Genomic DNA, 71,631 nt, shown 5'->3' with positions numbered 1-71,631 from the left:
CCCTCAGCCAATGGGAGGCTCAGCCAATGGGAGGGGGCGAGGGGGAAGGAGGCCGAGGAGGAGGAGGAAGACGGAGGGGGGAAATGGCCGCCGCCGCCGCCGCCTCGCCTCAGCTCAGTGCATTAATTAATTGGGCCTTAATGAGCCCCCTTCCAAGCCAAACCCACCAGAGAAACACCCTCAATGCAAACCTTGCAACGTCCTTCTCTCCTTCTTGGACACAAAGGCAAAGGGAGGAGGCACTTCGGGTTCCCAAGCGACCTGAAAAGAGCCATAGAGAAAGGGAGAGCCAGTGCGCATGCTCCACCCTCCAAGGCACACAAGGGGGGAGTTCGCATGGGAGCCGGAAGTGTTGGGGCCTCCGTCCCTCCCTTGCTTTTCCTCTTTGGTCTCCCTATCTTGAACACAGAACACGCATGAAAAAAAACACACCATAATTTCACAATATATAGTTTAAATAACAAAAGGAAGAGGAAGGAAGAGGCCCGGGATGCGAGGGGGTGTGGGCCAGGCCCGTCCTCGGCTGCTCCCAGGGGCCCAGATTCGCACCCTCCCTCCCCCCAATACAGGTCTCCAGTCCATACCACGCTACATGAACTTGAATGGATACTGTGGTTGTGTTGTGGAAAGCTTTCATGGCCGGGATCACACTGTTGTGGTATGTATTCCGGGCTCTATGGCCATGTGCCAGAAGCATTCTCTCCTGACGTTTCACCCACATCTGTGGCAGACATAGAGGTTTTGACGTCTGTGCGAAGCTAGGCAAGTGGGGTTTATATATCTGTGGAAGGTCCAGGGTGGGAGAAAGAACTCTTGTCTGTGGGAGGCAAGTGTGAATGTTGCAATTGGTCACCTTGATTAGCATTGAATAGCCTTGCAGCTTCAAAGCCTGGCTGCTTCCTACCTGGGGGAATCCTTTGTTGGGAGGTATTAGCTGGCCCTGATTGTTTCCTGTCTGGAATTCCCATTTTCTGGGTGTTTCTGGGAAGGTAATGGCACTCCATGTAGTCATGCCGGCCACATGACCTTGGAGGTGTCTATGGACAACACTGGCTCTTGGGCTTAGAAATGGAGATGAGCACCAACCCCCAGAGTCAGACATGACTGAACTTAACGTCAAGGGATACCTTTACCTTTACCTACACACACACACACACACACACACACACAAGCAGGGACTATATATATATATATATATATATATATATATATATATATATATATACAATATATATCACACACACACCAATTTAACAAAGTTTCAGCCACAAAAACAAAGTTTCTGAAGTAGAACAATGACTTTCACAGTAAAGACAACCCAATTTAACAGGAAATAAGACTTTCAAACCAGGAACAGATTTCTGCAATTATTAAAAAAAGGTTTATTATAAAAGCTATGAAAATTCGCCAAAAATCAGAGGATAAGGGAAACGTTCCAAATTTTGGTGAGCTATCAGTGTTAAATGTGTTCTACCACTGTACCAAGTTTGAAGAAGATCACTCAAAAAATGAGGGTGGGAGAGTCCTGTAAAGTCCTCTCCCTCTGTGCTGTTTTTGGGCCACTGCGCATGCGCGTCCGCCATTAACGAATTAATTTAGAAAATAACGAATTTTCGTTAATTTCGAAAATTTTTGGGGGCCAAATTCGTTATTAGCAACAAAAACGAAAAACTGCCCCCTCTAGTTTTGAAACGAGTTTAGAATCAAATTTTTCATGGATCGATCAAGCCTATGGAACATCTTGTACCAATTTTCTTTAATTTCTGTGGCGTATGCCCACCTCAGTTTTTTCCCCCAAATTTCTTCCCATTGGCTAAGATGAATTGTATGACCTACCGCTCTAGCCCATTTTATCATCACTTCTTTTATTTGTTCTTCCTCGAGAGCCCAAATAAGTAGTTGTTTATAGAGTATTCTTAATAATTTAGTATTTATTTTCAAAATTTTATCCCAAAATTTTTCTGTCGTTTCAAATCCTTTCTCCTTATCTTCTTTATATTCTTCCCTAATCTGCCAATAGTGAAGCCAGCTACTATTTGGGTCTACTTTTCTTATCTCTTCATGTGTTTTTAGCTTTATCTCTTGATTATTGAGTGTTAATAATTGTTTATATGTAAGCCATTGATCAGTTGAGGATTCTCTTCTGTGATTAGCTTCTATAGGTGAGAACCACATTGGAGTTTTGGTGTGGAATCTAAATTTATATTTATCCCATATTCTAATTAGCGGCCCTTATGAAGTGATTTTTGAAGTTTTTTTCTATTTTGATCTTGTCTTTACATAAATAACTATGCCATCCCCTTCTCAACTCTACACCCTCCAATGCTAGGATTCTTTTCTTTTCTAATGTGACCCAGTCTCTCACCCAGGTCAATGCTGCCGCCTCATAATATAGTTCTAGGTCTGGGAGTCCCAGTCCCCCTCTTTTTCTGTCATCTTTTAAGCTTGAAATTTTTATTCGAGCTTTTTTATTTTCCCAAATAAACTTCTTAATATCTTTATCCCATTTTGTAAACATCATTCTAGATCTTAATATTGGTATTGTTTGGAATATATATAGGACTTCTGGAAGAATATTCATCTTCACTACCGCAATTCTACCTAGAAGAGATAGTTTTAAGTTACTCCATCTTTTCATCTTCTCTTTTATCTCTGTCCATTTCTTTTCATAGTTATTTTTAAGTAGTTGAGCGTTACTTGCAGTAATCTCTATTCCGAGGTATTTGACCTTTCTAACTATTTTTATACCGGTAAGTTTTTCTAGTTCATCTTTGTGCTTCCCTGAAATATTTTTAGTTATCATTTTTGTTTTTTCTTTATTGATTTTAAGTCCTGCTACCTCCCCAAATGTTATTAATTCTTTCCACCATCTAGTCCAATGATTAGCCGGATCTTCTATAATACATGCCACATCGTCTGCAAAAGCACAGAGTTTGTAGCTATAATTTTTAATTTTCAGTCCTTTTAATTCATTATTCTTTCTGATTCTTGTTAACAGAATCTCCAAAACTAAAATAAAGATTAGCGGGGAGAGGGGACACCCCTGTCTCGTCCCTTTAGATATGCTGAACTCTTCCGTTTTATTACCATTGATTATAATACTCGTAAATTGGTGCGAATAGATTGCTTGGATAGCATTTAAAAAGTAATAACCAACATCCATTTCCTTTAGGACTTCAATTATGAAGTTCCAGTTGACCCTGTCGAAGGCCTTTTCGGCATCTATAAATAAAAGACCTACTTCCTTTTGAATATTTTTATCATAATATTCAATTATGTTCAGGATTGTTCTAATGTTGTCTTTAATATGTCTTCCTGGTAGGAAGCCCGTTTGTTCTTGGCCTATTTTTTCATTAAGAATTTCTTTCAACCTTGATGCTAAGATGTTAGTAAAAATCTTATAATCGGTATTAAGCAGGGAGATCGGTCTATAATTCTTCACCTTTGTTTTATCAGCTCCTTCTTTTGGTATTACTGTTATATTTGCTGATTTCCATGAATATGGTATTTGCTTCTCTTCCAATGCCCTATTCATTACATTTGTCAGGGGCTCTATTATTTCCTCCAGAAATGTTTTATAGTATAAGGACGTGAATCCATCAGGTCCTGGTGCCTTTCCTAGGGATAAGTTCTTGATGGCTCCTCGTATTTCTTCTCCTGTGATTTTTTTATTCAGTCTTTCCCTTTGTTCTTCAGTAATTTTCTCAATTTTCTGCTTTCCTAAATAATGTGTTATCTTCTCTTCTGGGATCTTTTCGTCAGCGTATAGCTGATGATAATAATTGCTAAACTGTTTTTCTATCTCACTTTGTTTAGAATATGTTTTCCCCTCTTCCTCAATCCTACTTATATATTGTTGTTGTTTCTTTTTCGTCACCTTCCAAGCTAACCATCTGCCTATTTTATTAGCATTCTCAAAATGGTGTTGCTTTATAAATTTAAGTTTGTTTTCTATTTCCTCCAGCTGTGTTGTGTCAAGTTGTTTTTTGAGTACGTTTAAGTGTAGTTCTGCTTTTTTATTCTTAGGATCCTTCTTTAATTTTACCTCTAGTTCTGCTATTCCTTCTTCTATTTTTTTGATTGCACTTTTCCTTTCCTTATCTTTAATAGATTTGTGCTGTATAAAAAGACCTCTCATATAGGCCTTACTGGCATCCCATATTATGTCCACCGATGGCTCTCCTACTGAATTTAAAGTAAAGTATTCCCTCAAAATATTTTTGTATTTATTTTGGTCAATTTCTCCTTTTATAAGTTGATCATTGAGTCTCCATCTAAATGTTGTGGATCTGTAACCCCTATTTTCTAATATTATTTCCAGGGGGGCATGATCTGAAATTAATCTAGGAAGTATTTTTGATTTTATCGCCTTTGTTACTATATCTCTTGTGCCCCAAACCATATCAATTCTCGACCATGATTGATGACGGTCAGAAAAAAAGGTATAATCTTTGACTTTTGGGTGGTAGTGTCTCCAGATATCAATAAGACCATGTTCCTCCTTTAGTATCTTAAAGTTTTTTGGTAAATCGCTCGCTGATAGTGTCTTTACTTTTTTTACTGTTTTAGTTCTGTCCATAGATGTCTCTAAAACCCCATTATAATCACCCATTATTATTAAGTCATCATAGTCTTGTTGTCCAATTTCCCTGTTAAGTTGCGTTACAAATTTTGTTTTTGCCCCGTTTGGGGCGTATATATTACACAGTAGGATCTTCTTGTCACCCCACTCTATAAGTATACCTATCATTCTACCCTCCTGGTCTCTAAATGCCAGTTTTGAGGGGATTTTCTCACTGATATATGAAGCAACTCCTCTTTTTTTCTCTGAGCCTGAGGCATAATAAAGTTTTCCTAATTTTTTCTGTTCCAAGTGTATGACGTGTTTATAAATGATATGTGTTTCCTGCAGAGAAATAATATCATAATGACCCTTTTGCAAATGGTACCATAATCTTTTTATTTTATTTGGGCTGTTTAGCCCATTAACATTGTTTGAATATATTTTAATTTTCTGTGACATTTTCCTCTTCAACTTCTATTGCCCTCTCGACAATCGTATTTGTCTTACTTATATCCGTTTGCTTTACATAGTCCTTGGGAGATATCTCTCTCAGCCTTTTAATCTGTCTACCCCAAGATTTGTCAAAATTTTCCTCTCCCATTGTACCGATGCCTTTTGTAGTATCCTGATGTTTACCATATTTATCTTGGTCTTCTCCTTCCAGTTTAATATATTTATCATAAAATGCTTTTGCTTTGTATTCTGATGTTAACCAGTATTTTATTCCCTCCCAGGTAACCATCAATCCCTCTCTTTTCTCCCATTTAAATCTTACATTTCTTTTCTTTAATTCGTTTGTGAGAAAAAAGTACTTACGTCTCCTTTCTATTATTGACAGAGGGTATTCTTTTAGTATTGCTATTTTATTACCCTTATGATAAGTTGGTGATTTCGCATTTCCTTTTAGAATTTCATCCCTAAGATTTTTTCTATCAAAATATACCAATACATCCCTTGGAGTATTATGTCTTCTAGCATAATTGGTTTGTACTCTATATATCCTGTCGATGTTACCCTCTAACTCCTCTTCTGTCTTTTTAGTTATTTGTGATATTATTTTTCCCTGGTGCAGATAACTCTAAAAGAGATTAAATCCTTAGGGTTGTTGAAAATCCAATTAGCCGGTAGATTTTGAAACATTGTAACCTAGAGCTCCTTTTAAAGCTAAAAATTGTGGCCGGGATGATTTTAATAAAGTAATGTTCTCCCTGATTATTATGGACTGTGAACACTAATAAACATGTGCAAAAATGTATAAACTTTTAGCAATGATGTAATGCAGGCCTGGGCAAACTTCGCCCCTTCAGGTGTTTTGGACTCCAACTCCCACAATTCCTAACAGCCGGTAGGCTGTTAGGAATTGTGGGAGTTGGAGTCCAAAACACCTGGAGGGCCAAAGTTTGCCCATGCCTTCATAGGTTGAGACTAGAAAAATTCCTCATTCCAACTTCTTTCTTTAACCTGATGCTGAAGGTTTCTAGTTGTTCCTCACACAGTTCAGTCATTGAAGGTGTAGAATTAATGGAATTACAGATTCATGTGATAAAGTCCATAGTCTTAAGAGGAGACTAGTCTGTTAGTAGACTGCATCTACTTCATGAATGGAGTCTGTTAGCAGTTCATTGAATAGTGTAGCTGTAGGTCAGTGGTTCCCAACCTGTGGACCGTGGACCACCAATGGTCCCTAAGAACTAAAATATTGGCCACTGCCTCACTTTTGCTACACCATTGTAACTAGAATGACTGGTCCCGCAGAACCCTCTTATAGTGCCAAGGCAACAAGGATGTAGGGAGTGGAGAGGCTGGCTACCCACAAAAGACACAACAAGCCTCCTGACTGCTGCTTCTCCTCCTCCTCCTTCCTCTCCCTGAGTGGAGCAGTTCCATGTGGTGCCTGGAAGCAGGGGCGCCTTGTTGCCTTCATTTTTAGGCTGTTCCTGGAATTATTTGGAGTGCTGATTCAGAAAATTGCATTAGATAAACCACATCAGCTCTAGATTATTAAATATGTTTTTCTATGGGCGAGCTGATGGTGACTACTGGATGGCAAATGTTCTGTATCAGAAACTAGAGCTGATGTGGTCAATCCAATTTTCTGAATCAGCACCCCAAATAGCCAAACCGAATCTAAAGTCGACCAAAAACTGATCCTTAATGTGTTTGGTACTAATGTTGGAGAGTGGTCCCTGGCCAAAGTGGTCCCTGGTGAAAGTGGTCCCTGGTCAAAGTGGCCTCTGGTCAAAGTGGTTCCTGGTCAAAGTGGTTCCTGGACAAGTGATCCCGGGTCAAAGTAGTTCCTGAACAAGTGGTCTCTGGTCAAAGTGGTTTCTGGTCAAAGTGGCCTCTGGTCAAAATGGTCTCTGGTCAAAGTGGTCCCTGGTCAAAGGGACCACTGGTCAAACTAAATTCTGCCACCTCCGTCATCAACCCTTCCCCCATCCCACAGCTGCGCAGCATCGCCAAAACGGTGTGTTGCCAGCCACGGCCCCATTGTTGGAAACAAGTGGTTGACGACGGAGGCGGCAGAATTTAGTGGGGAAGGAGTTTCCAAGCTCATTTATCGCTATAAGTGCCCAGATTTGAATGGCGACTACGTGAGATGTGGTATTTGGGTCTGGCTTTCAACTCCAAATGGTAAATGTTTTCTCCTATACTTTTTTCATTTTTAATTCCAAAACATAATGTACTTTCTGGATAACCCTCGTATCAAATCCTTATAAAACCACAGGATGGCAGCAATGGAGCGACTAAAGTCTATGACAGTCATACTTGGTCATCTAGTGCAGTTCTGATTAAAAATTCAACTGCATTGGAGTAAGGATGGTCCATTTTTGGCTACAATCTAAATCTGGTGAAAAAACAAAACTTTGGAAAGCAAGGCACCATAAGGTGAGGAAAGCCTGCATTTTTCTGGGCAACACAATGAGTGTCACATTGTTTTCTGTTGCTCCGGAGATTACAAAACAATGGATGCAAATAACAGGAAAAGAGATTCCTTTCAAAAGAGCTTCCTGACAGTAAGAGTTATTTGACATTGGAATATACTGTCTCGGAGTATGATGAAGTTTCCTTCTCCGGTGGTTTTGAAGCAGAAGGGCTTTGATTGTGTCTTCTTGCATGGCAGGATGGGGTTGGTCTGCATGGATCTCTTCCAATTTTACCATTCTCTGACCAAGAAAGGACTCTGCAAAATGTTTTCTCCCAGACGTTTGTTTATTGAACAAAGGTATTTTTACACGGGAAAGCCTTTGATGGCAGCACATTACAGAAAAGCAATTCATTCCCTATCGTACACAGAACAAGACTCGGTTAAGCCAGGTTTTGTAAGTTGGGGTCTCTCATGGTCTTCCATAGATGCACAGCCAAAGATGGTCTTCTTTCTTTGCTCCATCAGAAACCTGTCCGCAGGATGCAGAAGAAGCTGGCCAAAGCGGCCGTGGCCATGAGGGCGTAGCTGGTTTTCACGCTGCTGGGTCCACCGCTGTTGCAATAGTCCGTCTTGCAGCAGGCAGATTTAAATCCTGTCTTGGCCCCCTTGATTTCAGTGTAGACTGTGGGGCACACTGCAGAGCACCATTTGCTGATGAAAGTGTCCTTGCCTGAAAAACAGAAAAACAGGAAGGAGGGTGGTTGCATGTGACACTGGTGATTTGGTGACTTCAACATCGGCTGGAATCCAAGCCCTCCCGACAGATGGTCATCCATGACAGGGGGTTTTTTTATAATTGTATCCACAACACACTGATTTATTGGTGAGACAGGTCCTCTCACCTTCTTCTCTCCAGTCAGACCGCTTAAGCATCCAGCGAAAGCAGCACCGACAAACGACACCTCAGTCGTAATTCTGCTGATCCCAGCGGTTCTAAGGCTTTATTTATTTACAAGTATATACAGTTACAATAACAAACACCAGTGCTCTCCGGACTCATGATTCCCCGCAAGGGTAAAGCATGTCCTCTCTCTTCGCCATCTGCTATCAGCACACACTGGCAACACCCAACATTCCACTGTCCATGTCCACGCTGTTGAAACCAGAAGACTTGACCTATTGGCCCTGCAGGCAGTCAATCAGGGCTGGCTGGTAATTAACTCGTGTGCTGCTGGAAAGCTTGCTGGAACACACAGATGCAAAATCCAACAGCAACACTTGATTTAACATTTCACACCACCAACAACATACACCAACAATCCATGCTCTGCTGAAAAACTTCCAGAAAAGAAGATTCCACAAGACTCCCAGGTAGCAAATAACAGAATAGGCTAATTTCACCTGCCTATATTCCCTGCCAATTGGAAAAAGTGCAATGGAGGGCATTGCATTGCTCAGATACAGGGTTCCACACAGGGTAACCTCTGTTATTTTAAAAAGTATCCATATAACTCATAACCTGCATTGGGAGAGGTCCAATTCTGCCATGATGGAACTACAGTGCAGTTAAAATGCACATTTCAGCTTTAACTTTGTCAGATTTGATTAATATGGTCTCTCCAGGAATCTCCAAGTCCTCCACTGCAACCCTATGGATAACCTCCGATGTATTTGATTATTTCTGGATATGATTAGATTGACCCCCAGTTCCTTTCGCTGTTCCTTTTTGGGTTCTCTTTCCAACAGCAGTGGTTCTCGGTCACTTACCAGGAGACTCGCTGTACAAGGATACGCAGTACTGGTCCATATCGGAGCACCGGTGTTGTGTACAGTTCTGATGAAATTTTACATTTTCACATCTGTAACACGACAACGACAAAGCTGTAAAAAAAGAAGATGGAGTTAAGGAATAATAGAGATGGAAGAGACCCCAAGGGCCATCCAGTCCCTGCCATGCAAATCAAAGCTCCCCCAACAGATGGCCATCTAGCTTCTGCCTAAAATCCTCCATAGAAGGAAACCCCATTGGATTCTCAGGCAACAGAATACTACTTTGTCAAACAGCTCTTACCATTAGAAAGAGGAGGATGAAGATGAAGAAGAAGAAGAAGAAGAAGAAGAAGAAGGAGAAGGAGAAGGAGAAGAAGGAGAGGGGAAGAAATTAGAAAATGGAAGAGGAGGAGGAGAGGAAGAGAAGGTGGAAGAGGACAAGAAGGAAGAGAATAAGGAAATAGAAGAGGGAAAGGAGAGGGAAAGAAGCAGAGGGGGAAAGGATAAAATAGGAAAAATAACCTAAGGATAGTTTATTAATGTTTCCTCCACAGCAAAGGCCAACCAACAATGACATCGGAGAAAATCCCCGACCAACCAAGGATCTGTCAAAATGTAACAAATATGCTCTGTATCCATAATTTCTGTATGTCAGTTCTTAGAGTGCCTTCTCCACTGACATCCTCTCTGGCCATTGAGAATAAACCTCTGATTTTGCCTTCCACCCGTCTGTGTCTCATTCGGACTTCTGGGAAGCTAGGCATGCCAGGACCCCAAACCTGCAGTTCTTCTGAAAGCTAAAATCCCAAAAGTGAGGCATCGTAAACTTCCCAGTTAGTGAGCTCAGCATGTTTAACTGGAGAAGGTTAAGAGAGACATGATGGTCATGTTTGAATATTTAAAAGGATGTCATACTGAGGAGGGAGCAAGCTTGCTTTTTTGCTGCTCTAGAGACCAAGACACAGTGTACTCAAACTCAAGTAAAAGAGATCCCATCAATAGGTGAACAAAAACTCCTGATGGTAAGAATTGTTCAACGGTGGAATATGCTGTAGGGAATCCAATGGAGCTCCTTCTCTGGAGGTATTAACAAAGGCTGGATGGCCATCTGTCAGGAGACTTGAATTGTGTCTTCCTGCCTGCTGGAATGGAACAACTTTGAGGATCTTTTCTGAATCTATGATTCTATGTCTTGCAAGTTGCAGCAAATAGCTAATTTTATAACCCTTTCTTGCATGCACAGAATTGGAAAATTTGCAGCTTGACTTATGAATACTGTAGTAGACTCAAGGCTAAGACCTGAGGTCTGGCAACCTGTATTGAATGCACATGATAGATAGATAAAAATACGAGGGTTGAATGAAAAGTAATGCCTCCACCTTCGTAACTCCTCAACGGATGGCAGTCCTGGTCTGCGGCAGGTCTTGGCTTGTTCAGGAGACTCTCCTCTACAGTTCCATTTGGTGGGAAGCCTTAGCATTGAACGGTTGTTAAAGTGCAAAGTATGGAACCCTGTGCAGACGGTCCATCAATGCAACTTAAGCAACGTGCAGTCACTGAATTCTTGACAGCCGAAAGTGTCACCCCAAAGGAGATTCCTCAGAGAATACAAGCTGTTTATGGTGATTGTGTTGATGCGAGTCCTGTGCGTTGTTGGGTGAGAAAGTTTAAAGATGTTGAGGTGGGAACATCTGACTTGCATGACAAACAAAGAGTTGGACGTCCAATGACAGCAACCGCCGAGTTTCACGAGCAAAAGGCGGACAGATTGATTCAGGATGATCGTCGTATCACTCAGAGAGAAATTTCAAGCATAATCGGCATTTCACAAGAATGTGTGGGTCACATGATTGCTTTGCTTGGCTATCGGAAGATCTGTGCATGATGGGTACCCAGGATGCTGACGCCTGAAATGAAAGCACACAGACTTGAAATTTGCCAGGAACTCCTCTCGCGTTACAAGAATGAAGGTGACGCCTTTCTCTTTTGGGGTGACTCCTTCTGCTGTCAAGAATTCAATGACTGCACATTGCTTAAGTAGCATTGACCAACCTTCTGCGCAGGGTTCCATACTTCGCACTTTAACAACACAACCATTCAATGCTAAGGCTTCCCACCAAATGGAACTGTAGAGGAGAGTCTCCTGAACAAACCAGAACCTGCCGCAGACCAGGACTGACATCTGTTGAGAAGTTACCAAGGTGGAGGCATTACTTTTCATTCAGTCCTCATATATTGCACAACTATTGATATTGTTGCAGCCCAAAAAGCTCTCCCTTGTCTACCCATCAGATCTCTCCTTCCACTTCCAAAGCAGGTTTCATATAAGACCCTCTCTTCTGTACAGAGCGCCTCCCTTGTTATTCAGACAAGATTGTTGGGCAAGATGGAGATGATGAGGACTGGAATTTCAAAAATGCGGCGGATGCTTTCCCTTCAACAGGAGAAGGTTTGCCCAAACCTCTCAGCTTTTGGGGAGTGAAAGAAGACTGAGTTGCCAACTCACTGGGTGTGGCTGGATTGAGCAAAGCGCTGAAGCTTGGCATTTGCATTCATAAAACAAGTCCCCAAAATGCAGATTGCTTGGAGAGAGGAGAGGCAAGGAAGCAGGCCAGCTTACAAGACAAACCCTTTGGATTTTATAGCCAAAACTCTGACTTCATCTGCAGCAGGAGAACTTCCCCTGGGATTTGTTCCATCCTGAGTTTCACAAAGCCTTTGGGAACATCTCATTGCAGGTAGTAGAAAAAACCATAAATGAGGAGCAATTCCCTGCTGGTCTGGCTTATTTCAAGGGTGACACTGCTGGAAGGGATTTGTCTTTCTTGTGGTCTAAAGCCACTCAGTAGCTTTGGAAAGATTACTTTTTTGTGGTTGGATGACAACTCCCAGAATTCTGTTGATCCACATCACTGGCAGGAGTTGATGGAAGCAGAAGGAAGTGGGCATTGTGGAAACAGGTTGTTTGAAACAGTCTGGTTTACATTCTGTAACATTGGTGGAAATTGTGATTGCAGTGGTAGCCAAAGGCATAAGTAGCAGAACCTTTGAGGATGCCAGCCACAGATGCAGATGAAACGTCAGGAGAAAATGCTACTGGGAAATTGCCATAAAGCCCGAAAAACTCACAGCAATGCACCAATCATAGTGACAGTTCTCCAACTGGAGTCCATCCTTAGTTTGCTCCCAATCTTCTTCCTTTTGACCTCTGATTGTTGGAAATTGAACTGGTGGTGGGATGGATGGTTCCCCAACAATAAAGTCGCCCCAGGGATGGTGCCCCAACACTAAAGCCTGCCTAAGTTGATGCGACATTTTCACAAAAAAGGGTTGATCATGGGCTGTATCCACTAGACATGTCCAAAAAATCGTTTTGAATCGTATATCGGAATTACTAAACCACTTTGGTGCTCTGCCCAACTCTGACAGGAGATGCTACACTTCTTGCATCAGATGTGGATTGAAGATCCTCACAAACTGTGCCAAAATCAGTCCTTAAATGTGCTGTTGTTTTGCTGTTTTTCTTACCATAGACCAGCAGAGCTTCTGCCGCCCCTTTGCTAAATTTCAAGATTTCCTAAATAGACCAGACAAAAGAGCATAGAATATGCAAGAGTTTCAAAACCAGTTTCCAGCAGCTGCTCTCTCTGCTGCAGCACCTCCAGTATAAAAGTTACTCCACATATCAACAATCATCCTAAAATGCTTCCCACCTTTGTTCACATCCAAACACCATTCTGCTTTGTCAAGAAACCCTTCCCATTCCCACTCACCTCTCTCCACACAGAGGGTTGCCGCCACCAAGAGCACGACAGCCAAGCTCTTCATCTTGGAGAGATGTCTTCCAACTTGTAAAACGCAGGCTGCTACACTTATATTAAATACCTCATGGGTAATAACTTACTCATCATAAATGTCTGAGTCTTGAGGGTGGTGCCAGGAGGGAGGAGTGCACGGTTGCCCAAAGGATACATTCTACACATCAGGTTTTGCATGGTTTTCATTGGTTTTCCATTGGCAATCAATCATGGGCATGCGCACCATGGCTGTGGATTTCATAGAATCACAGAGTTGGAAGAGTTCACAGGGTCCAGCCAGTCCAACCCCTTTTTGTCATAGAGGAAGACACAATCCAAGCCCTCCTGACAGATGGCCATCAAGCCGCTGCTTAAAAACTTCCAGAATAGGAGATTCTATTGGACTCCCAGGCAGCAGTGAATTCCACCGTTGATTAGCTCTCACAGTCAGGAAGTTATTCCTAATGTTTCCTTTCCTGTAATTTTTTAATTTGAATATATCTGGAACAACAGAAAACAAGCTTGCCTCCTACCTCAATATGACCTTTTAATATTTAAACATGGCTATCCATTGCTCAGGGGAATTAAACTATTGGTGGCTGGTGGTTTCCACCTCAGAGGAACATCAAATCCAAGTTTCAACTTGAAAGTAGCTCTCCAAGAAACTGAGGTCTGTTGCCAATCTATGGGTGATCTCCAGATGGACATGGACAAGCTAGAATGTGTCCAGAGAAGGATGACCAAGATGATCAAGGGTCTGGGAACCAAGCCCTATGAGAAATGATTCCATATTAATGGGTTTGAAGAAATAACATGATAGCCATCTTTAAATAGCTAAAGGGACAAACTTGTTTTCTGGTGTTCTGGAGACCAGGACACAAGGAATACAAATTACAAGGAAAGACATTCCACCAAAACATTAGAAAGAGCTTGGAGAATGGTGGATGCCCATCTTTGGAGTTCTTCAAACAGAAGTCGGGTGGACATCTTTCTGGAATGCTTTGGCTGTCTATTCTTCGATGAACTAGATGATCCCTCTGGACCTTCCAATTTTAAGATTCTATCATCACTTTTTAAATTCTGGACTAAAAAGAGGAGTTGATTGCCCATCTTGTTGACAAGAATGCCATCAGGTGGCTTTGACTATATGACCTCCAAGATCTCTTCTGGCTCTCAAATTCTATGTGATTCTGATGAACGCTGTAAAATCCAATGAATTGAGACCAGTTCAAAGAAAGCATAAATAACAATGCTCCATTGCAAAAGCAGAAGGTCTTGCCCATGTTTGCGTGGTGCCTTCAGACAGAAGCAACAGTTTATATGAGGTACTCCCTTGCAGATCTGAGGCCAACGAATTGGTTCCCTTGTAATCAGACTGGTTCCATCGCACCCACATTTTTCTTCCCAGCCTCTGCCCTCTAAGACAACTCTGAGACAACCCCATTTGGCAATGCAGGATTTTTCAGAGGCAACGCTGATGGAATCATTCCAGGAGTTGAGTGTGACGTCTGTAGATAGTCAATGTTTTGCAGGCATATAACAGGGTTGGGTGGACAATAGCTTTATAAGCAAGCACCTTGGTATCCTTACAGATGTCCTGATCCTCAAACACTCTCTGCCTCATTCGGAAGAATGCTGCACTCGCTGTTTCTGAGACTCCATGTGAAAGTAGAGATGTTTTGAAATCCAACAGCCAGGGAGTCAAGCCAGTCACTTCAAGGATACCGTCCATCCATCTCTCCCTTGGTCGGCCTCTCTTCCTTTTTCCTTCCATTTCCCCAGCATCATGATCTTTTCCAAGCTTTCCTGTCTTCTCATGATGTGGCAAAGTCCTTCATCTTTGCCTCTCATATCCTTCCCTCTAATGAGCAGCCGGGCATTATTTCCTGGAGGATGGACTGGTTGGATCTTCTTGCGGTCCAAGGCACTCAGGATTTTCCTCCAGCACCACAGTTCCAAAGCGTCTATCTTCCTTCGCTCAGCCTTCCTTATGGTCCAGCTCTCGCATCCATAGGTTACTATGGGGAATAGCATTGCTTTGACTCTGCGGACCTTCGTTGCCAGTGTGATGTCTCTGCTCTTCACTATTTTATCATTGAGGTTGGTCATTGCTCTCCTCCCAAGAAGTGAACATCTTCTGATTTCCTGGCTGCAGCCTGCAGTGATCTTCACGTCTAGAAATACAAAGTCTGTCACTGCTTCCATGTTTTCTCCCTCTGTTTGCCAGTTATCAATCAGTCTGGTTGCTATCATCTTGGTTTTCTTGATGTTTAATTGCAACCCAGCTTTTGCACTTTCTTCTTTCTCCTTGGTGATAAGGCTCCTCAGCTCCTCCTCACTTTCAGCCACCAGAGTGGTATCATCTGCATATCTAAGGTTGTTCATGTTTCTTCCCTGCTGTGACTATCCAACCTGTAAGTAATTTGTAAATAAGCTGTAACAATAATAAACAGTGAGCCACCAAGGGGATTCTTGGCTGGGAGATAGTGGTCCAGTGTGTTGTTGATTCAGACCAAGGACAGAGGCAGAGATAAAAGAGCAGCAGAGCAGCCCAATGGAGGCATACATGTTACAAATGGTTGCTTGCAACTGCAGATAAGAGGGGAACCTTAGTCCTACCATTTTCGGGGACTCCTCACAGAGCCATGGCTATTTTTTAAATTAATTTAATAATTAGAAATACCGAAATTTGAAAATATCATCACTTTGTAATCTTGGATTTTGAAATTGAGTTACTGATAGCTTTTTTTAAGTTTCAGACTTCCATGATTGAGAGTAATGAAATTGGGAGACAAGGAAAGGAGCACAGAGAAGGGGGGGTCAGCCTCAAGAATGGTGCCTCCTGTCTCCTCGTGAGTAAGGAGATTGGGAGGGAGAGTAGAGGAGAGAAATGGTGTCTACCTTAAGAACAATGCATCAGGTCTCCCCTAGAGTAACGGGATTGGAAGGGAAAGCCACATATCCCAGAAGTGATGTCTATGTTAAGAACGGTGCCTCGGGCCTCCTGGTTGAGGCAGGAGGAAGCAATCCCGTGTGATGGGGGTAAGTAAATTCTTCATCTTCTTTAAAAATGGAAATCCATGCAAAGAAGACAATTATACACACAAGAAGATAATGTTCCCTACTTTCCCCCATTTTCATCTGATGAAGTCCTAAACCTGAACACTGTCAATGCAAGCCAGAGCTGCTTTGGCTCTTCTGGCCAATGCACCACACTCTTGGCTCATGTTTAACTTGTTGTTTAACTCTACCCTGAAGTCACTTTTGCACCCAGCACCACACAGAAGTCCAATAGTATTAGCTAAATAGCTTATTGAAGAAAGCAGTTATAAAAAGGTAAAAAGCAATGTAAAAGTCAATGTGCAAAAAGCAATAGGAAAAATGTGTTGTCAAAGGCTTTCATGGCCGGAATCACCGGGTTGTTGTGTGTTTTCCAGGCTGTATGGCCATGTTCCAGAAGTATTCTCTCCTGACGTTTTGCCCACATCTTTGGCAGGCATCCTCAGATGTTGTGAGGTAGAAAAAAGCTTTCAAAAAGCATTATTTCAAATATCAAAGTTATGTCCAAAAGTGACAGGGTTCAAAACATGAGCACAAGACTTCCAAAGATCATAGACATAAACTTGAACGTGGTATGGGAACAAGACCCAAGGTGTACATGATAACACAGTGTGGCCTGCTCTGACCCTTTAAGTAAAGACTTTAATGTAACGTCCACAGGCCATGAAGCCATGCCTTTGACATCTAGCCTGTTTCAAGGATTTCTCATGAAGTCTCGGTGAACTCCATAATCTGACTCCCTCCTCTCAAAGATCTAGTCTCATGCTCCTATTGACCACAGTGTTTTCCCAGGGGAAAGATCTTTCCCTTCCAGTTCCTTACCTTCAGTTGCTAAGGAACGACTAGGAGAAAGATCATCCTTATCTTCCGTGAGGTTGGAATCCCAAATCCCCTCTCCAACTCCATCTCCTCCCTGCTCTAAAGCAATTTCTTCCTGATCAGACACAGACCCATCCTTCCAAACAGAATCATGATCCAAAATCCCCTCATTTCCCACACTGGAAAGCCCATAATTCCTCTCAACCTCTGACTGAACAATCCCCTCATCTTCAGCCTCTGGCTGAACCACAACACTTGTGATCTACTAAGAACATGGAACCAATGTGGTATGGTGGTTCAACCAGTGGACGATGAAAAACAGGATTCAACTTCCCACTTAACATGGAAACCCCTGGGTAATATCACAGGAGTCATATATCCTCAGCCTCAAAAATCCCATAATATGGTTTCCTTAGAGTGAGCATAAGCCAGGAACAACATGAAGGCACACAACATCATCAACAACAAAACAAAGACCCCTTTCACATGCTTTCTAGCCCTGTGTTACCTATCTTATATCATTGCAAGGTAAATGCCATAAATTACACTAAAAGTTACATTGGAGTGGAGCAGTACTTTGCATGCTTGTTTTATGTGTTCTTGTTTTAAATGTATTGATACTGTATTTTATGATGTACCAGGATTCGTCCCCATGTGAGTCACCCCAAGTCTCTCCGGGGAGATGGGGCGGGATACAAAAATAAAGTTGTTGTTGTTGTTGTTGTTGTTGTTGTTGTTGTTGTTGTTGTTGTTATGACACAGCAAACAAGATAGATATTGCTGGATTTCGTATCACAAAATCACAAGTCGAACACTTCCCAAGTGTCTAGGACTGTGTGATGTATTTTCGGATGATGCGTGCAGATCCCAGTAGGGTGGCCTTTTGCAGTTGGCAGATCGTAATTTTGTCAATGTCTACTGTTTCCAAATGTCGGCTGAGATCTTTTGGCACGGCACCCAATGTGCCGATCACCACCGGGACCACCTGCACTAGTTTCTGCCAGAGTCTTTGAAGTTCAATCTTGAGGTCCTGATAGCGGCTGAGTTTTTCCTGTTGTTTTTCGTCAATGCGACTGTCACTTGGGATGGCGACATCAATAATCCAAAACTTGTTCTTTTCCACAACTGTGATGTCTGGTGTGTTGTGTTCCAGAACTTTGTCAGTCTGGATTCGGAAGTCCCACAGTATCTTTGCGTGTTCATTTTCCAATACTTTTGCAGGTTTGTGATCCCACCAGTTCTTTACTGCTGGGAGGTGGTACTTGAGGTATAAGTTCCAATGAATCATTTGGGCCACATAGTTGTGCCTCTGTTTGTAGTCTGTCTGTGCGATTTTCTTACAGCAGCTGAGGATATGATCCATGGTTTCGTCAGCTTCCTTGCAAAGTCTGCATTTTGGGTCATCAGATGATGATGATGATGATGATGATGATGATTATTATTATTATTATTTAAATGTGCATGGTGCCCCATTCGGTTTAGGGCTCAGAGGCGGTCCAACCATAAGGCGAAATAGGCACTTGCCTGTGGCGCCATCGTCCCAGGGGTGCCATCGTCCTGAGAGGAGGGCACCACTCTCCACCTCCTTCTCTTTTGGGCCTTCCGACGGCCATGCTGGGCCTCCTGGTGCCCGTGCTGGGCTTTCCGGCTGGCGCAGACCCACCTTCGCACCACGGGAGCCCGCCTTTGGGGCCTTCAGAGATTGTGAGGTCTGTGGGAACTTGGAAGCTAGGTATGTGGGGTTTATATATCTGTAGAAGGTCCAGGGTGGGAGAAAGAACTTTTCTTTGAAGCAGGTGTGAATGTTGTAATTAATTACCTTGATTAGCATTTAATGGCCCTGTGGCTTCAAGGCCTGGCTTCTTCTTGCCTAGGAGAATCTTTTTTTGGGAGGAGTTAGCTGTCCCTGATTGTTTACTGTCTGGATTTCTTCTGTTTTCAGAGTGTTGTTCTTTATTTATTGTCCTGATTTTAGAGGGTTTTTTTAAATACTGAGGGCTATCTGGGTTATCTAAGTCCACACTGCCCTATATCCCTGTTCAATGTTTAGTGCTAAATTAGCAAATATAGTAATTCCAACATAACATTACCATGTATTGAACTGCTTTTTTCTATTGATTTGTTGTAAAACATGATGTTTTGGTTCTTAATTTGTAAAATCATAATGTAATTTGATGTTTAATAGGCTTTTCCTTTATCTTTCTTTATTATCCAACATTTTCGCTTATCCAACGCTTTTATTTTTCAGTGATTGGTTTTGGGGGGGGGGGGCGCCAAAATTCTGTTCGCCTACACTTGAAAAATACCTAGGGCCGGCTCTGTTAGGGCTGCCCCTCTTTCCCCAGCATTCAGCCACAGGAATATCCAAATCTTAAAAACAAAGACACACTTATTCCGTTCCCAGGGAAAGCACCCTTCTTGCCGCACCCAATGCATTCCAGGAGTTGGCGCACATACAAACCACAAGATCCCATGCGCATTGCTTTGTTTTGATTTCAGCTGTGACAAAATACTACCAAATTTTATTGGTGCCATTCCAGATTTCAAAGATTTCTTCATCCCCTTAAGGAAGGGTTGTTAAATATTTCCTCCCTTGTTCTTGCTGCTGTTTTCCTTCAATTCGTTTCTGATTTATGGGATGTATATCTACTACACTGTGGAATGAATGCAGTTCAAAACCAATGCTATAGAGCAGGGGTCCCCAAACTAAGGCCTGGGGGCCGGATGCGGCACTCCAAGGTCATTTACCTGGCCCCGCCTTCAGTTTTATAATATAATATTTTTATATCAGTTTTAATAATATAATATATTGTATATACATATAATATTGATAATAATCTTATGTTATACAATATAATACTAATAGTAATACCATATAATAATATTAATGATATGGTATATATTACATATTATATAATAGTATAGTGGTATAGTTCAAGATAGTAATATATAATGCTAATATTGTGTTATGCTAATAATATAATATATTGTATGTACATATAGCTGCTCTGAGTCCCCTTCGGGGTGAGAAGGGTGGGATATAAACGTAGTAAATAAATGCAGTAAATAAATAATTAATTTTAGACTTAGGCTCAGCCAAAGTCTGACATGACTTGAAGGCACACAACAACAACAACAACAACAACAATCCTAATTAACTTGACTATCTCATTGGCCAGTAGCAGGCCCACACTTTCCATTGAAATCCTAGTAGGTTTATGTTGGTTAAAATTGTTTTCATTTTTAAATATTGTATTCTTTCGTTGTTATTGTTGTTGTTGTTGTTACACTACAAATAAGACATGTGCAGTATGCTTAGGAATTTGTTTGTATTTTTTTTTTCAAATGATAATCCGGCCCCTCAACAGTCTGAAGGATTGTGGACTGGCCCTCTGCTTAAAAAGTTTGGGGACCCCTGCTATAGAGTCATGGGAAAGAGGACCTTGTAGTTTTACGAAGTCTTCTCTGCCAAATAGTGCTGGTGCCCAATTAAAGTACAACTCCCAGGACTCCATAATATAGAGACATGGCAATAAAAGTGGTGTCAAACTGTATTAATTGTACAGTGTAGATACACCCATGATGATCCCCAAAGTCCTTGTCAAGATAACCAGAGGAGAGTTGCCTATGCCTTACTGTAAGTGTGAGTGTGAGTGTGACTGACCCAAGGGTTTCCATGGCTGAATGGGGATTTGAACCCTCGTCTCTCAGTGTTGTACTAGGAACCCCCGGTGGCGCAGTGGGTTAAAGCCTTGTGACTTGAAGGTTGAGTTTCTGACCTGAAGGTCCAACCCAGGGAGAATGCAGATGAGCTCCCTCTATCAGCTCCAGCTCCAAGCGGGGACATGAGAGATGCCTCCCACAAGGATGGTGGAAACATCAAAACATCTGGGCAATGTCCCCTGGGCAACGTCCTTGCAGACGGCCAATTCTCTCACACCAGAAGCAATTTGAAGTTTCTCAAGTCACTCCTAACACCAAAAAAAAGTGTTGTTGTCTGGAGGCTCAAACCAACTTCTGTTTCAGATGCAATCCCTTCTCTTTCCAGCTTCATAATTCATTCCGAATGCAGCCTTGCGTTTCTCCATGAGATCGATTCTTCCCGCAATAACAAATATATCTTTTCATCAGGTGTGCTGGGAAAGGTTGTGGCTTGCCCTGGCTAATCTTCTGTATCTCTTTTAAAAAGGAGAATCAATGAGGTGTTACGGGATGAGGAAAAGGACTGTCTTCCAGATGTTGATGAATTAAAGATTCTTTCAGTTTGGCTGAGGATGGTGAGAGCTACAATCCAATGATCTCTTAATGGTATTTCTCAAACTTTGTCACTCTCTACCTGTTGACTTATGGTGATGCCATTTTTTTTAATGTCAGAAGCGACTTGAGAACATACTGCAAGTCGCTTCTGGTGTGAGGTAATTGGCCATCTACAGAGACGTTGCTCAGGGGATGCCCAGATATGTTATCATCCTGTGGGAGGCTTCTCTTATGCCCCTGCAAGCTAAAGCTGACAGATGGGAGCTCACCCCATCTCGCAAATTCAAACTGGCAACCTTCAGGTCAGCAGTTCAGCCAGCACAAGGGTTTAACCCATTGCGCCACCACAGCATCCATGGTGACCTCATGAATTTCATGGTTTTCTTAGGCAAGAAATACTTAGAGGTGGCTTTGTCAGGTCTTTTCGTCTGAAATTTGGCCTGCAGTCCTACAACCCATTGATAGTCTCCCATTCAAGGACTGACCAGGTCTAACCCTGCTTAGCTTTCAAGATCTGATACTCAATGCTATGGAACCTTGGAAGCTGTAGTTTGGCACAGCAGGCTAAATACTTTGAAAAACTCCAGACTCCAGGATTTCATAGTATCTAGCCACGTGATGTCAAACTACATTAATTCTGCAGTGTAGACACATCCTTTGTCAACTAAAATCAGACTGCAATGCCAACACCTTCCTTTTCCTCTAACTTTATGTGGATTGACATTTTCATACTCAAAGCGTACTCACCAAGCACCCAAAATCTGCATAAAGACGCAATTTTGAATATGATTTTTTTGTGGCATAACAGAAGTGAGGAAAGAGCTCGGGGATGGACTGTTGCTGTTAATAAAGGAAATAAATAAAAGGAAATGTTTTTCAGATGATCTCCCACAGGAGAACAATGGAAGAGGATAGCATCATCTGATAAGCCCCAATTGGAAGAAGCACCATTAGATGCAATTGCGATGCACCTCCCTGGTGTGATAAAGCCCTTAATCCTCAATCTTCTACATCCTCTTAGTCACCACCTGCGACTCATACCAACTCTCTTAATGAAACTTCCCCAGACCAATTAATAAGTTGTTGTCATTAACCAGCCTTATGCAAATCTTCACAAATGATCCACCCATCCGCATTCAACTCCGATGTCCATTTTCTCCATCTTCCAAACAGTTCCTTATCTGATATTCTATAACACAACCCATAATCAGGCAGTACTTTTCAGTGCAAGTCCAGTGGGTGGCCAAACTCTAAAGAAATTGATCTACGAGGGTTGAATGAAAAGTAATGCCTCCACCTTCGTTACTTGGGTTTGGATGGGAATATTTTAATAAATCAAACGCAGAAATAATCCTTAGAATGTGCTCTTTAACGACCACGATTCACTTTTCTACATAATCACCAGACAATTGGATACATTTCTGCCAACGATGAACAAGTTTTCTGAAGCCGTCACGGAAGAAGTCGACACTCTGTTTCCGCAACCGGCATCTCACAGGACCCATCGTGCACAGAACTTCCGAAAGGCAAGCAAAGCAATCATGTGACCCACACGTTCTTGTGAAATGCCAATTATGCTTGAAATTTCTTTCCAAGTGATACAACGATCATCCTGAATCAATCTGTCAACCTTTTGACGTCCAACTCATTGTTTGTCACGCGAGTCAGATATTCCCACCTCAACATCTTTAAACTTACTCGCCCAACAACTCACATCAACACAATCACCATAAACAGCTTGCATTCTCTTATGGATATCCTTTTGGGTGACACCTTCTGCTGTCAAGAATCCAATGAGTGCACGTTGCTTAAGTCGCATTGACTGACCGTCTGCACAGGGTCTTATACTTCGCACTTTAACAACACAACCGTTCAATGCTAAGGCTTCCCGCCAAATGGAACTGTAGAGGAAAGTCTACTGAACAGACCAGGACTGCCATCTGTTGAGGAGTTACAAAGGTGGAGGCATTACTTTTCATTCAATCCTCGTATAACACAACCTAAAATCAGGCAGTACTTTTCAGTGCAAGTCCAACGGGTGGCCAAACTCTAAAGAAATAGATCTACATTGTAGAATGAATGCAGTTTGATTCATTCAAACAGAAACAGAAGAGAAAATAGGCAGGGTACTATGGTAAGGTTTTTTAAAGGGTGAAAAATATTTTTTTTACTGTTGCAAATAATACATCTCAGATTTTATTTATTTATCGTGTCAGAAGCGAACTGAAGGTATAGTTGTAATGTATTTACAAATACAAACAAAGTTTGAAACTTGGCATTATACTAGATGTCCTTTGACCAATAGTTGGCCAGTTGGAGTGCCTCTGGTGTTGCTGTAAGAAGGTCCACCATTGTGCATGTGGCAGGGCCCAAACTGAATTGTAGTCGGTAGTCTGTGGTTTGCTCTTCTCCACATTCGCACATCGTGGATTCCACTTTGTGCCCGCATTTCCTAAGATTGGCTCTGCATCTCGTGGTGCCAGAGCGCAGTCCGTTCAGTGCCTTCCAAGTTGCCCAGCCTTCTGTGTGCCCAGGAGGGAGTCTCTCATTTGATCTCAGCCACTGGTTGAGGTTCCGGGTTTTAGCCTGCCACCTTTGGACTCTCGCTTGCTGAGGTGTTCCTGCAAGTATCTCTGTAGATCTTAGAAAACTATTTCCTGATTTAAGGCATTGGTGTGCTGGCTGATATCTGAACAGGGGATGGGCTGGCGATGTCACTCCCTTGGTCCTTTCATTGTTGGAAGCTACTTCCCGGCGGATGTGAGGAGTATAATTTCTCCAGTGGTGTGGGCCATAGGCATGTATCATTAAGACCCACATCTATTGTTTTAACATTTTATTTATGTATTTATTTACAGTATTTATATTCCACCCTTCTCACCCCGAAGGGGACTCAGGGCGGATTACAATGAACACATATATGGCAAACATTAAATGCCAACAGACAAACAACATATATAGACAGACACAGAGGCATTTAACATCTTTTTCCAGCTTCATGATTCCAGCCACAGGGGGAGTTGTTGCTTCACTGTCCACTAGTGGCTGTACTTCCTCATTCCTTTCCTCGTGTTTTGCCGGCAGTTTTATGATGTTGTAAATTAGTTAAATTAGCCTCCTGCATAAAGCGTACCTAAATTTCCCTACTTGACAGATGCATATGTCTTTCGGGGCTGCATAGGCCAACAGCAAGCCAGGCTATTTAATGGTCGGGGGTTTAACCCGACCCAGGCTTCGAACTCATGACCTCTCGGTCAGTAGTGATTTATTGAAACTGGTTACTAGCCAGCTGCGCCACAGCCCAGCCCTAACATGGGGGGGGGATGTGTTCCACACTGGGCATGCATATTCAGCAGCAGAGTAGCAAAGCGCAAGGGCAGATGCGACTGGCAGCATCTCAGATAAATGAGTAGAAAACGAAGTTACCTAACTTTGAGAAGAGTCCCTAACACTGACCCTTATGTCTGTGTGTCAGGCATCTTGAAACAGAGAGTAGCCTCGTTGTGCTCCCTTCTCAAACAAAGGGTCATAAAGGCACACTAAAGGCCTTTGATGGAAAAGAGAAGTGACCTCTGCATGCAGGTAAGAAGGAAAAACATCTTGAGTTACATAGATCTAAGAAACAGCGGTGGAAAACGAGATGGCAGGGATGCACCACCAGGTTCCTCCATCCCTAATTCCTCTCTATACACGTGTTGATGGTCTCTGATGCTGCCTCACCTGTAGGCACTGTGCACCTGCCGCTCTGCTCCTCCCACACTGCTCCTGTCTTATTCCTGGCACTGTATTAACACCTGTACAAAAGAGACAGGTGTGTTTTCACCAGGCTTTGGGGTTTGGTACCATGGTGACACCCCGCTCCATCTCACCTTTCCATCTCATCCAGGTGTGGCACCTGAGGCTCTGGGATGTATTGATTAACTCTGTCCTATTCATATCACACCCTTCATTAAATGTGGAGGGTGGAGAAATATTGATATTAAACAGCATGTGGGCCGGGCTGTGGCGCAGCTGTTGAGCAGCTGCCTTAAATCACTCTGACCATGAGGTCATGAGTTCGAGGCCAGCCCGTGGCGGGGTGAGCACCCATCAATTAAAAATAAAAAATAGCCCCTGCTCGTTGCTGACCTAGCAACCCGAAAGATAGTTGCATCTATCAAGTAGGAGATAAGGTACCACTTATAAAGTGGGGAGGCAAGATTAACTAATTTACGACCTGGAATGAGGAAGTGCCGTCACAGCGGATGATGAAGCAGCTGCTCCCCCCTGTGGCCAGAATCGAACATCCCCTCAGAAGAAGGTTAACTTGCCTCTGTGTGTGTCTCTCAGTCTCTGTTTGATGTGTTTATGGGCATTGAATGTTTGCCCTATGTGTGTTATAATGTGATCCGCCCTGAGTCCCCTTCGGGGTAAGAAGGGCGGAATATAAATACTGTAAAATAATAAATAAATAAATAAATAAACATCCGGTATAAGTAACAAAGAAGCGCAATATTACTCAGTGGATATGCAGGCTGGATCTACACTACCATTTCATTCAGTTTCAAACTGCATTATATGATCAGTGTAGATCAGAGTTTACTAAAATGTGTGTCAGTTGCAGTACAGTAGAGTCTCACTTATCCAACATAAACGGGCCGGCAGAACGTTGGATAAGCGAATATGTTGGATAATAAGGAGAAATTAAGGAGAAGCCTATTAAACATCAAATTAGGTTATGATTTTACAAATTAAGCACCAAAACATCATGTTATACAACAAATTTGACAGAAAAAGTAGTTCAGCATGCAGTAATGCTACATAGTAATTACTGTATTTACGAATTTAGCACCAAAATATCACGATGTATTGAAAACATTGACTACAAAAATGCATTGGATAATCCAGAAACTTGGATAAGTGAATGTTGGATAAGTGAGACTCTATTGTATGTAGGTTTGTCATGCCAACGTAATGAGAAATCTCTGAGTCTATGTGAAATAAATAATAAATCATATATATTAAACAATATAAATGGAAGTTTTTCATGAGATACTGTATGTTGTTATTACAATTTATGTATGTGTGTTGCGCCCCAGCCATGGGACACCTTTTACTCAGATACCACACAGGGATGAGAGAATCCACTAAGCAAAGTTTATTAAGAAAAAAAAAACATAAAAGATAAGCAAAAGCTCAATAAAAAGGTACAATCCTACAGACAAATCCAGAAATGTCATAGTTGCCGAGTATAGGTGACATTCCGTTTCCTGAGTCAAATCACACGACTGCAAAAATTTGGAACTGCACTTTGAAGCGATACAAGGAAACAAGGCAAAATCCATACACTTGATCAAAATTACATTCAGAATTTGAGAACAAAAGCAGAACATAATCCAGACCAAAAACCATGAAGACCTGAACAGGAATTATAATTCAGTAACTTGAAACTTAACCAAGAAAACATGAACAAGACACACAATCCAGAAACTTGGATATTTGGAGCAAGGCCATAGAACTTGAAGGCAACATTATTCTCACAAAGAGCTGTATGTTTGAAACCCAATTAAAAGCCTCAATTCCCTCCCATGACATCACTCCTCATACACCTGCTTTTCCTCTTCTTATCTGGAAGCCACTGAGAAAAGCGAGTCTGTCTCTCTTTCACATTCTCACAGCGTAGCAATAGCCGTTCTGATATAGTAACTGACTCACACTCTGCAACACTCTCCTCAGGAACAAATTCTGGCAGATTCTCATGGGAACAGATTTCGCTTTCTCTAACATCCTGAGAACTCCCAGAAGATTCACTAACATATCTCTCCATGCCACTTCCATTCCACAAACACACACACCCCGAGACCCCACAAAATCCTCTTCCTCATCCTCTGAAGCATCAGATTCTTCACAACCCATAACAACATGCCCATATCTCTAGTAAGGGATTGGTTTAACTTCCAGTTTGCTAGTAAAACTGAATTGCTGTGTCACGAAATGATGCATGTCTAAAAGGTGTTGCATGAAATGATTGGAAAGCTCTAAAGCAGACCCATACAATGCATTTCCAAATCACATTATATGGCAGTGTAGATGGGGTCTACGTCTGTTCCTAGTTGGACTAAACAAGAGTGTAGATCTATCCAGACTCACAGCAGGAACAGAAGCATTGCAGAAGGGCAAAGTGGGAGGCGTAAGGAGCATTTGCACTGCAGAATTGATGTGATTTGACACCATTTTAATAATAATAATAATAATTTTAGCTACCATGACTCAATGCTATAGAACTCTGGGGGTTGAAAGGTATGCTGAAATACTTGAAAACATCCAAGGATTGGCTATTTCAAGGCAACTTGTCAAGTGTGTGCTTGTTTCATTTTGAAAAATAACTGGGTGCAGCCCATTAAGGGTGCATCTATGGAATTAATACAATTTGACATCATCTTGGCACCATCCACACAAGGACTATAATCTGGCTGGAAGCCAGTTTGATGATTCCATTCCATTAAGCCACTGAAGTTAAAGTGTTGTTCAAATGTCTCAGTTCTACAGTATATATGCAGGCCTAGACAAGTGATTCAGGTGCGCCCTCTCCTGGCTAGGAAAGGAATTGTTTATTTATTTGTTTGTTTACAGTATTTCTATCCTGCCCTTCTTTCTCACCCCGAAGGGGACTCAGGGCGGATTACAATGAATATATATATATGGCAAACATTCAATGCCATCAGACAAACAACATACAGTATAGACACACAGAGGCAATTTAACATTTCCAGCTTCATGAGGGCATGCTCGATTCTGGCCACAGGGGGGGATGTAGCTTCACCATCCACTAATGACACCGAGTACTGTACTTCCTCATTCCTTTCCGCTTGCTGCTGGCAGTTTTATGATCTTGTAAATTAGTCAAATTAGCCCCCCGCATAAAGCACACCTAAATTTCCTAGTTGACAGATACAACTGTCTTTTGGGATGCTTAGGTAAACAGCAAGCCGGGCTATTTAATGGTCGGGGGCTTAACGCGACCCTTGCTACGCACTCATGACCTCTCGGTCAGTAGTGGTTTATTGCAGCTGGTTACTAGCCAGCTGCGCTAATAATATATTTTAGTTCTCCAAGCTGGTGGGGATCTCCAGGTAGATGACATGGACAGGTTCCCATCCAAAAACTAAAAAAACCCTTCAAACATTTTATTCAAAATGAACAGTAACACAGAGATGAAATGAAACAACCTGGATAGACAAGGCTTTCAAAAGCAAACAAGAAGGGGAAAGTATACAACTCAAAAGATATGTGTTTCTTGTGTATTACACAAGGACCCTTCATGTCATACAATTTTCACATAATTTGGAACCCTATTACAATTACTTGAAAATAATTACCGTAGTGTCTTAGGATTCAGAATCATGCTGGAGGATCTGGAAAATGCAATTCTTTGAAGACTAGCATTATATGAAGTCTGTATGGCATCCCAGTGAGAAAATGCATAACCTCCAATGGACCCAATCTGGTTGGACTGGTTGTTTGTAACCTTTTCATCCCACAAAGGGACTCAGAACATTAAAAGCAATGTGAATTAAAATCCACAACATATAGATATTAAAATACAAGAATACAAGTCGATTAAAATAACTAATCCATAAGGTTGTTTGATCAGCAAAAAATGTTTCAAAAGTCATTAAAAAATTAGGGGGCGCCGGCGTTTCATTTCTAAAGTGTTTCTAAAGTATTGTTAGTAAAAATTTCATTATTATAACAAGAGTCACAAAATTTCATTACTTTCATTACTTTTTCATTATAGTAATTGCACAAGTGGAGAAACTTCAGGGGCTCCTCTCTCCCTCATTTTTATGGCTATTGGGGCCGGGGTTAGCACAGCCCGCTAAACTGCTGTGCTGCAGAAAAATCCTGCTGATATGAATGGTTTGCAAAGATACTATATGTATGTTAACTGGAAAATCAAATGCATGAAGCCGATTGGCTGATTTTGCAAGGACCTGGGGAATTAGTTTGTAACTGTTGCTATCCTGCTGCTGGAGAACAAGCTTGAAGAGGTTTCTGTGTGTATGTGTGTGAATCTACTGAGTACTGGCTGGAAAGAAGATGGCTCTGTACTCAGAGAGGCCTGACTATTTCTAACGCATTGTTTGCTGCTGATCTTCACTGAAGCAGACTCATGGACTAAGAAAGGATTGCCTGTAATTGCTGATTTCTGTAAGCAAACTGACGGACTATTGTAAATACATTGTCCTATTGATCTCTTGGATCTAGTAAAAGTTCCTGTGTTGTTTGCAAAGCTGAGTGGTGCATCATTCTGCAGGGTGTCTCTGGGTTCACAGGCACACGTAAGAACTTCTAAATATCATCCACAATCCCTAACATAATCATCAGCTCGGGAGTTCAAGCCGGGTCAGGGTGATTACCCGCAAGTAGCCCTAGCTCACCTGCCCATCTAGCAGGTCAAAAGCAGAAATGCAAGTAGATAAATAGGTACCCCTTTTAGTGGGGAGGTAATAAAGGAGGCCTTAAAGACATCGATCTGGAGGAAAGCTCCTTGGTATGGAAGATGGAGCAACAGCACTCCACGTGGCCGGAGTCAAGCACAGCCTCCAAGATGCCGGAAATAAGAGAGAAAAAACTGCCTTTACCTCTGTTTGTGTTGTGTCCTTGTTAATTGTACGAGGGTTAAATGAAAACTAATGCCTCCACCTTCGTTACTTGGGTTTGGATGGGAATATTTTAATAAATCAAACACAGAAATAATCCTTAGAATGTGCTCTTTAACTACCACTATTCACTTTTCCACATCATCACCAGACAATTGGATACATTTCTGCCAAAGATGAACAAGTTTTCTGAAGCCGTCACGGAAGAAGTCGACACTCTGTTTCCGCAACCGGCGTCTCACAGAACCCACCGTGCACAGATCTTCCGATAGCCAAGCAAGGCAATAATGTGACCCACACGTTCTTGTGAAATGCCGATTGGGCTTGAAATCTCTTTCTGGGTGATACGACGATTGTCCTGAATCAATCTGTTAACCTTTTGCTTGTGAAACTCACAATCCTGCTGTCACAGGATGTCCAACTCTTTGTTTGTCATGCAAGTCAGATATTCCCACCTCAACACCTTTAAACTTACTTGCCCAAAGACGCACAGGACTCACATCAACACAATCACCATAAACAGCTTGCATCCTCTGAGGAATCTCCTTTGGGGTGACACCTTCTGCTGTCAAGAATTCAATGACTGCATGTTGCTTAAGTCGCATTGACCAACCGTCTGCACAGGGTTCCATACTTCTCACTTTAACAACACAACCGTTCAATGCTAAGGCTTCCTGACAAATGTAGAGGAGAGTCTGCCGCTACCAGGACCTGCCGCTACCAGGACTGCCATCTGCTGAGGAGTTACCAAGGTGGAGTCATTACTTTTCATTCAACCCTTATATAATCAGCATTGAATGTTTGCCATATGTATGTTCTGTGATCCACTCTGAGTCCCCTTCAGGATGAGAAGGGCAGGGTATAACTACTGTAAATAAATAAACAAACAAACTTGCTGCAATGGTAGAACACATTTACTACTATTAGCCCATCAAGTTTAGAACATTTCACGTATCTACTGATTTTTGAGAAATTTTCAAAGCTTTTAGAAACAACATTTAAAAGAAAACTTACAAGAGCTATCTCCTTGAATTTTCTATGCAATGACACAAGACAATAGGGGAACATTTCCCAAACTTTCAGAAATATTCATACATCTACTGATTTTAGGGATTTAAAAAAAAGTTTTGATAAAAACTATTAAAAAAAAATAAAGCCAAAACAGCTATCGCATTGAATGTCCCACATATTAACCAATCAAACTTCCATGTAGGGATTTCTTCCCAGCACAGAGATTTACTTATTAGAAGTAATCAGCAAAAGAGCTATGTGTGTTTTGCATTAATTGCAGCTTCTGGCTAATCTCCAAGGGTAGCCCCATGTAGTGGATATTTCAGTAGTCTAACCAGAGAGGCTACCAGTTCCTCAACTATTCCTACTGCCACCCCATAAGAGCCAAATTTAGACTTGTGATTCATATATCTACTTTGTAGGCAGTCACTCCTAGATTCAATAGCTGGAAGCTCTTGTTTAAAGAACTATCTTGGGAAGAAAAGGTGAAGGGGGGTGTTGCTGCCAAACCATGCAATTACCTGACAGCAACCAGCATCATGTGTTCACAACACTATAGGTAGCATAACAAAGGATTATAACCCACAGGTCTTACTGACCCATTTTCCAAATGTGGGTTTCAAAGAAGTACCGGTAATTAAAGCCATAGGATTCAAGAGCAGATCTGTGTCACAGCCGGCTTCAGACTCTCCGACTCTTGTTACTGGAACAATGAAGAACTGGAAGAGACTGTAATTTCCCAGTTTAAGAGGTAGCGGAAGTCGCAACTGTGCTTTGGAAAATTGGGATCATAGCATCATAGAGTCCTAGAGCTGGAAGAGATCACAAGGGCCATCCAGTCCAATCTCATTCTGCAGGTAGAAAAACACAACTCAAACCCTCCTGACAGATGGCCATCCAGTCTACAGAGAAGGAGACTCCACTAGACTCTATGGTGGCAACATAATCCATGATAGACAGCTCTAACCATCAGGAAGTTCTTCCTAAGGTGTAGGTGGAATCTCTTTTTCTGCAATTTGAATCCATTGCTCCATTGTGTCCTCCTGGTCTCCAGAGCAGGAAAAAAACAAGCGTACTTCCTCCTCCATTTGACATCTGTTCAGATATGTAAAAATGTTTCCTGATCTCAGCCTTCTTTTCTTCCGTCTAAATATACTTAGCTCACTAAATCGCTCCTCAGAGGGATTCATAGCTTCCAGACCTTTGACCATTTTGGTTTTCCTTCTTTGGACACATTCATCTTGTCCATTTCTTTCTTGAATTCTGGTGTGCAGAACTGGACACAGGATTATTCCAAGTGACATCTGACCAAAGCAGAATAGAGGAGGATGTCTTCCCATGATTGACACTCTATTCCTATTGATGCAGCCTAGAATCGCATTGGCCATTTTAGCTGCCCACTTATGTTCAGCTTGTGGTCTGCTAAGACTCCTAGATCGCTTTCAAAAATGTATAGTTTTCAAGCTAAATGTCATTGTTTCTGGCTAAATATAGTACTTTATAATTCTTCCTGTTAAAGTTCATTTTGTTAGTTTTGGATCAGCTCTCTAATTAAGGTTATTTTGGATTCTGATCCAATCCTTTAATGCATTAGCTATCTCTCCCAATTTAGCATCATCTGCAAAATCATGAATTCATGGTGTTGGAAGGAACCTCAATTTTGCTCTAATCAAACCTTCCAACTACTGTACTAATAAGATAATTTTAACCATTACGACAAGGACACTCTCCCAAATGTTTAGGTAGAATCCCAAATATCTTGCAACTTGAGTTAATATTTTCATGAGTAAAAATACATCCATACTGAAGAATTAATGCAGTTTTACACCACTTTAACAGTCAGAGTTCAATGCTATGGAAGCAGAAGATGTTGTAGTTTTGATGAGCAATCTTGGGTTCAAGAGCCCGGCGTGTCATACAGTTAGAAGGGGCCGGGCTATGGCACAGCTGGTTAGCAGCCAGCTGCAATAAATCACTACTGACCGAGAGGTCATGAGTTCAAACCCTGGGTCGGATTGAGTCCCCGACCATTAAATAGTCCCAGCTCGTTGTTTACCTAAGCAACCCGAAAGACAGTTGCATCTGTCAAGTAGGAAATTTAGGAACCGCTTATGTGGGGAGGTTAATTTAACTAATTTACATCACCATAAAAATGTCCAGAAGCATGCGTACCATAAGATGAGAAAGTACTCCATCAAGGACTCGGTGTCACAGTGGATGATGAAGTAGCAGCTCCTCCTGTGGCCAGAATCAAGCCTCATGAAGCCAGAAGCTGGGAAATGTTAAATAGCCTCTGTGTCTCTGTCTGTGTGTGTCATATGTCTAATGGCATTGAATGTTTGCCATGTATATGTGCATTGTGATCTGCCCTGAGTCTCCTTCGGAGTGAGAAAGAAGGGCGGAATATAAATACTGTAAATAAATAAATAAATAAGGTCAAAGGAGACATAGACAGGTATGAAGGCAAAAGCAGACGTCTCAATGGCCGAAGAGGATATCAGTAGAGCTACTGCTCAAATTATTGACATAAGGCACTGGAAAAGACAGAGCATATTTATTTACGAGGGCTATCCACAAAGTAGGTTACGTTTTGTATTTTAAAAAGGACAAAGTATAGGAGAAATCATTTACCATATGTAGCTGAAAGACACATTCCAATACTACAATCTCATGTAATCCCCATTGAAATCTAGGCACGTTTCATATAGATAAATGAGTTTGAAAAGTACTACTCCAGTAAATTCCCCGCTTGTGTCCTCAGCTCTTCGCCCTTCTCCCTTTCTGCAGCATAGACAAAACGCTATGCTGCCAGCCATGCCTCCATTGTTGGAAACGGAGAAGAGAGGCGGCAAATTTACAGGTGCAGACCTTTTCAAACTCATTTATCTATATGAAACATACCTAGATTTCAGTGGGGATTATGTGAGATTGTAGTATTAGAATGTGCCTTTCAGCTGCATATGGTAAATGATTTCTCCTATACTTTGTCCTTTTAAAAATCCAAAACGTAACCTACTTTGTGGATAGCCCTCGTACTTTGACCACCATTCAGAATACCCGTGCCAGCCTCTAATTGGCTGAAAACTGGCCCAATCAGCATCCAGGCTCCGGTTGACTGGACGCTCCATGAAGCGGCTTCTGTGGTTGGTCCTTTTGGTGATGGGAAATTCGAGGAATTGCCATTGCTCATTTGAAGCCTAGATTTATTGAGAGATCTGCCTCTGGGGAGGAGAACTAGGAATGCAGTGGGGCCATATGCAAAAGAGTCTGGGATTGACTCAATGCCTCTTTCCAGGTAAACACAAAGGGGTAGTCCAGTAAAAGACAGCGTGTGATTGCAAGTGATCAACCGTTCAATGGGCTAAGCTTTCTCCGCAACTTAAGCGCTGATTCCCAGAAGCAGATAATCCAGATGGCATCAATGAGAGCTGGAAAATCTCTCACTGATAGCAGGAATTGTGAAACATAGGAAGGCAGTCTGCTAGCATTGCAAGACTGCCTGGAAAAAATATTTAATATAAATCCATCCATAATCCTTTAGAGTTTATTATTTAGGAGGTCCCTTTTCTGGATAACAGTTTTAGAAGGTGTTTATCCTTCCCTACAATGCTTCAGATCCCAGGATTCCATCGCATGGAGCCGTGGCAGAGAAACTGCATTCTTAGTTGCAATCAAAATTGGATTTACTGAAGGTGTAATCATCATTGAGGCCTGGCAGCTTATTTCTGATCTCTGAGCCAGCACATGCCTGTGGTTTTATCTACCCACATCCTCTCTAGGAATTTTCTAGGTCTTCTAGGTCAATCCTCCTTGATCCAGGGACACATTGAACCACACCAATATATATGGTAAGGAAAATATTAGTATGGACGGATTTGTCTCCTTCTGCCACACCTGAAGCCATGTTCTGTATTCCCAAAACTGAAGAAGTGGCAAATGTGAGGAAGGTGGAAGGAAGCCCTCCTTCCAAAGACACATGGCTGCATCATGGAGTTCGATGTGAGAAGGTGTAATTATAGCTGGGTTTCAAAAAAGGATGGGACAAATGGATTAAGAAGAAAGCTCCCCAAGACGACACCAAATTGGGAGGGAAGGCTAATATTCCAGAAGACAGGAGCAGAATTCAAAACAATCTTAAACAAATTAGAATATCAGAGAGATGATTGGCCAAAACTAACAAAATGATTCTCAATAGGGACAAATGCAAGATACTCCTCTTAGGCAACAAAACAAAAGGAAATGCAAAGAGAGAATGGGGGACAATGCCTGGCTCAACGGCAGTACGTGTGAAAAAGATCTTGGAGTCCTTGTGGGGAAGCAGGGAACATGAGCCAGGAATGCAATGCAGCGCCTAAAAAAAGCCAATAGGATTTTGGCCTGCATAAATAGAAGTCTAGTGTCAAGATCCAGGGAAGTCATGCTATCTCTCTATTCTAGTCTACCTTGGTCAGACCACTTTACCTGGAATCACACTGTGTTCAATTCTGGGCACCGCAATTTAAGGGAGATGTTGACAAGTTGGAAAGTGTCCAGAAGAGGGAGACTCAAAGGGTCAAGGGTCTGGAGAACAAGCCCTATAAGGAGCGGCTTCAAGAGCTGGGCATATTTAGCCTACAGAAGAGAAGGCTGAGAGGAGACATTATGAGAGCCATGTACAAGTATGTGAGGGGAAGTCATAGGAAGGAGGGAGCAAGCTTGTTTTCTGCTGCCCTGGAGACTAGGACGTGAAACAATAGCTTCAAACTACAGGAAAGGAGATTCCACCCGAACTTCCTGACTATTGGCTTGACATGCCTTCTTCCTCTTCACACATTTCTCGCCCTCTATTCATGCCTCTTCAAATTCAACAGCACTGTTTCTCACAGCTGACCTCTAGTTAGAATGCTCAAGGGCCAGGGCTTTCCAGTTCTCAGTGTCTATGCCACTGTTTTTAAGGTTAGCTTTAAGCCCATCTTTAAATCTTTTTCCCTGTCCACCAACCTTCCGTTTTCTGTTCTTGAGTTGGGAATATAGTAACTGCTTTGGGAGACATTGATCTCTGGGCATTCGAACAAGGTGGCCTGTCCAGCGAAATTGATATGTAGGAGCATCGTTTCAATGCTGGTGATCTTTGCTTCTTCCAGCACACTAACATTTGTCTGCCTGTCTTCCCAAGAGATTTGCAGGATTTTTTGGAGGCAATGCTGAGGGAATTGTTCCAGAAGTTGAGTGTGACATCTGTAGACCATCCATGTTTTGCAGGCACATAACAGAGTTGGGAGGACAATAGCTTTATAAACAGGCATCTTGGTATCCCTATGGATGTTCCGATCCTCAAACACTCTCTGCCTCATTTGGAAGAATGCTGCACTCACTGTTTCTGAGGCTCCATGTGAAAGTAGAGATGTTTTGGAATCCAACAGCCAGGGAGATGATCTTTCACCTATAAGCAGTCTTGGTAACATTAGCTCATCCAGGAGAACAGCTGACTTAGATATAGATTCGAGACTGCTTCTGAGGAGGGAGAGAATCAGGTGAAGAAGATCAGAAAGAATTTGTGAGAGAGAGAGACAGAAGTGGGCCTCTAAAGGTCAGAGGAATGTGTTGATGTTTTGCAGTCCTTAAAGCAGAGAGAGCTCTGTTGGGATTTTAGATCTAGCAATGTCACTCTCCATGTGAAGTACTCCAGTCTTGTTCCTAGTCCAGGCCTTAGCTCAAGGCCCAAGATTCATACTTATATTTTGGCTCCTAGTTTCATGGAATATTTTGGGATTCATTGTCATGTTTTGATCTTTGTTTTCTGGGGTTTGCCTTGGGATTCATGTTCATGTTTTAAGCCTTGTTTCCTGGATTTATCCTGCCTTTGGATTGTTTTCCTGTGTGCAGTTTGACCTGGGGAGATTTCCTTTCTATATCAACTCTTGGATTTTACCCTTTACTTCCTTCATGGTGTTTTTTCCCTTTTTATATGTGTTTTCTTAATAAACTGTTTTGACTATCATGTTTGGTTTCTTGGTGAGTGCTGTGGGCAAGGTGAAGCCCTCTAAGGTGCAACAGTCTCCATTGGTCACCATCACTGGTTAGCTCTTCATATGTTGGAAAACTCAACAAACTGTCATTGGAGCATTTGAAGTGTCAGTCCATTTATTGATCTGCCTCCAAGGACTGCAGTGTGGCATTGAGAAATGAGTCCATGATGGGCTTAATGGGTCATATCTGATTAGCGCAATAGGATAAGTCCAATGTACAGAATGGATACTTGGGGATTATGGCTATTTCAATAACTGAGGCTTGCATGAGGCAATTGTGCCCGATCTTTCCCACAGATTGCCCCAATCTTATCAATTGGAGCAGGAAACAGACCCACATCTCTGATGCAAACTGATTGAGTTCTTCCCCTCATGTTCCCCAGTTCATTGCGAGGGGATTATGGTAATTAAAGGAAGGGAGTATGGGTGCAATCAGACATCATTCCAGGTTATCTACATCAAAAGACATATGCTCACTAGATCCTAGCAGAGCTGTGGCTTCTATTTCTGTCGTTTTATGCTATTTCATAACTTGGGGTCTGATTTCTTGATATTATATTGACCCGTGCTTCCTTTTTTGGCACGATCTTTTGGTTACGACCCAACTATACCTGATTAATGGAAGTACAGTAGAGTCTCACTTATCCAACACTCGCTTATCCAACGTTCTGGATTATCCAACGCATTTTTGTAGTCGATGTTTCTGATAAATCGTAATATTTTGGTGCTAAATTCGTAAATACAGTAATTACTACATAGCATTATTTTGTATTTAACTACTTTTTCTGTCAAATTTGTTGTATAACATGATGTTTGGGTGCCTAATTTGTAAAATCATAACCTAATTTGATGTTTAATAGGCTTTTTCTTAATCCCTCCTTATTATCCAACGTATTTGCTTATCCAACGTTCTGCTGGCCCGTTTATGTTGGATAAGTGAGACTCTACTGTATTGCCTGTTTTCTAGCATCAGTTTCTAGTCTTCCATTTTGCATTTAGGGCAATGGTTCCCAACCTGTGGGCCTCCAGGTGTTTCGGACTTCAACTCCCACAGTTCCTAACAGCTGGTAATTTAGAGTTCCCCTAAATCAGTGGTTGGGAACCACTGATTTAGGGGAACTCGAATAAAAGGACATGGACTTTTAGAAAATGATGCACAGTGAGAGCCCTTGGCAAGATTTTGAAACTTACGCTATATAACATGAGTTTTGTTCCTGGGTTATAAATGTCATTTCCTAATTGGTTCTATCATAGAAACATGGAAAAGGTTTATTAGGACATTTTAAAGAACATTTTGCTATAGTTTCTCAATGAATATCTCATCAAGTCTCAACCAATTCAACATAATTTGCGGCAGCCACAAAAACAAAGTTCCTGGAGTATAACAACTACTTTCAAAGTAAGTACTGCACAATTAAGCATGAAATAACATTTTCAAAACAGGAACATTTTTTTTTCAAATGTTGTTACGTAGTGTTATCTGAGTGTTAAAATCTGTTCGGGGGGATTTCTATTTGGGAGCTATAGATTACATTGTGATTCAAGGCAGAGCCTTCTTGTGTAAAGCCCAGCCAATTTGGAATACTACACACACACGCCTTTTAAAATAAGGCACACCTGATATCAATATTGCTCTCACTTTCATACTACACAGTCATAGCATTTTCAGACCATGGTATGTTGTGCAAAACTTCCACCTCGTGCATTTTTCCAAGTTGCTGAACAAGGTTTGCCAATGAATAGTACTTTGCAGAAAAAATAAAATACGAAAAGGCTTATAACTGCAAAGTGCATAAAGGTGTGCCCCATCTAAGACTGATGGTACACCTGAATATAGGTGTTATATGATAACCAAGATTTTCCAGCAACTGTTCCTTCTCTCTTTCCTCTGCATGGCTCACAACAAAGGCACAATTCAGTGCCATGAATACATATATGGCATAAACCACATACATTTTAAAATCACTTAATTAAAACATATCTGACTTAAAACTTAAAATCACGCAATCCGAAAGCATATTCCAGGGGCAATTCCGGTTGTCACTTGCATTATTCGTTATTGCACTGAGAGATCATTATTGCGCAAGGAATCTTGTCCAAAGGCTTGGTCCTACGACCATGTCTTCACTTTCTTCCTAAAGGTCAGGAGGGAGGAGCTGATTTAATTTCCCTGGGGAGGGAGTTCCACAGCCAAGGGGCCACCGCCAAGAAGGCCCTGCCTCTCGTCCCTGACAATCACACCTGCGCAGGGGGTGGGATCCAGAGCAAGGCCTCCTCTGATGATCGTAACCTCTGATGGTTCATAGAGGGAGATATGTTCAGACAGGTAAACTGGGCCGAAACCATTTAGGGCTTTATAGGCTAAAGCCAGCACTTCGAACTGTGCTCAGTAGCAGACTGGTAGCCAATGGAGCTGGTGCAACAGGGAGGTTATGTGCTTCCTGTATCCCCCTCCTATAAGAAACCTGGCTGCCACCTGTTGGACCACTTGAAGCTTCCAAACAGTCTTCAAAGGCAACCCCACATAGAGTGCGTAGCAGTAGTCTATTTGAGATGTAACAAGAATGTGGACCACCATGGCCAAATCTGACTTCCCAAAGTACGGGCACAACTGGCACACAAGTTTTAATTGTGCAAAAGCTCCCCTGGCCACCAAGGAGACCTGGGTTTCCAGGCTCAGTGATGAATCCAGAAGAATTCCCAATCTGCAAACTTGTGTCTTCAGAGGGAATGTAACCCCATCTAACACAGGGTGTAATCCTATGCCCTGTTCGGCCTTACAACTCATCAGGAGGATCTCTGTCTTGTCTGGATTCAGTTTCAATTTCCAAATCAGCTTTGCCTATGTGTTTTCAAAACTTACTCAACCCTTTGGGTTGGCCTGATAAAGGTATTGCCAGATTATTGGCATTGGAACTTGTCTTCCGATCAATGCCGATCAATCCATTACCGCTCACATTGAGTAACTGTCCCAGAATACAAGTGAAGCAGTGGGAATTGGCTTTAATGACGAACAGGAATTCATATGATCGATTACACACCTGGGTTGCATCCAAACTCCATAATTATAGCAGTTTGATCCCACTTTAATTGTCTTGGCTTAGTCCTATGGGATTCTGGGATTAGTAGTAGTCTTAGTGAGGTATGTAGTGAGGGTGGGAGAAAGCTTATGAAGGGGCATCTAAAATTAAGGTTGTTTGACCTCACGTGAACTGCCATGGTTCAATGCTATGGAGTTATAGCTTGGTGAGGCATTAGCACTCTTTGACAGAGAAGTCTAAAGACCTTTGAAACTGCAACTTCCAGGATTTCATAGCATTGAGCCATGGCAAATGAGTGGTGATAGTGTTACTGAGCAAATTTAGAGGGTTGCGGATAGTGAGATCTGGACCGCGGATATCGGAATCCTGGAGCGCGGATACTGAGTCCCGTTAAGTAGGCAACCGCTACCGGCAGCAGACCGCCTGTGGATCTGTGCGCCTGGCGAGATGAAGAAGCTATAAATCCAATGTTCCCAAATTAAGAAATCTCACCAAGTTGAAGAAGAAGCCACCAAGGTATTTTATTCTAGTCAGCTAATTTGGATGCCAGCTTGTGGTAAGTCACAGAAGAAAGCTGAGATCCCATACATTGCAAAACATACATTTTTATAGGCAGAAATCCTTTGAATTTACCGCTCTCGTCCCAGCTGGACCTGGCTTCATCGTGATTGGCTGTGCTCCGTTGATGTCATGGCCAGCTCAGGAGGATTCCCTGAAGAGGCAGGATTGCAGCACCCACCAGTCAATGAAAAAATGTTCCCTGCTTCCAATTTCTGATCTCCAATGTCTGACGTGGGGCAGGCTGGCCTGGGAGACAAAGGAGGGCAAAGTACTTTGAATGGATTATCATTGTCCCAGCATGAGACAGAACAAAGAGGGGCCATCGGGTCCCATGCATGTTATGAAATATCATTTGTGTAGATGAGTGACCCATCAGGGTTGGCTGGGCACTCACGGTGCTCATGTCCATTGTCCAAAGTGATGGAATTAGTAATTCCAGTCCTGGGAAAGGGGAAATGTCAGTTTGGGAAAACAGAATATGACCTCCCAGTATACGGATAGTCACATCACATGAAGAATGTCTTTTGTAATGTCCAAGTGACTATACAAAGGACGGGTGGCCCTGCAAATGGATCCTGTCGTCCTCTGCACAGTCAGGGCTTATGGAACCAATAGAGATGGATTGACCCCATTGATGAAGGGTGCTTGAGTCCTTTGTGTGGGGTTGATGCCCAGGAAAACAACTGGAAGGAGTTCCTGGGTCATGACATGCTAGCAAAAGGTCACCAAAGTCTTGCTGGGTGGCTTGATCCTCCAAAGTTTTATATGAAACATAAAATATGACATTACATACACTAGAGGAGCCCACGGATACCGAAGGGGACCCAACAAATCCAGAGACATGGTATCCGCGGGGCAAGAAGTTCACATATACAAGGGACCCATGGATACAAAGTGGGACCCGACAATTCCAGAGGCCTGTGATAGACTAATAATATAAAGGAGAAAGATTGTAGCAAAATGTATCACTGATAGCGGCTGCTGGGCTCCTCCGTACCTCCGATCGTTCGCAAGACCGATTCCCGTGGGACAGCAGACTCCCGCTTTCCACGGCTCTCTCCACGGCGGCTTCAATTATATTTTTATTAATAATTTGACCCCTAGTGTTTAAGAACACATTGGGTTCTTAGAAGAAAAAGTGCAATGAGTGAGTAGAAATTGAAGAAAGAGAGAAGAAAAAGAAAAAAAAATTAAAAAAAAAGAGAGAGAGAGAAAGACAAGAAAAAAAGGGGGGGGGAATAAAATAAAATAAACAGAAATATAATACAATTGGTCACTTCCATCTCTTACACAGATACTTAAAGAAAAATTTCTATCTTTAATTAGTCTTTCCGTTCGTTCTGCTTTGGTATCAGCCTCTTTTTTTTTTATCTTCCATCATTATCGTTAGATTTTCTATTGGAGTTAAATTAGCACCTTCATTTGCCTTTCAATCAAATTTTTTTTTACCAGGTCCCAATTTGTTTGCTTTTTGGGAATGCCATAGTTATTTTTGAGTAAATACGTCAATTTATCCATGCTCATTATTTCCAAAATCTTAAGTAACCAGCAGCTCAACTCCGGAATTTCTTTCTTTTTCCAATATCTGGCATATACTATTCTTGCCGCTGTTGTGAGGTAATTAAAAAGAATTTCTTTACCTTTATCTTTTTTGATATTAATCATCCCCAGAAGGACACTTACTGTAAATTTTATTTGAAAACTCAATAAATAATAATAATAATAATTTGACCCCTGTGGGTGGTCACGCTTGACCTCAATAGAACTGCAGTAATTCAACAGTGTAAATACTAAAGTTGTGCATTTGTATGGAATAGCTGTTTGTTTTGTGTAGTTCTATTCGTGTCATCTCATTTTTGTATTTGTGTCCCACTTAGGAAAATGGGCCACTTATACCCGGGCTGTGGCGCAGGCTGGTGAGCAGCTAGCTGCAGCCAGCTGCAACAAATCACTCTGACCAAGAGGTCCTGAGTTCGAGGCCAGCTCGGAGCCTGCGTTTGTCTTCTGTCTTTGTTCTATGTTAAGGCATTGAATGTTTGCCTTATATGTGTAATGTGATCCGCCCTGAGTCCCCTTCAGGGTGAGAAGGGCGGAATATAAATACTGTAAATAAATAAATTATACGAAATGAATTTTTGTTTAGTTAACCAAAATAACAAAAAATTTCGTGCCATTGGCAGCAATGGGAGGACGTCAGGGTCTCGCCACCCGCTCAGATTTAGGGATAGAGGGGGGGAAATCGCCACACACTGAGGGCATATCGTGCGGAGGCTTTCCTCCTCTCCCAGGCTCAGGTTAGATTCACACAGTAGCTAGCTAGCGTTCTTAATATATATATAAATATTATTAAATTAACACCAATTTCCACATACATCAGATGTAATGCGGAAGCTTTCCTCCTCTCCCAGCCTCAGATTAGATTCCCACAGTAGCTAGCTATCGTGTGTGTGTGTGTGTGTGTATATATATATATATATATATATATATATATATATATATATATATACACACACACACACACACACACACACACACACACACTAATTGTGCCCGGCCACGCATTGCTGTGGCGTATGGGAATCCTTTGTTGGCCAGGTGGAATAGCAGTGAATAGCCTTGCAGCCTCAAAGCCTGGCCATTTTCTTCTTATGGGAATCCTTGTTTGATGAGTTAGAATGCAACGGAATAGGCTTTCTGCTTGGAGAGCTGGGTACTTGCATTCTAGGGGAATGTTTTTTTGGGCTGCTAGAAGTGCAAAGAGTAGCCTCGCTGCTTCCAAGCCTGGCTGCTTGCTACCTAGGGGAATCTTTAGTTGGCCAGCTTCAATAGTACAGAATAGTATCGCTGCTTCAAAGCCTGGCCACCTTCTACCAAGGTTAATCCTTTGTTGGTCTGGTTAAATTGCACTGAATAGCCTTGCAGCTTCAATGCTTGGCTGTATTATACCTAGGCCAATCCGGGGTTTTTTTGTTTTTTTTGGGGGGGGGGGGTTGAGTGAAGGACATATCTTGGATGTGTTGGTGTATCGTGGCCAAATTTGGTGTGATTTGGTTCAGTGGTTTTGTTGTTTACTCACTCCTACAAACATATTCTCTCTCTCTCTCTCTCTCTCTCTCTCTCTCTCTCTCTCTCTCTCTCTCTCTCTCTCTCTATATATATATATATATATATATATATATATATATACACACACATACACACACACACACACACACACACACACCCATTGGTACACATCAGCTGTAATGGGAAAGCAGCCCTCTGTCAGTACCTTCATATTGTTACGGGGCGGAAATGAAACGAAAACAAATGCAAGCACGATGACCGTATGGCTTTCATTGTTGTGTCGCCTCTCGTTTCCTACGAAAATGTCATCATTTGTTCTGTGTAGACAAACGGTCGCAACAAAACGATAGCACGAAGGAAATGAAGGAAAAAAAATTTTTGCACATCTCTATACACAGGGTCTTTGCAAGTTTGGCTAACCAGTCAGACAAGCTTCTCTTCTTATGAGCTGGTCATTGACCGTAATAAAGTGAACTTGAACTCGAGCTAAGCTTCTGGAATTGTAACTTTCATCTACAGCTCAAAAACTGGTCTTTTCCCCACTTGGCTCCTGCTTGAAGATGCCTTGAAACAACTGGAGACTCTGAGATCTAGCAACCCTATATAGGTCACACACGGTCAAGGAAGCTTTCAAATAAATCCGCAAACAAAACTGCAAAAGCCATATGCATCTTATGCCCGCTAATCGCCAATTGATTGCCAGAATCTTTCAAAGGAAAGTCCTGTCTTGTGTAGGTTGTTCCACCTTCCATGCAGATTTCCATATTGAGCAAGTTCTTCCAAAAACAGCTCACACCCTTCTGCTTGTGACATCCAAATATCCCAGAACAATCCGTTTACCCTGCAATGAGATGGTATATAATCCACACTCCAAAGATGGACTGGCTCATCTGAATAGAATTGGAAAATCAACATGAAGGCCGCATCTTTCCTTGTTTCATTGCTGGTCACCTTTGCCGTGTGCACACAAATAGGTAAGAACAACATTGAATGCTATTGAAGCCAAAAACTGGAGGAAGTTGGGGAAGTTTTGGCTTTGAAAGTTCGTTTTTTCCCAGTTCTTAGAAGGAGGGTGGGGAGAATGAAAGATGCATCCACACTGTAGAATTAATGCAGTTTGACACCACTTTAATTGCCATGACTCAATGCTGTGCAATCATGGATGTTGCAGTTTGGTAAGGAATAGTTTAACAAAGAGGGCTAAAGACCTCGTAAAACTACAACTCCTATGATTCCATGAGATTGAGACATGACAGCTAAAGTAGTGTCAAACTGCATTAACACTGTGGTGTAGATGCACCTGAAGTCAGTCAGATGTGACAGCCAAAATGAGACAAGGAATGCTGGAACTTCTCCCCATTTTCAAGCTATGTTTTAAAAGAGAATTGTTAAAAATAGTTGTTGCCATGTGTTCTCGTGGCATTTATTTCCATTGATTACAGCTAAAGTTTTGGCATTGGTTTCAAACCAACTTATCACAGATCTACAGTACAGTCTCACTTATCCAACATAAACGGGCCAGCAGAACATTGGATAAGCAAAAATGTTGGATAATAAGGAGGGATTAAGGAAAAGCCTATTAAACATCAAATTATGTTATGATTTTACAAATTAAGCACCAAAACATCATGCTTTACAACAAATTGATAGAAAAAGCAGTTCAGTACATGATAACGTTATGTAATAATTACTGTATTTATGAATTTATCACCAAAACATCACACTGTATTGACAACATTGACTAAAAAACATTGACTACTAAAAGGCAAACTGTGTTGGATAATACAGAACCTTGGAAAAGAGGAGCTTGGATAAGTGAGACTCTGCTGTATTTCTATTATTTTTTGCAAAAATGTGGCACAGTGAAAGCTGGGAGTAGGTAAAATCGGTGCTTGAAAAAATTCTGTTTCTTAGCACTTGCAAAGACAGAAAATATTAATGCTGAGGATTGTCATTAGAACATAACTTCTGGTACTGGAGGCAGTTTGATTCTCACAAATCCTTTGGCTCAGAGATGAATACTCCTACCGTGTTTCCCCGAAAATAAGACAGTGTCTTATATTAATTTTTGCTCCCAAAGATGGTCTAGGTCTTATTTTCAGGGGATGTCTTATTTTTCCATGAAGAAGAATTCACATTTATTGTTGAACAAAAAAAAGAACATTTATTATATACTGTATAGTAGTTGTCATCACAAATGGTACGTACATTTACTGATCCTGCATGCTCTGGTGTTCTGTTCGGTGGGCATGCTTCCAAACAAATCCTTTGCAAGGTCTTACTTTCAGGGGAGGCCTTATATTTAGCAACTCAGCAAAACTTCTACTAGGTCTTATTTTCTGGGGATGTCTTATTTTAAGGGAAACAGGGTATGTGTGCCCAGAGCACAAATGCTGAAAATACTGTCAATTGTGGTTGCCTCCATGTATTATATTGCTAGTTGGCAGCTTACGAAACCCGCAAACAGGTGCATAGTTCCAGGTGAGGCCAAATTCCACACACACCCAATGAAATTCCCTCTCTGTTCCCAGAAAACAAAACATTGGAAACACTGACAGCTGTTATATTTGCCTCTCTTCAATCTGTTTGCCTGCACCTTTTCTCTGGATGTCTAAACTAAACATTCAACTGATGTTTTAGGTTCCTGGTGACTGCAGCAAAATAAATTTGCAGTTGGGGAATGTGCAATGATTCTTATTTAGGGTAAAAGGTTTTCATTGGGTTGCTGTGAGTTTTCCGGGCTGTATGGCCATGTTCTAGAAGCATCCTTTCCTGACGTTTCGCCCACATCTGTGGCAGGCATCCTAAGAGGTTGTGAGATCTGTTGGAAACTAGGTAAGTGGGGTTTACATATACAGTAGAGTCTCACTCATCCAAGCCTTGCTTATCCAAGCCTCTGGATAAGCCAAGCCATTTTTTTAGTCAATGTTTTCAATTTATCGTGATATTTTGGTACTAAATTCATAAATACAGTAATTACAACATAACATTACTGCGTATTGAACTACTTTTTCTGTCAAATTTGTTGTATAACATGAAGTTTTGGTGCTTAATTTGTAAAATCATAACCTAATTTGATGTTTAATAGGCTTTTCCTTAATCCCTCCTTATTATCCAAGATATTTGCTTATCCAAGCTTCTGCCAGCCCATTTAGCTTGGATAAATGAGACTCTACTGTATGTGGAATATGACCAGGGTGGGAGAAAGAACTTTTGTCTGTTGGAGGCATGTGCGAATGTTTCAGTTGTCCACCTTGATTAGCATTGAATGGCCTTGCAGCTTCAAAGGCTGGCTGCTTCCTATTGTATTTTGGCTGTGCAGAACTACATATTCTGGAGAGCAATGTATCTCTCCCATTTCTGGGGCACGCTGCCCATTGATTTCTCATTCAAATCGGTTGTTTGTTTGTTTTTTACTTTCAGCTCAGGCATTGGTTTGCTTCACATGTGAAGACCAGACCTCCAACTGGGCCTGCCTCCGTATGACCATTTGCCCCAAGGAAGAGAAAAGATGCATCACTGTTGGTACAGTCTCAGGAACTGGTAAGCTTATTATTACTACTAGTAATAGCTGTTCCCGCTTATTATTACTCTCATTCCCAGTTGTACCCGCTATCAGAAAATATAGGCGATGTGACCACATCAGACCTATCTACACTGCCATATGATGCAGGTTGACTCACAAAATGCAGCTTGGTGCAGTTAAACAGCATTATTTGGGTCTACACTGGCCATAGAATGCAGCTTCAAACTGCTTTATGATAGTGTACATGAGGCCAAAGTGATGCTCAGCAATCTTATTGTGCATTAGTTCTGTTGTGCATCAAGATACAGGCCAGGTCGAGCAGGCACATATCTTTGCAATTGACTAAGAGGATTTCTTAGCACTAAGTACTTAAGTAAAATTAAGTAACTATCTATGATAGAGGTATACAGCCTACATTGTTAAAATGCAATGAAACTACCCACAGAATTAGCATCAAACTAAGTAATAAGTCAAAATTCTCCTCTGCAGAATTGATGCAGTTTGACACCCCTTTAACTGCTATGGGATTATGGGAGTTGTAGTTTTGGAGAGACACCTGCATTGTTTGCTGACAAGTCTAAGGGATACATAAAACTACAACTCCTATTATTCCATAGCAGTTAAAGTGATATCAAACTGCATTAATTCTACAGTCTAGATGCATCCCTAGCTTAGTTGGTCTTCCTTATTATTAACTTGTGACCAGACTTAGATGTTGCTTGACCAAACATGTCCTGGTCTTCATCTATGAAATATTGGACAAGATACAACGTCTGTGCCAAACAGGTCTTTTTCTCTTCAAGCCTTCCACCAGCAAATGCAGTTGTAGACTATATTATTGTAAACATTTTTCTTGTAAGTGTTAAGAGCTTCCTTTACTAATGCTTCTTTGATCTCTTTCTATTTCCATTTCCTGTCTCAAGGTAATAAAAGCAATGTGCTCATCACCAAGAAGTGTGCCCGGAGTTGTCCATCTGAACGGGATTTTCCCAACCGAACACTCAACTCTATTTTCTGCTGTGAAAATGCCTGGTGCAACATTGGGCGCCCAAAATAAACAAAAGTTCAAATAGAAGGTTTCATCTGGAATAATTCAGCTGCTGGATTCAGATATTCTGGCCTGGAAAAGAATTACGAAGGCTCCTTGGCTTACGTGCCCATCACAATCAAGCCTGAAAGTTTTCTTCTGCCATTAAAACTTTGCATTATAATAACCCTGAACTGAGACTGGACTCATACCTCTGAGTTTGTACTACAATAGCCCCTCCATTTCATGGGATTATGGGACACAATCATAACTTTAAAATACCTGAGATAACACTTCACTGGGAATCTCTAGGTTCCCCAGTAGGATCGTATGGTCAACCTCTCCAACATTGACCACAGAATTGGTTTGAAGGAGCTAGACATTCCTCGTGAGGTGTTCCCGCTAGAAACTCTAGGACTTTATGATCAGCCTCCACCATAAGTTGACCATAGAATAGCGCCTACAAATGACTAGAGTCTTCTCCCTAGGAATCTTTAGGTCCTTCAGCATGGGATTCCTAGAGACATTGTCCATCTATCTATCTAGAACATCTATCATCATCATCAGGACCTACAAATGACTAGAGTCTTCTCCCTAGGAATCTCTAGGTCCTTCAGCATGGGATTCCTAGAGACAATGTCCATCTATCTATCTAGAATATCTATCTATCTATCATCAGGACCTACAAATGACTAGAGTCTTCTCTCCAGGAATCTCTAGGTCCTTCAGCATAGGATTCCTAGAGACAATGTCCATCTGTCTATCTAGAACATCTGTCATCATCATCAGGACCTACAAATGACTAGAGTCTTCTCTCTAGGAATCTCTAGGTCCTTCAGCATAGGATTCCTAGAGACAATGTCCATCTGTCTATCTAGAACATCTATCTATCTATCTATCTATCTATCTATCTATCTATCTATCTATCATCATCATCATCATCAGGACCTACAAATGACTAGAGTCTTTTCTCTAGGAATCTCTATGTCCTTCAGCATGGGATTCCTAAGGACAATGTCCATCTATCTATCTAGAACATCTATCTATCTAGAACATCTATCTACTGTATCTATGTATCTATACATTTGTTGGCTCCTACATGGCTTGATGGATCTACACCAAACTTGATACACAGACCCATCTTGATCCATCTTAAAATACTGGTGGGTGGGGGGGGGGGCTGATAGAGGACAATGGGAGTTGTGGTTCAGCCACATCCAGAGAGACCTGTGAATCCCACCCATGATGGCTCTGGACCAAACTTGGCACAGAAACCCACCAGGCTCCAACTTAAAACACTTGCAGGGATTGCAGGGAATAGCTGATAGACAATGATGGGAGTTGGAGTCTAACCAAATCAAAACAGCCACATCAATGCCAATGAAGATTAATCTGGACCAAACTTGATACATATCCTTCATGATCCAACATAACAGACTGTCGGGGTTCAGGAACAGTATTCATAGACCATAATGGGGCCAGCTGACCAAATCTGAAACTCATGAGACTTACAATCAGCCAGATATGATACTGATGAGACTTGCAGCATGACCACGTCTTTGACAGATGCCAGTTCCACTCCATCAACTGTACAATTTCAGAAAAGGTCCTATTATATGGGGATGCCCCACCACACCTCGAGCTTCAGGATGTAATCCTACAATAATCAGAATCCCCTCACAATGCATCTGAAAGACTCAGGAGATACACAATGTGTTTGCACAAGAGCCTCGCAGTCCCTTCTATCTTGCCCTGATATGATCCAAGTTATTCCTGGGAATGCTTCTTCATCTCTATTAGTAAACCAGACGTCTTCATGAGGTTCCCATTGAAATGACCAACACCCTGAAGCACCCCTTATCTCTCTCAACAAAGGTATTGACCACTGGAGTTAAAATATCAAGACCCATTTTAGCCCATTATTGATGGTCCCACTGCATCCCTTTCCAATTGAGTCCCTCTCTGGGGTGGATCAATAAATGGACACAGTCTTCAAAATTATCCAGGCTTTGAGGCATAGCAATTCATATTTCCTTGGCTCAAGGAGGTCTTCGATATCTCCTTGAAGAAAAACCAAACTTCTTCTAGATATCTCCTTGAGCAAGAGTGATGATCCATTCCTCTTGTAATTTGACTCGAAAAGATCCTGCTCCTTAAAAAAAGGCAGAGCTTGAAAAGGTTACTTTTTGAGTCACAAAATCAGATCTCAATATCCACAGATTCCTCAGCTATTGATTCATAGAATCATGGAGTTGGAGTCAACCATCCATGGCTTGAAAATGTTCCCTCCACACACAAAAAATCCAAGGTTGTCCTCAAACCAAACCCCAACAAATACTAATTGGCCTACTGTATAAATCTTAAAATTGCCCAGTCAACAATTTTCCAAATTCTCTATAAGGATGGAGATAAACCTGTTCTGTAATTCATGACATGCATGGTCAATAGTTACTGAACTGGAATATCAATAGAGCCACAAATATAAGTATTTCTGTTTCCTTTTTTTGGTGACCTGTTTTGTTACTATAGTGATCCCATTAATAGTGGCATCTATATCCTTGTGACAGGGGTGAAATTATCACATTTCCACAGGCAGCGCAGAAGATAAGGCTCTGAGTCTATAGAAACAGAATGGCGAAACTTTATTAAGAACAAGCCCAAGGTTGCAATACATAAAAACTAAACAAAGCGATGGAGGCTGGGAGTATTTAGATGTGCCCTGCTGGATGAAACCCAAAGTCCGGAAAATCTTTTTCAAGCTATTCCCCTTCAAAATTACAGAAGCTGGAAGTGCAACATCGCGTAGCAACCGATGCGATGCCCGTGTCCACCTTGTGCTCTGTGCAATTTGGAGAACAAGCTTTGGTGATCTGCTGCTCACTGCTCTGACCTTGGCAGGAAGAAAAAGAAAAAAAGTACCATTATACAAATACATTGCAAACCAAGAGACAAATATTCAATTTTTTCCTCTGAGCCAAATTATGGGATCCAACCATATCTTGAGGCATCTCTGTACCAAATTTCATCGGAATGTGTCAGTTCCCTTTGTGGTCTCCTATCCAAATACTAACCAGACCTAACCCCACTTAACTTTCAAGGTCAGGTTTGATCTGGTTCCTTTAGAGCAGTGGATCCCAACATTTTTCGACCAGGAATCACTTGACCTGGGACCATTTTGACCAGGGACTCTCCAACATTTGTACCAAAAGGGTTATGAATTGGTTTTTGGTCAACTTTAGATTTGGTTTGGTAAATGACAAAGTTGACATGGCCTGATTTAAGGATGAAGCATGAGGATCTCGGACGAATGGAATTAATTATATATATGTTTTTAAGGTTTTTATACTGTGTTTTAATAATGTTATTAACAGATCTGTTTATATTGTTTTGTTTTTATGATTGTAATTTGGGCATTAAATTTTGCCAATTTTTGTAAGCCGCCCTGAGTCCCCTCGGGTGAGAAGGGCGGGGTATAAATGTTGTAAATAAATAAATAAATTTGGGGTGCTGATTCAGAAAATTGCATTGGATAGACCATTTCAGCACCAGTTTCTGATATGCCATCCAGTATTCACCATCTGCTCGCCCACAGAAAACCAAATATAATCATGTGATCATCCAATGCAATTTTCTGAATCAGCACCCCAAATATCTCCAGGAACAGGCCTAAAAACAAAGACACCAAGGCACCCCTGCTTCCAGGCACCACATAGAATAGCTCCGCTCAGCGGGAGGGAGGAGGAGGAGAAACAGCAGTCAGGAGGCTTGTTGTCGTGCCTTTCGTAGGAAGTCAGCTTCTCCCCTCCCGACATCCCCATTGCCTCGGCATTAATAATAATAATAAATAATAATAACTTTATTTTTGTATGCCACCTCCATCTCCCCAATGGGGACTCGGAGCGGCTCACACGGGAACAAGCCCAATACAAATCACATAACATCATAAAATCAAACAGTTAAAACAACAAGCATCACATTTAAAAACAAATTAAACAGGTTAAAGAGGGTTTTGTGAGACCAGTTGCAACAGTGTTGCAACAGTGTAGTAATGGTGAGGCCGCGGACCATATTTTAGTTCTTGAGGACCACTGGTTGGAAACCACTGCTTTAGAGTCCTCGTTGTTGGTAATTGAGCATTCATGGATTTGGGTACCGTAATAGTCCTGGGACAAAACCAAACACCAAAAATCCACTGTATTGCATAATTAAAATCAATCCTAGAGCTCATCTAGACCTGGGTTTTGTTGGTGCCTCAGGGCAGTTTAAAATAATAAGCTGACTTATTCTGGTACCTTAAATATTGCTTTTTTAAATATACAAAAAACCATGAAAATGCAAAATTTAAAAAAAACCCGCAATGCATCAAAATCCTTATGCATGAGCTTATTTTCAACCCTGCGATTGTAGTATGCTTAGAACCTAATCCCCACATATTGTTACTCAATAAATCTAATAATACACAGTATTCTGGTGATTTTTGAAATAGTGGGATATTCAAGAAGTAAGTGGGAAAAGAGGAGGAAGAAACATTGGGATATTCACGTAGCTCCTTGCAGCTACATATAAACATTGTCAGGTTTCAAGGCAGTCTAACCACTTGTTTCAAAGAGATGTCTCATTGTCTTGCAAGTAGTATGTGGTTTGATAACAAACAGTTGAAACAACCTACATATGACATTCATTGTCAGAACTGTGAAAGTGTCAACAGAACCAAAAGGTCCTGTATGCAAAACTCCTGTTTGTTGGCACATCAATCATGCATCTCAGTTCTAATGCTTATCTGTGGTGCAGCTGGTTAGTAGCCAGCTACAATAAATTACTACTTACTACATGAGTTTTAAGCTAGCCCATGTTGGATTGAGCACCCAAACATTAAAAATAGCCCAGCTCATTGTTGACCTAAGCAACCCGAAAGATAGTTGCATCTATCAAGTAGGAAATTTAGGTACCGCTTATGCGAGGAGGCTAATTTAACTAATTTACAACAATATAAAAATCGTCCAGCAGCTTGCAGAAAGGAATGAGGAAGCGATCCATCAAGGACTCGGCGTCACAGTGGATGATGAAGCAGCAGCTCCCCCTGTGGCCAGAATCGAGAATACCCTCATAAAGCCAGAAACTGGAAAATGTTAAATTGCCTCTGTGTCTTCGTCTCTATGTCTTATGGCATTGAATGTTTGCCATGTATATGAACATTGTGATCTGCCCTGAGTCCCCTTCGGGGTGAGAAAGGCGGAATATAAATACTGTAAATAAATAATAAATAAATAAATATCATCACAAGTCCTATCTAGTACTCAAGTTCATCCATCCCAAGTATCAATACTAGTCTTTTATGGCTTCCTCTGTTCCTTGATTGTCCTAGCCAATGGTTTCAAATAAGTGGTCTCTTCTATACCTTATATGCTTCTATATAGCCTATACACCAGGCATGGGCAAACTTCAGCCATCCAGGTGTTTTGGACTTCAACTCCCACAATTCCTAACAGCCTACCAGCTGTTAGGAATTGTGGGAGTTGAAGTCCAAAACACCTGGAGGGCCAAAGTTGGCCCATGCTTGCTATACACAATGTAGTTGTATGCCCCAAGTTGATATTTATGATGTTGTGCTTCAGTCTGATGATGAAGGGGGAGTTGGGTTTATGCAGGTTGACTAAGGAAATGTTGAAGGCTCTGAATTGTCAGAAATGCAGGCTGACCAAGAAAATGTTGAAGGCTCTGAATTGTCAGAAAGGCCGCAGGCTAGCAGGGAAGCTGAAGTTAGTGATAAGGGTGACCTTTCACAAGATTTAGAACATCAACAAAGTTCAGGTGGCTCTGGCAGCGAGTCAGAGGAGTCTTCCTTAGATAGAGACACAAGGTTAAGGTTAAGAGTTTGTCCCAGGCGTTCCGTGAGAATAGCTAGTAAACGTGTGGGAACCCAAGGTCAGAGGAATGCTTTCTTAGCTTGTAAGCATGGTTAAATAGGGAGAAACAGGGAAAGATTTCAGACGAAGCAACGTTGATTTTGGAAGCTTAATTCTTGTCTAGTCTCTGCTCATGGAAAAAGATACTTGCTTTTGTTCCTGCCTAGATTCTGTGTTTGGATTGTATTTTGAAGTTCACGCTACCTTGTTTTTCAGGACTGATTTGCTATATTAGAGACTTTGAACTATTTCCTGCAGAGATTTTGAACTAAATTCTGCAGACTGCCTTTGCAATTGGATTACTGCTTTCTTTACTGCTTTTTATTAAGAGGTTGCTATCTTTTATCAATAAACTGAAAAAAACCAAGTCTGCTGTGGTGGGGTGTGTGTTAAGAGCGAGATGAACCAGTGCTGAGGTGCAACATATCGCACAGCTTCTAAGGAGTCACAAAAATGTTTTTGGTCTCTCTGGATTGGACTGGACAGAGAGTTGACAAAGTGGGACAATGGAGAATTAATGAGGGCTATCTCTGCCAAATTGGAGCTGTCAGACAGAACGACAATGAAGAATCACAATCAAAGACTGTACCCAACAAACCTACCTCTTCCGGCAGCAATAACTGTCGTGACGCAGAATTTGTCCGCTTTGGCACATTTAGCCATTTTCAAACAGTTCTGGTTGGAAGGCTCGTCTTCGCATTGGTAGCACCAAAGGCAGTGCCCTGCATGGAAAGAAACGAAACCAGAGTTTTTGCATAGGATACTTAAGCCTAAATGCATGCCTGGCTCTGCCCTATCCAAGCCCGAGAGCTTTGGTGTTCTGACAATACTGGAAAATCCAGAAAGCTAGTTTGATGACCACAAATGCAAATTAAAACCTAAAAATATACACCTTTTATTTTTACAACTTTGGGCTTCGGATAGTTGAAAATGACTTTATTCTATCCTTGTTGGATGTTGTTGTTGTTATTATTGTTCTCAACCAAGGTTGCAGCTACACTGTTGAATTTATGCAGCTTGATGTCACTTTAGCTGCCATGGTTTAATACCATGGAATGATGGGTTTGTGGTTTTACAAGGTCTTTAACAATTTCTGCAAAAAAAAAAAAGTGCTCACCAAACTAAAAATCACATGATTCCATGGCATTGAAGCATGGCAGTTAAAGTGGCGTCAAACTGCATCAATTCTATAGTGCAGAGACATTTTCACCTAACCTCCTGTTTTCATGGCTGAATGTTTTTCTACTCCAACTGTTTTCAGACCTGCATCGAAACAATCTAGAAGGATGACTTAGACATTCCTTCCTTCTTGTATTAGCATATTGTCAAAACAAGTGTTTTAAAAAGTCAGCCTGCAGGCTTTATCCAGAGATCCAATATCCACGGATTCACTTATACACACTCCAAAAATATATCACCTCCAAGAATGCAGTTTAACATCATTTTACCATGCCTCAATGCTTTGGAATCCTGGGAGGTGTAGTTTAACAAGGTTTTAAACTTGGTGAGGCACCGGCACTCTTTGGTAGAAAAGGTGATAGACCTTGTAAAACTACAACTCTTCTAACAAAGGTTAGTTGAGCCATTGCAGTTAAAGTGATGTCAAACTGCATTAGATGCATCCTAGGTCCTCCAATATTTGCTTCCATCCCAAATATAGTCAAAATAGAGGGTTTGCAATTATCCACATCTTCAGCTATCCACGGGAAATCATAGATAGGGGATTTGTAGTGTATTTCAAAGGGACAAGGAGTGCCTATTTCCATGCAAGTCTAATTTTGCAATATTGACACTCAGCCATAAATGGGAGCAAGTGAAGCCTGAAACTCCAGGTGTTTCCATAGTTCCTTATCATGAGCTCTGCTAGTGAAGCCTGATGGGAATTACAATCCACCTACATCTAGACTAAACCTTTCTCTTGGATTTCCCAATCTCTTGTATTTGTGCCATCTCTCTCTTTGATTCATGAATTTTTGGCACCAACCAAGGATCCAACCTTATTCAACTTACCTTTGTCTAGGCACGCGATCGCCACCAACAAAGACGCAATGCACAAAACCTTGATCATTGTCACCTTCTCTAATGTTGGGAGAGGCAACAGCTGGTTATATACACCTCAGAGGTGTTGCCTTTTTGTGGAACCCGTCATTCAAAGGTTTAAAGAGGAGGAGGAGGAGGAGGAGGAGGAAAAGAAGACAAACAGCCGAGTGAGAGGAACCACAAAGGGAGTGGATTCTGTGGCTGAATTTATGGAGGACACATGGGTAGAACTTAGGTTTCAGCCAAAATGTAGAGTTTCTTTGTAAGGCATGGAGCTGGGAGAGACCACAAAGGTTCTCCACTGTAACCCCATTCTGCCAGGTAGGAAGACACCATTCAAGCCCTCCCGACAGATGGCCATACAGCCTCTGCTTAAAAACCTCCAGAGAAGGCAACTCCAACACATTCAAGGAGTTTTGTGTTGGTTCTGCATTGACAATTTATCCAGAGGCAATCTGGCATGGAATTGGCCACTTCTTTTTCCGATCTCCTTGTCCTCTCCAATATACTTTAAGGACTCCATGATTAATCTGTATCAGTACAAATTAGAAAGAACACATTGAAATCTATCTATAAATGGCATTGTTGCCCACCCACATTATAGAGGATTAATAATGTTTTCTGCTACGTATGCAATTGTGCCCTGTACGATGGGGCACAACTATTTGACAGTGCCATCAACGTACTTCTTGATTTCTTGGCATGACACAACCAGCCTTTGTGTATTCCCTGCTATGCAAAAACTGTGGTCGGGTTTCAGCTATCCATTAAGAGGTTGAGATCGAGTGCCCGGCACGCTCTGCTACACCAATGGCCAAATCAATATACAAACCAGATTTGAAGGCAACAGGAACAGAGGCTTATTACAGTAGAGTCTCACTAATCCAAGCCTCGCTTATCCAAGCCTCTGGATAATCCAAGCCATTTTTGTAGTCAATGTTTTCAATATATCGTGATATTTTAGTGCTAAATTCGTAAATACAGCAATTACAACATAACATTACTGCATATTGAACTAATTTTTTCTGTCAAATTTGTTGTATTACATGGCGTTTTGGTGCTTAATTTGTAAAATCATAACCTAATTTGATGTTTAATAGGCTTTTCCTTAATCCCTCCTTATTATCCAAGATATTCGCTTATCCAAGCTTCTGCCGGCCTGTTTAGCTTGGATAAGTGAGACTCTACTGTACTTTCAGGCTTGAAAGGATGTCAGATACGGAGTCTGTGCTCTCAAAAGATCTAACATAAAACATGCAGCAGAAAGAAAAACATTTTGTTCACTTTGACAGCCATGCAAAAAACGCATGCTCTCCACTGATTGATGACTTGGGTCTGGGCATTCGTTGGCTAGAGGATCCTCCATGGTGGGAGAAAAAACCTTTCCAATGCTAATTAGGCTGATTAACTGAAACATTAATGCTGGCTCCCAGTGACAAAGGACTCTTGCCACACCCTGGACTCTCCACAGATATATATTCTTTCGTTTCCTTACTTAGTTTATCCATACCTCACAACCTCAGAGGATGCCTGTCATAGATGTGGGCGAAACGTCAGGAGAGAATACTTCTGGAACATGGCCACACAGCCCGAAAGATATACAACAACCCTGTGATCCCGGCCATGAAAGCCTTCGACAACACATTGAAATAGCTGTCGTTTGTGGATTTGAAGTTTGAGTCTTTTGGGAGGTCTGTCTTGAGAAAGGTGTGGACTTTGGAATGCGGTGGTGCAATATGCAAACCGTTGGTGATGAGATTAATTTCCCAGTCCAGTCTACACAGCTCCAGAAAACACAATGTCTTTTTATGCAAACATAAACAGTTCAATTAAAATTATACAGAGTTGATCTGTGCGCTGATGTCTGGCAGCTAATATCTCTGAACTCCCTCGGGAAATCGGAAAACTATTTTACATGATGGCACCATCTTCAGATGCTGGCATGGTCCCTTCCTGATGGCCTATCTCACAGGAAATGGGAAGTTGGAAAATCCCTTCCGGATACTCACCTAGGTATATCATATTATTTTAGTTTCCCAGATGTGTGCTGAACCATATGAACACGAAGATTGTTACCACGTTTCAGCGCACCTGTTGTCTTTATTAATGAACATATATGTTGAGATCACCAAGGTCTTTAGCCTTCTCTGCCAAGGATACCTGGTGCCTCCCGGATTCCATAGCATAAAGCCATGGCAGCTAAAGTGGTGTCATACTGCATTAATTCTACAGTGCAGATACACCCTCATCCAGGGAGAGAGAAAAGGACAGAAACATGCCAGTCCCAGCCAAAAGCAAACTGGTGCATCTGCTCTTACCTTATGTGTTCTTCCACAATAACAACTTTTATCATCTTGACCACACTTCTCTGTTGCTCGGTCACAAGTGTCCCAGTTTCGTTCATGAAATGTTATTATCCTGGATTTAATGCCTAATAAACCTACTTATAGGTGACTACCTAAAATAGCCAGTGCAAGTCCTGTTTACGAGAGGAAAGTGGGGTAATAATAATAGATATTAATGCTAATACTAATGCTAATAATAATAATCATAATCATAATCATAATAATCTAACCACACTACTTACAGTATCAACCAAGAAAATCTAGGCTAAGGTCCATGTGCACTAGAGAATTCAGGGCTTAGTTTGACACCACTTTAACTGGCATTGCTCAGTACTATGCAATCATGAGAGATGTAGTTTTACAAAGCATTTAGCCTTCTCTGCCAAATAATGCCAGTGCCCTTTCCAAACTACAACTCCCAGTATTGCATACCCTTGAGACATGGCATTTAAAGTTGCATAAATTCTACAGTGTAGATACAGTGTAGAGACTAAGGATGCATCTTCTTTGTAAAATGAAGGCAGTTTAACACCACTTTAAACTGCTATGGCTTAAAGATATTCAATCCTGGGAGTTGTAGTTTGCTGCATTAGAGAAAGCTAAAGACCTTATAAAACTACAGCTACCATAATTCCATGACTTTGATCCATGACAGTTAAAGCCACGTCAAACTGTATTTATTTGATTGTATAGAAGCACCCCAAGTCCCATGAAAGCCAAGAAGCCAAACTTCTTGTGTTACCTTTCTGTATCAGACTCTTAAAATTGGTTTATGTGGTTTGCAATGGAGATTGTTGTCTTCCAGCTCAGTGGTGAATCCCTTATGGTTTGTAGTCCAAACTAAGACACCCAAAGGTCTGAGCTATTTCAGGTTAAAGCTAGCATTTTGGATAGCTCTATTATTTAGACTAAAATCCATGGTAGAATTCACTACCTCTTTGATTGACACAACCATCATCTACTTGGAGTTGTTTGCCATTCTAACTACGGCTAGAATCAATAAATATTGAGCAAATAAAATCAAAGACCAGAAGTGTAATAAACATTGCACACTGGTACCAATATGATACTACTTCAAGTCTTATGGCACCATCTTATACAATCCTGGTATCTGTAGAATTCACAGGTTACTTCAAGCTCTCATGGTACAATTAATACAGTTTGTCACCACTTTAACAGTCATGATTCAGTGATATTGAATTATGGGAGTTGTAGTTTGTTGAGGAACCAATACTAATTTAGTAGAGAAGGCTAAAAACTTTGTAAAACTATAACTCCCAGGATTCAATAACATTGAGCCATGGCAGTTAAAGTGGTTTCAAACTACATTAATTCTATGATGTAGATGCACCCATGGTGAAGCCAAGAAGGTTTGCTCATATCTTGGAATATATAGAACTAGCTGTGCCCGGCCACGCGTTGCTGTGGCAAAGTGGTGGTGGTATTGGTTAAAAATTGTTGTGTAATTTTTATTTGATGTTATTTGCATTTTTTATTAATTTTATTGTAAGTTATATTTTTATTTATTATATTTTATTATTTTCTTGTATTATTTTTAGTTATTTTCTGTTATTATAGTATTTTATTGTATTAATTTTTAGTGTTTTAAATTATTTTTAGTGTTTTTTATTATTTTTTATTGGGTTGCTAGGAGACCAAGTTGGAGGAGCTTAGCCTTAACTGGCAGCAATTGGATAAAAGCAATTATTCCTCTCTCTCAAATTAGGACTTTATTTTTCTTTTATTTTTGTTGTATCAACCTAGAGGCGTGGATGATGGGTTGTGTTGTCAAATTTCGAGGTTGGGGGGCCTGTAGTTTTGTTGTTTTGTGGGTCGCCGTGATGCCATCACTCTTTTATATATATAGATTTCCAGAGTGCAATATCTGAATTGGCCACATGGGGGAACCAGAGATACCATTTTCTATCTATTCTGAAATAACTGATTTGGAACTGTCTGAGTTTGCTTGCACATAGGAGGCATGGGAGCCTTTATTTAGGGGAAGTCACACCTCTGAACCAGGTGTAAATGAGCTCACAACCTCTGAGAATGCCAGCCATAGATGTGGGTGAAACTTCAGGAGAGAATGCTTCTGGAATATGACCATACAGTCCGAAAAACTCACAGCAACCCAGTGGTTCTGGCCATTAAAGCCTTTGACAACACATTGTAAATGAATTGTTTCCTGATACCTTTGTTGTGAGAACCACATTCACAATGGACCCAACCCAAATGCATGCTTTTCCTGTACACGCCTTCTTCGGCCTCTTTTATGGAGGAAGAAAGGCAAATAGCAGTTCCTAGTAATGCCATCAGCAATCTCATGATCTGCCCACAAACATGTTATTCATTTTGTCAGTGTTTGCTCCCTGCAATTAACGCTTATTATCATGGTTTTAGAAGAAGTGGTTAAAGATGTCTTTTGCTCCATGACCCGCCTTGACTTTTGCGTGTTTTGGCTGGCAATTGGTCGCTCAAAGGTAAACACAGATTTCATTTGCAAATCTGCGGAAAACAAATTAATGAGAGTTCCTTTTATTGTTCCTCCACATCTTCTTCAACCCATTGACAACTCCATCCCACAAAACTGCTTCTGGCATTTCCATATTTTGCAAATATTAATGAAGATGGAGATATTAAATGGCAAAACTTTTATTAACAAACAGCCCAAAAACAGTGAATACAATGTCAAATGTAGATCAAGGTACAATGATGAAAAGGTAGGAAAAAATGAGACAGAGAATAATACAGTAAGATAGCTGGAAGAAATCTATCATGTTTAGGATAATAATTGGAATATATTTCTCTCCAGTGGAGCAAAAAGGTAAATTTTTGTAATGAATTACTATAGTAATTAAATTACTTTTTGAAGTAACAATCTTGAATTACTTTTTTGTTATTGCCATGGAAATGGTTTTCTTGACTTTTACTTATTAATGTGTGTAAGCAAAAGGAAACATCAAAAGGAAAGATGAATGGCTAAATCATGGTGAACCCAGAAAGGTTTGCTTTATAATACAGCAGACTCTCGGTTAATTGGAACTCAAGCAACCAGAACTTTGAAGCAATTGGCAAAAAACTCCAAGACATAATGCTTTAAATAAATCAAAATAAAATAAATTGTATTAGTAAACATGTAAGCTGTGTTTCTTTTTTCTTAATATACTTTTAATGACTGTTTTCCAATATTAGTATCAAGTCCATACAAAGTTTATGGCATGATATATGAAACGAGATAGTATCAATTAATTGCAACTCTCAAGCAATCAGAAACAACACTTATCTGGCATCTACCTATCCCTACGAGTACTAACTGAGAGTCTATTTACTGTATCTTGGAATATACGCAGAATGTCCAAAGTGTAATATCTGAATTGGCCACTTGGGGGAACCAGAGAGCATTTCGTTTTTTTCCCAGGGCCATAGTAACAATCTTTCAGTGAGTTACCTTTCTGGATTGCAGTAAGTAGAACAAGAAATGAATCATCACACAATCAGAGTAACTGATTTTTTTAAATGGGAACAATATTTACAAGGAACAAGGAACCTGCAGGTGATAAAGTTCCATGTGTGTAGTTTTCCTTCGGAAGAAGGTGCAATGGACATAAGCAAGCTCTTCCATGATGCTTTCTGGACACGCTGGATGGAGTTGAGCTTTGCTCGTTTTTTAGATGGAAACGTGAGCTTCACACTCTCACAATCCTGACCGGAAGATGTAGAACAGGCTTGCCAAAATCCCGAAGGTCACCATCGCCCCGTTGGTTTTCACGCTGCTGGCCCCACTAATATTGCACAGGGAGTTCTCGCAACAACTAGTCGAAGTGGATCCTGAGCTGGTATCGGAGAACTTCGCAGTACAGTGAGGGGCGCATTTCTTGCTGAGCCGATACGTTGTGTTCTCACCTTGGAGAGGAAGGAAAAATCAGACATGTTCTAAATATTTATTAAATTTCCAAAATTATATAAAATATTGCAATACCGCAACAAATCAGAAGCTAAGGTGTTTGTTTGAAAAAGAATTCTCTAGTTTCCATTTAAATTAAATGGAAACTAGGGAGCTCTTTTTCAAACATTCTGTATTATACCATCCATTTTACCATTTATGTGTTTTAAATGCCATTTTTATCCTGTATTTTTGTTTTAATTGATATATTGTATTACTGTTTTATCTTTTTATAGTGTGATTTGTATTATGATGCCTATGTTTTGTTCTGTGTTGTTTGGGCCTCTGCCCCATGTAAGCCGCCCGGAGTCCCCATGGGGAGATGGTGGCGGGGTATAAATAAAGTTATTATTATTATTATTATTATTATTATTATTATTATTATTATCATTATCCACCCATCCTTCCCTTAAACTCTCCAAAGCCTCAACTGCTTGAGCCAATGATCATGGATTCTGGGAGCTGAAGTCCCAAACAACTAGAAGACCAGTGTTTTAGAAACACTGCTCTAACTGGTGGGATTTGTGCGAGATTGCATTGGCTTGAATCCTGTTGGCGACATACAATCATATAACCTCCCATCTTATGTCACCAACAGGATTCCAGCTGATGCAATCTCACCTGGATTGCATCAGCTGTATTTTTTCAGTTCTTATGGATGGAGATATTCAGTATTGTCAACTCTGTCCTTCAGTGAAGTTGCAGCTTGTTGGGAAAAGGAAACAACATTAAAAGCTCCGGGTTAGTCTGCATTTGTCTGGGTGCATTGTTTAGATACCCAGGGCTAATGCAACATCTCTGCTTCATTTTCTAGTACAGTAGATAGATCCTGGAATTAATGAGGTTTTTATACTTCAAAATTGCCATTTCAGAGAGTGTATATCAGAAGGGTGCCTACCGTTCCTAGTGGTGGTAACAGTTGTGCTACAGTATTTGTCCATCTCGTCACACTTCACCATCTTCATACAATTCCAGTTGGAAGGTTCTTCTTCACATCGGTAGCACCAGAGCGAATACCCTGGAAAAAGAGGAAAGAAGAAGATATATATATATATATATATATATATATATATATATATATATAAGTGATGGCATTACGGCGACCCACAAAACAACAAAACTACAGGCCCCCCAACCTCGAAATTTGACAACACAACCCATCATACATGGCTCTAGGTTGATACAACAAAATGAAAAGAAAAATAAAGTCCTAATTAGAGAGAGAGGAATAATTGCTTTTCTCCAATTGCTGCCAGTTAGAAGGCTAAGCTCCTCCAACTTGGTCTCCTAGCAACCCAATAAAAAATAATAACAAACACTAAAAATTAATACAATCAAATACTATAATAAGAGAAAATAACTAAAAATAATACAAGAAAATAATAAAATATAATAAATAAAAATATAACTTACAATAAAATTAATAGAAAATTGCAAATAACGTCAAATAAAAATTACACAACAATTTTTAACCAATACCACCACCACTTTGCCACAGCAACGCGTGGCTGGGCACAGCTAGTATATATATATAGACACACACACACACATATACATACATACATACATACATACATACATATTTCCTGGACAATTTCCCCCTGTGCTTTCTTTACTCCTTTGCTATGATCTGCAAAACTCCAAGCAACTGAGAAAGCTAAATAATCATAGAACTGCAAAGGGATAACAAGTTTAATATTCAACCAATGTGAGTTGTTAAGATTATTCTTACGCACCTTTTGCTTGACTATGGGTGCATCTACACCAGGCATGGGCAAACTTCAGCTCTCCAGGTGTTTTGGACTCCAACTCCCATAATTCCTAACAGCCTACTAGCTGTTAGGAATTGTGGGAGCTGAAGTCCAAAACACCTGGAGGGCCGAAGTTTGCCCATGCCTGATCTACACTTTCCAATGAATGCAGTCTGGTGCCACTTTAACTGCCATGGCCCAAGACTACGGCATCATGTGAGTTGTAGTTTTACACATCCTTTAGCCTTATCAGCCAAATAGTTTGGATGTCCCACCAAACTTCACCTCGAATGATTCCATGGTATTGAGCCATGGAACCTAAAGTTGGGTCAAATGTAAGCTTTATATTCAGAAGAGATTTGCCATTGCCTTTCTTTGAGGCAGCTCTCCAAGCAATACATCTTGCCAAAACAATTCCAGAAAATCATCACCGTAAATTAAACCCAATAATGACTGAGAAGCATAATCCACCCAAAGCCTTAATCCAAAACAAATTGAGCATCCTTTATCCAAAGTGCTTGAGACCGAATGAGTTATGGATTTTGGAATACTTGCAAATACATAATGAGATATCTTGGAGATGTGACCAAAGTTTAAACACAACATTCATTTATGCTTCATATACATCTTATACAAATAGCATATACAGATACAATAATATCTTTATTAATTTTGTGCCTGGAACAAAGTTTGTGTACCTCAAAACCAACAGAAAGCAAAGGTGTCACTATCTAATCCACCCATGAGGACAATTTTGGAGCATTTCTGATTTCCAGATAAGTGAGCTTAAGCAGGATCTGTGTTCTCTCTCCGTTTTATCAATAACAAACCCATGATGTAGACTAGATGGACTGAGTGTGATCGATTTAAGGAAGCCCAAATGGATTTAATATGGCTGAATCTGAGCCCAGGTCAACAAAATCCCATTTACTCTATAAGATAACTACCAATCAAGGACTTCTGGCAGAATCAGACTCTTTGTATTTCTCCATATCATCGGTTCCCAAATTTTGGGTATATTTACACTAGAATTAGTAATGTTCGACACCACTTTAGCTGCCATGGCCCCATGATATGGAATCATGGGAGTTGTAGTTTTATACGGTTGCCAAAGAGTGCCAAACTACAGCTGTCACGATTCCATAACATTGAGCCACGGCAGTTAAATCGGTGTGAAAGTGCATTAAGTCTACAATGCAAACGCACCCTCGATGCATAAACTGGTACTCAACAACACTGCTTCCTTTGCACAAACCAAAGTATTTGTGTGTTTGCCATCTATAATTGAATGGAATAGGCTTGGCATCCTACTGCAAAAAAGCCAATTTCTTTCCCAAACCCACCATGGCTAAAAGGAATTTATAGGGTTTCTTTCTTCCATGTTTTCACCAGCTCCTTCTGAATGTATATCTTGCAAGAAGAACATCGTTTCTAGTGGGAAACACCTCTTTTTTCCAGATATCGAATTAATGCAGATTGACTTTAAATCTCATGGATCAATGCGATGGATTTGTAGCTTTATAAAGTCTTTGGCATACTGTTCCAAAGGATGTTGCTGCCTCACCAAACTACAACTCCAAGGATTCCATAGCTCTGAGCCATTGGAGTTGAAATGTTGTCAAACTGCATTAATTTGACAGTGGAGACGAACACCATGCGTGAGAAACAAACAGCCATGCAAATGACATTGCCTCAGCCAGTGGTAAGGAATAATAGAAACTGAAGTCCAACCACATTTGGAAACGACTCACTACTAATTTTTTTTTTAATTTTTTTTACAAATTTTAATTTTTTAAAACACAAAAAATATATACCGTAGGCATACAAAACATTTACAATTCCCACCACCAACACTAGGATTGTTTTCTTTTTACACATTCATTTCTTTGTGAGACAATCTTTATATCTTTATCTTTATTCATTTTCATCCTATATACTATATAACATTTGTATCTTATTTCTTATGGCTTGATCTCCAGATTGATTCATGATATAGCTCTTTACCCTTGTCCATCTTTCTTCCATTTCTCTTGTTCTAGTTTCATTAGTTTTTACAACATTTAGTTTCACATTCATAATTTCAAATTCCATTTGCTCCACCATATATATATTGGTACCATTTACTTATTGTCCATTTTGATTGATCTTTCCACCCTAATACTATTACTGCTTGTGCACATTCAATTATTGCTTCTTTTATTTCCCTTTTATTTCCTGTACTACGAATTTAAACTACAGTAGAGTCTCACTTATCCAACATAAATGGGCCAGCAGAATGTTGGATAAGCGAATATGTTGGATAATAAGGAGAGATTAAGAAAAAGCCTATTAAACGTCAAAATAGGTTATGATTTTACAAATTAAGCACCAAAACATCATGTTATACAACAAATTTGACAGAAAAAGTAGTTCAATATGCAGTAATGCTATGTAATAATTACTGTATTCACGAATTTAGCACCAAAATATCACAATATATTGAAAACATTGACTACAAAAATGGCTGGGATAATCCAGAACGTTGGCTAAGCGAGACTCTACTGTACTAATTTAAACTCTTGAATTTCCAACCCTTGTCAGACTAGATCTACATTATCATATAATCCAGTTTCTGAATCCAGATGATCTGCTTTCAATTGTATTATATGAGTCTACACTGGATTTAGAAACAGGACCATATGGCAGTGTAGATGGAGCCTCACTTGGATCCGAAATATTGAGATACTTGTGGGTTGCACCTGCCAGCCTTCCTCTCCAGTTGGCTCTGCTGCTAAGGCTGATGGGACCTGCAGTCCAATAACAACACCCCAAAAAACCTCAAGCCTTTTTTCCACCTTACCTTCTCCTACCAAGACGGCCACCACAAACAAGGCAATGCACAAAGTCTTCATGGCTGCCACCTTGACCTTCCCTGGAGAGAATACCAGTCTGGCAGCAACGGCGAAGGAGGGTTATATACCTGGGAGGGTGTTCCCTTCTGGTTGCCATGAACCCCGGTAATTTCAGGGTTTGAGATCAAGAAAGCACAGAGCGCAAACACAAGACTCATTGTGGGAGTTGAAACCACTGGGTGTGTCTGGCAGACAATTTATTCGTGGGGATGCCACGGGCAGGAGAGATAAGGAAACCGGATGGGGAGATGCCCTCTCTGGAATGAGGGAGCCCCAGAGTTGGAAGGGACCCCAGGGCCATCCTGTCCAACCCCATTCTGCTATGCAGGAAGGCACAGCTCAAGCCCTCCCAACAGATGGTCATTCAGCCTCTGCTTAAAAGCCTCCAGAGGAGGAGATTCCACCAGACTCCAAGGCACTGTCAAACAGCCTGTTCCATCAGGAAGTTCTTCCTAATGTTTAGGTAGAATCTCTTTCCCTGTAGTTTGATTCCATGGCTCCATTGTGTCTCTAGAATAGTGCAAAACAAGCTTGGCCTCTTCTCCTCAATGTGACATCCTTTCAGATATTTAAATAGATCTCCCTTTCTTAGCCTTCTCTTCTCCAGCACAAACATTATTATTATTATTATTATTATTATTATTATTATCATCAACACAACGACGTTGTATGGCACAGCAAACAAGATAGATATGCTGGATTTCGTTTCGCAAAACCACAAGTCGAACACTTCCCAAGTGTCTAGGACTGTGTGATGTATTTTCTGATGATGTGTGCAGATCCCAGTAGGGTGGCCTTTTGCAGTTGGCAGATGGTGATTTTGTCAATGTCTATTGTTTCCAAATGCCGGCTGAGATCTTTTGGCACAGCACCCAGTGTGCCCATCACCACCGGGACCACCTGTACTGGTTTCTGCCAGAGTCTTTGAAGTTCAATCTTGAGGTCCTGATAGCGGCTGAGTTTTTCCTGTTGTTTTTCATCTATGCGACTGTCACCTGGGATGGCAACATCAATGATCCAAACCTTGTTCTTTTCCACAACTGTGATGTCTGGTGTGTTGTGTTCCAGAACTTTGTCAGTCTGGATTCGGAAGTCCCACAGTATCTTTGCGTGCTCATTTTCCAATACTTTTGCAGGTTTGTGATCCCACCAGTTCTTTGCTGCTGGGAGGTGGTACTTGAGGCATAAGTTCCAATGAATCATTTGGGCCACATAGTTGTGCCTCTGTTTGTAGTCTGTCTGTGCGATTTTCTTACAGCAGCTGAGGATATGATCACTGGTTTCATCGGTTTCCTTGCACAGTCTGCATTTTGGGTCATCAGCTGATTTTTCAATCTTGGCCTTAATTGCATTTGTTCTGATGGCTTGCTCCTGGGCTGCAAGGATCAGGCCTTGTGTCTCCTTCTTCAGGGTCCCATTTGTGAGCCAGAGCCAGGTCTTCTCCTTATCAGCTTTTCCTTCAATTTTGTCAAGGAACTTTCCATGCAGTGTTTTGTTGTGCCAGCTGTCAGCTCTAGTTTGTAGTGCGGTTTTCTTGTACTGGTTTTTTGTCTGTTGTGTTTTGAGGAGTTTCTGATTTTTGACTTCAATCAAAGTCAAATCAATCATTATTATTATTATTATTATTATTATTATTATTATTATTATTATTATTATTATTATTATTATTATTATAAGATAGATTACAGACAGAGGCACAACTATGTGGCCCAAATGATTCATTGGAACTTATGCCTCAAGTACCACCTCCCAGCAGCAAAGAACTGGTGGGATCACAAACCTGCAAAAGTATTGGAGAATGAGCACGCAAAGATACTGTGGGACTTCCGAATCCAGACTGACAAAGTTCTGGAACACAACACACCAGACATCACAGTTGTGGAAAGGAAAAAGGGTTGAATTATTGATGTTGCCATCTCAGGTGACAGTCGCATTGACAAAAAACAACAGGAAAAACTCAGCGGCTCACAGCAAAATCAGATACAAAACAATGATAAAATAAAATATAAAACAGCAAAGAACAGTAATAAAAACCAATAATAATATATACACAGCAGCCGAAAAAACACAACGCGGTATTAAAACATCGAATTAAAAACAATGAGGTTGCAATAGCGGATAAGCAAGGTGCACATTATGAGTTACAAATTTTAAATAGATAAAGTGCAATAGATTCATTTAAGATCACATCGGGTAGGGAGGAGCCCTGAATTAATATCAAGTAATCAGGAAAAGAGCGACCAGTACAAAAGGTCGAGGAGTGTAATTGTAATTATGATGGGGATGGGCGATCTTAACCAAAGGCCTGAGTGAAAAGCCAAGTTTTCAGGCTCTTCCGAAATGCCATCAAGGTGGGGGCTTGCCTGATCTCCCTAGGCAACGAATTCCATAACCGGGATGGGGGCCACGACAGAGAAGGCCCCGTCCTTCGTCCCCACCAACCGCGCTTGTGACGCTGGCGGAAGCGAGAGGAGGGCCTCCCCCGATGACCGAAGAAACCGTACAGGTTCGTAGGGGGAGAGACGATCCCGAAGGTAGATGGGTCCCAAACCGTTCCGAGCTTTATAGGTGATCACCTGCACTTTGAATTGGGCCCGGAAAATGAGCAGCAGCCAGTGGAGCTCCTTAAACAGGAGGGTTGACCGCTCCCTGTATTGGGCTCCCGTCAGAACCAAGGCTGCTGAGCATTGAACTAATTGAAGTTTCTGGGCCGTCTTCAAAGGCAGCCCCACATAGAGTGCATTGCAATAATCTAATCTAGAGGTTGGATTAGAACATCCTCAACTACTTCAGCCACTTCTCACAGGGTTTGGTTTCCAGACCTTTGACCACTTTGGTCACTCTCCTCTAGACACCTCCCATTTTCTCCATCTCCTTCTTAAATTGTTTGTGGCCAGAACTGTACAGATTCCAAAATACGCGTGTTGAATGAAAAGTAATGCCTCCACCTTCGTAACTCCTCAACAGATGGCAGTCCTGGTCTGAGGCAGATCCTGGCTTGTTCAGTCGACTCTCCTCTACAGTTAGTTCCATTTGGAGGGAAGCCTTAGCATTGAACAGTTGTGTTGTTAAAGTGCGAAGTATGGAACCCTGTGCAGACGGGGAAGCCTTAGCATTGAACGGTTGTGTTGTTAAAGTGCAAAGTATGGAACCCTGCACAGATGGGGAAGCCTTAGCATTGAACGGTTGTGTTGTTAAAGTGCGAAGTATGGAATCCTGTGCAGATGGTCGGTCAATGCGACTTAAGCAACGTGCAGTCATTGAATTCTTGACAGCAGAAGGTGTCACCCCGAAGGAGATTCATCAGAGAATCCATCTGTTCCCGATAATGAAAGAAGATCTGTGGGGACATCATTATGCTTCTGATGAACACGTTGAGAGAACTGTGAGATGCCGGTTGCGGAAACAGAGTGTTGACTTCTTCCGTGACGGCTTCAGAAAACTTGTTCAGTGTTGGGAGAAATGTATCCAATTGTCTGGTGATGATGTGGAAAAGTGATAGTGGTAGTTAAAGAGCACATTCTAAGGATTGTTTCTGCCTTTGATTTATTAAAATATTCCCACCCAAACTCAACTAATGAAGGTGGAGGCATTACTTTTCATTCAACGCTTGTAGAATAGAGTGGGACTATGACATCCCCCATTCAAGACACTACACTTGTATTGATTCAATCGAAAATCACATTTGATTTGTTTTAGCTGCCGCATCACATTCCTGGCTCACGTTCAGTTTGTGGTCTACTAAGACTCTGAGATAACTTTCACATGGACCGTTTTCAAGCCAGGTGCCACCACTCCTAGACCTACACATTTCACATCTTCTGCCCAAACCTTTCATTCCTCCCTGTTGACGTTCATTGTGTGAGTTTTGGCCCAGCTCTCTAATCTGTTAAGGTCCTTTTGAATCCTGATCCTGTCCTCTTGGGGTCACCCAATTTGGCACCGTCTCCAAATTTGACTGTCCAAGTCATTGATAGAGATGTTGAAAATGCCACATTTGAGCATTTATCATCCACAATTAGGTAGCAAAACATGTGGCCTCCAGAAAACATCCCTCTTTAAGAACCTCAGAATCATAAATTTGGAAAGGACCCCAAGAGCAATCTAGTCCAACTTCATACTGCCTTACAGAAATACAGAACTGATGCATTCCTGACAAATGCCCACCCTTCCCCTGCTTATCATAAGAGACATCCATTACTTTATTTTTACATAGATATTTGGGTGTGGCAATTTCATAATGACAGAAATGTATGAACGCACCACTCAATTTATGAATCTGGACGATATGTTAATTTTACAAAGATGTGTGTGCAGCTAAATGAAATGAAATCAACATGTTGCTTTATGGGTTTGATAAAAAGGTAAAGGTAAAGGTTTTCCCCTGACATTAAGTCCAGTTGTGTCCAACTTGGGGGGTTGGTGCTCATCTCCATTTCTAAACCAAAGAGCTAGTATTGTCCATAGACACCTTCATGGTCATGTGGCCAGCAGTACCTATTGATCTACTCACATTTGCATGTTTTCGAACTGCTAGGTTGGCAGAAGCTGGGGCTAACAGGAGGAGCTCACCCCACTCCCTGGATCTGAATCGCTGACCTTTCAGTCAGCAAGTTCAGCAGCTCAGAGGTTTTAATCTGCTACGCCACTGGGGGCTCTTGTGGGTATGATACGTATTCGTTAACCCTTATTTTCTAATTGTCAACCATGTATTTTGACTGATCCTTAAGGCTATAC

General features: G+C 41.2%; 4 protein-coding genes across 4 annotated transcripts; 1 reads left to right on the top strand and 3 right to left on the bottom strand.

The window, feature by feature from the left end:
• Window positions 1-7,756: 7,756 nt before the first annotated feature.
• LOC100560787 (lymphocyte antigen 6E) lies at window positions 7,757-13,083 on the bottom strand. The gene is made up of 3 exons (XM_003223922.4): window positions 12,977-13,083; window positions 9,201-9,314; window positions 7,757-8,163 (listed from the first exon to the last, which is right to left on the bottom strand). The coding sequence occupies exons 1-3, from the start codon at window positions 13,029-13,031 to the stop codon at window positions 7,955-7,957; spliced, it is 378 nt and encodes a 125-aa protein (XP_003223970.2). The 5' UTR covers window positions 13,032-13,083; the 3' UTR covers window positions 7,757-7,954.
• Window positions 13,084-44,267: 31,184 nt separating this feature from the next.
• Window positions 44,268-48,212, top strand: LOC100560983 (lymphocyte antigen 6E). Its single transcript, XM_003223923.4, has 3 exons — window positions 44,268-44,439; window positions 46,889-47,008; window positions 47,915-48,212. The coding sequence occupies exons 1-3, from the start codon at window positions 44,379-44,381 to the stop codon at window positions 48,046-48,048; spliced, it is 315 nt and encodes a 104-aa protein (XP_003223971.1). The 5' UTR covers window positions 44,268-44,378; the 3' UTR covers window positions 48,049-48,212.
• Window positions 48,213-50,641: 2,429 nt separating this feature from the next.
• On the bottom strand, window positions 50,642-56,001 carry LOC107983162 (lymphocyte antigen 6E). Its single transcript, XM_016995426.2, has 3 exons — window positions 55,935-56,001; window positions 54,527-54,646; window positions 50,642-50,908 (listed from the first exon to the last, which is right to left on the bottom strand). Exons 1-3 carry the CDS (start codon window positions 55,990-55,992, stop codon window positions 50,778-50,780), a joined length of 309 nt encoding a protein of 102 aa, XP_016850915.2. The 5' UTR covers window positions 55,993-56,001; the 3' UTR covers window positions 50,642-50,777.
• Window positions 56,002-60,945: 4,944 nt separating this feature from the next.
• Window positions 60,946-66,976, bottom strand: LOC100561183 (lymphocyte antigen 6E). Its single transcript, XM_003223924.3, has 3 exons — window positions 66,843-66,976; window positions 63,151-63,270; window positions 60,946-62,212 (listed from the first exon to the last, which is right to left on the bottom strand). The coding sequence occupies exons 1-3, from the start codon at window positions 66,892-66,894 to the stop codon at window positions 62,004-62,006; spliced, it is 381 nt and encodes a 126-aa protein (XP_003223972.1). The 5' UTR covers window positions 66,895-66,976; the 3' UTR covers window positions 60,946-62,003.
• Window positions 66,977-71,631: the final 4,655 nt, after the last annotated feature.

This window comes from Anolis carolinensis, chromosome 4, assembly GCF_035594765.1.
Source record: "Anolis carolinensis isolate JA03-04 chromosome 4, rAnoCar3.1.pri, whole genome shotgun sequence".
NCBI classification, from domain to species: domain Eukaryota; kingdom Metazoa; phylum Chordata; class Lepidosauria; order Squamata; family Dactyloidae; genus Anolis; species Anolis carolinensis.
Note: the sequence above shows the minus strand (reverse complement) of the source record. Positions and strands in the feature narration are given on the sequence as shown.

Excerpts from the sequence above, each read along its gene's own strand:
- LOC100560787 (XM_003223922.4), bottom strand. The coding sequence starts at position 13,031 with ATGAAGAGCTTGGCTGTCGTGCTCTTGGTGGCGGCAACCCTCTGTGTG. Across the intron at positions 9,315-12,976 it reads AACCCTCTGTGTGGAGAGAG|CTTTGTCGTTGTCGTGTTAC; the intron begins GTGAGTGGGAAT and ends CTTTTTTTACAG. Across the intron at positions 8,164-9,200 it reads CTTGTACAGCGAGTCTCCTG|GCAAGGACACTTTCATCAGC; the intron begins GTAAGTGACCGA and ends TCTGTTTTTCAG.
- LOC100560983 (XM_003223923.4), top strand. The coding sequence starts at position 44,379 with ATGAAGGCCGCATCTTTCCTTGTTTCATTGCTGGTCACCTTTGCCGTG. Across the intron at positions 44,440-46,888 it reads TGCCGTGTGCACACAAATAG|CTCAGGCATTGGTTTGCTTC; the intron begins GTAAGAACAACA and ends TTTTACTTTCAG. Across the intron at positions 47,009-47,914 it reads TGGTACAGTCTCAGGAACTG|GTAATAAAAGCAATGTGCTC; the intron begins GTAAGCTTATTA and ends TCCTGTCTCAAG.
- LOC107983162 (XM_016995426.2), bottom strand. The coding sequence starts at position 55,992 with ATGATCAAGGTTTTGTGCATTGCGTCTTTGTTGGTGGCGATCGCGTGC. Across the intron at positions 54,647-55,934 it reads GATCGCGTGCCTAGACAAAG|GGCACTGCCTTTGGTGCTAC; the intron begins GTAAGTTGAATA and ends CTTTCCATGCAG. Across the intron at positions 50,909-54,526 it reads AGTTATTGCTGCCGGAAGAG|GTCAGAGCAGTGAGCAGCAG; the intron begins GTAGGTTTGTTG and ends CTTCCTGCCAAG.
- LOC100561183 (XM_003223924.3), bottom strand. The coding sequence starts at position 66,894 with ATGAAGACTTTGTGCATTGCCTTGTTTGTGGTGGCCGTCTTGGTAGGA. Across the intron at positions 63,271-66,842 it reads GGCCGTCTTGGTAGGAGAAG|GGTATTCGCTCTGGTGCTAC; the intron begins GTAAGGTGGAAA and ends CTCTTTTTCCAG. Across the intron at positions 62,213-63,150 it reads TGTTACCACCACTAGGAACG|GTGAGAACACAACGTATCGG; the intron begins GTAGGCACCCTT and ends TTCCTCTCCAAG.